We start from the raw sequence: 68,246 nt of genomic DNA on the forward strand, positions 1-68,246 counted from the left end.
ACAAACCTAAGAAAAATATAATTAGAAAAAATTGTTTCACTCCCCATCAGTGCATCAGAGGTTTTGGCAATTAAAAAAAAAAAAATCCTCCTAGGCCACTTGCTACGAGCCATTGAATGCATGCAGATGGCCAACTGCTGAAATGCAGAGGAGTATGTGTTGGATTCTCCCATGTAAGGCCCTGGCACCAGCCCACACTGGAGAGAAACACTGGTGATCTCCAGGGTGCGAACCAGTACAGTCACAGGCCACAGAGGAAGTATCTGAGCACATTTTCTAGGAGATAGGTTGCGTCCACCACTCCTTAAAAATGTCACCTGAGCAAGGCAAGGCCCAGACTAGGCAATAAGATCGCCTCTGTCGGCTTTCCAGCTCTTTCTACAGTGGCTCCAGACCTTGGGCAAATTCATTATTACCCCTCTGCCTCATCCCAGAGCTATACTAAGAAATAACAATAGGTCTGTTTTGAGAAATTAGGGACATGGTATATGCAAGGCCCTTAGCGCATTACTTGGTACAGTAAGGGCTCCATGAACATTGTTCTCCAAATAAAGGCTTCCTCAGTCCTTAAGCCACTCCTGAGAAAGTACTGAGTGAGGAAAATCTAATCCCCTGAGGCCATCTACACACTGCAGCTGTGGGAATGTGGCCACAGCAGGGCCCGATCTTGTTCTGTGTGCCCACAGGAAAGAAGAGAGACTAGAGATACCCCAGGGGAGAGCATTTGCTAAGGATTGATTGGAGGAGGATGTCACTGAACATACTATAATCAGGTCAAATGATGGCATCGGGGGCTAAATGGGAAAGCAAAGGACGACACAGCAAGTCTTCCTGCCCCCCAGATCTCTGGGGAGAATCACACCCACTTCAGCACTGAGGGCACATCTGCCTGTCCACCCGTGTACTTCCTCAAGCCATTCGACCCTACAGAGGTACGCCTGAGCCTGTTTCCCAAATGTTGGTTTACATAGGCAACATGGCTTAGTTAGTTCAGCTACCATATTGGCCTCATTTTATGGCAGAGAAAAGAGAGGCTGAGAATAGATTCCTCATTTGGTGAAGGTCACACATGTGACATACGCCTGTGCCAGGATTCCAGGGTCCGGGCCTGGCAGCTGGCAGCCTCTCTCTGTCCCAGGTGATGTACCCTCCGGGGAAACTACCAGTGCACCTGGCCCATGCTCAGAGCCCCAGGGCTGCCTCTGTTTCCACCAGCAATCTCCATGGATTTGGGTCCTTGTCACTCAAAGCAAGTGAGTGCTGAGCCAAGGGAGGGGAGAGCAGCTCTGGGGCACACCCCGCACCCAGAGCCATTCTCAGTAGGGGGAAAGCCCTGCTTCAAGAGGCTCTTGTGTTTTGGGGTTGATGACTTCCCAAATTCTCAGTCAGATCCCTCCTTCCCCTTGTCCACATGGGTCTATCCTCACAATGTTCACAGTGCATGGTCAGCAAGGGCTCTGAAGGCCTGGCTGGCTGAGGGGAAGGCAGCCTGAAGTGGGGGACTTGTCACTTGGAGGCAACATTGGGGCTACTTACCCGTAGAAAATGCTGCTTTGAATTCCAACTTGTATCTGCAAACAATTTCATCCTTTGTGTATAGATCTAAGGCAGTATCATAAAATGTCACAGCATATTCTTCTGCAAAGGCAACATTTGAAGGTCTGTGTGAGGCAGAACTTAGGGCTGCCTCCCCTCTTATCTGCTAGTTATAGCAGGTTACCCCAGAATCTTATTCCCAGGGTCTCCTCCTGAGGAAGCAGCTATGTTCAAACCAACATGTGTGACACTCCAGGGCCAGATCCTCACCCAGTGTCACTGAGAGTCCTCTCGGAGTGCTGAGGGGACTTGAACACTCAGGGTCCCCTCACATCCATCCCTGACCCACGGAGCCCATGAAGGCATCCAGCCTCATCTCCTCCATGGGGGCAATGCTGGTCCTGGTTTTCAAACCCTGAAATGCCCAAGTACTCCCTGAGGGGTACAGGCAATGTTCTCCATGGGGTCTCCCACATGAATGAGAGAAGAGCCAGGACCACAAGCCTGGAGACAGCCCTGTCCCATGCCTGAGCTGGTTACCCAGGCCTGGTGCCTGTGTGACTTTCTGATGCTTAGGGTTTTCTCATCCTGCCTCTCCTTCTCTGTGCAGGCTGGAGATCCCAGGAGTAGGACCTGGACTAAGGCATGGCAAGCAAGGAGCCCAGGACCCTGTGCAGAAGAATTTGCCAGGGAAAGAGAAGTCCAGTCTCAACTGTGGTTCTGGAAGTCTACAGATGATTACATTTCCACTGCCTCCTCCTGAAGCTTCATGGACATAACTAATCCACCTGGGGTTCAGCAAACACTTCCTCTCTCAGTGTGGAGACACTGAGATACTCAAGTGCAGGTCTAGGCCCTAGACCTTCACCAGGCTGCTATATGCCCCTGGTGCTTCCTGGTGCTGGAGGTAAACAGCAGGGGACAGAGAGGATAGTTGGTAGATAGGCTCTAGCCGGGAGGGATAAATCCTAGTAAGGATTTAGCCAGGATAACAGGCAGGTCTTCAGCTGCAAGCACAACGTCATTAGCATCCTCCTCTGTACCTTTCCCAACATAGGTCATTCCAGTTCCTAAAGCTTGATTTGCCTTAGGTCAATGAGTTATTGGAACAATTTCTCAGAATTCCAGTGCAACCTTGGATATGGCTGTCCTGATTTCTCCTACTTTAGTTCTTACTGCATCTCCCACTGATTGAGGGAAAGTTTGAAAATTTTCTGCTTTAAAGAAAACAGATTCTTACTCTGTATATTTTGCAGACCTCCTGACATGGTATGTTTGTCTTTCAAGTATTTTCTAAAAATAGAAGTCAGCACTCAAAGTCTACATAGTTTCCCTAAAAATCCAGATTACGGGATTTTTGGAAAATGGGAACACCTGGCATCAGTGGGTTTACATTTCTGCAAGGCAACAATTGGCTTAGCCAGGGGCCACAGTCCTGCTCACAAGGGAGCATCTCCCTGGGGCCAGTGGCTGCCTTTTCTCCATTACACTGCAGCACATCATCCTTGGCTTTCCCTGACTCACTGTTTCAGCTCATGGTACCTTCTTGGCTTCTGAAGGCTCCTGACACCAGCATCTCTGCCTTAAAGGAGCATGAACCACATGGAAGCAAGATGAGAGTACTGAAGACTTGATAGAGGACAGAAAAGTCCAGCTGTTGGCCTATGCAAAGAAATCTGCATGTAGTCTACTCCGGGTAGACTTCATATCCCTAAGGAACACATTCTTTCCCACATACAGTAGCCAGTACCACAATGCTGCTTTGAATTCGATTGCGCTAGGCTGCCCACTGCTCACCCTGCCAGCCATGACACAGCACTCTGTAATTGGCCTGAAACAAGCAGTTGGGGTTATCTCCCCTGAAACCATTAGCTAGCCCAGCTAAGGCCACCCTGAACACAGCTGCTACCCCTCAGTCTCACAGAAGTAGCATTTACACATTATCCCAGGATTTTTATTGCAAAAAAGTATTTCCTTGCAAGACAACAGTAAATGCATAGCCCACATTGTTATTAGATACAGGCAGAGAAGGGAAAATTCAGCGGGCTGTGTGTGGCAGCAGGTGAGATCAGGCTCCAGAGGAGGCCAAAACAGCAAGTAGACTCTTCCTGCCACTAGCAAACAGGCAGAAGGAACCAGAAGTGGGCAAATCTGTGCCAGGCAAAGGTGTGTAATGCCGGTGTTCATCCAAAATAACACTCCCCACGAACAGCATATTCTATGGGCTGATCTATACTTTCCCTCACCTCCCAACATGCCCGCACTAGGCATTATGCCCTAAATTACACAGAAGGAAGCTGAGGCTAAGAGAGGGCAGGTGGCTTTCCCTGGAGCCCTGGCAGGTACAGGGCTAGGATCTGACCTCATGTGCCCAAGGCAAGTCCCACTTCTGCTCTTCTCTTAGTTCTGAGCAGCTATCACCAGTTTGCCCAGGATATAGGGCGGCTGCTGAGGGCAGGGCTGCCTGACAGCCTGGGACCTCACAGAGCCTGCACTCCTCGGGAATCTTGCACACTGTCCTTCTGCCCACATGCCCCCTTCCCATGAGGTGTGCACTGTAGCCCTCGGGGCCCTCCTCAGTCATCACTCCTCCTCTGTAGCAGTGCCATCTGTGTCCCCAGGCACTGCTGCTCTCAGAGGGTCCTGTCACTTTGGCAAAACTCTGTAAGTGGAAAGCAGGGCTCAGATTTTTGAGCAGAAGAGATGTGGAGTTAAAGGATTTTGCTCTGTCCAGTAACTGCGCCTTCTGCTCCAAGACCCCCCACCCAATTCCTCCAACAGTAACCACCACTGGATGAAAATGAAGCACAGACTAACATCGGCTTGAGGGAGCTGCATTTCCTACACAAGGGGCCATTGCATCGCAGCGGTTGGGTGGCATGAGGACCCGGATCCCCTGGAAGGGAGACTGGTCCTTCTGGATGGAGAATTTTCTTTCTGGAGAAGAAGTTGTACAGTGGGCCTCCCAGGGCTCCAGACAGAGGAGCTCCCCAAGGAGGCCAGGAGGAAACCAGCAGTGAGGAAGGGCAACCCACTGACCATGCGACTGACAAGGTCACACGAGTGGACGTGACTGCCCTGGGGAGGGTCAGGCTCTGGGAATACTCCCTGCTGTTCAGCACAGGTTCTTTGGGAGAAATCCGACTCTACTGACCAATATTTATCCTGTGTGTCCTCTTCATGCTGCAATCCTACTTGTGGGATTGACCCAGGGAATCCTGACCCATGCCCACAGAGTGAGCCTCACGGTGTTCACAGCCTGCTGTAGCCACGTTAGGAACAACCAGAATATTGACCAGGGAGACTAGTGAAATAAACTTCCTCCATCTGTAGAATGGAATATGTGCTGATGGTTGGGGAATGTTACATACTGCATGACCCCATTCATGTAAAAACATCCTTGGAAAGCATATTTAGATAGCTCTGTATAGACATACGATGAACTGTCTATGGTAGTTATCTCGCGCAGACAGAGGATGGGATGAAAGGGGAGCTTGATCATGGTAGATGGATAGCAGCTACCCACGTTGGTGGCAAAGGTGTCTCTGCCCAGCACCGTGGGTCCTGCCTTCCCCCTCTGGGGGCTCCTGCCCCACACAGCCCGCCCTGCCCTCTGCACACAGTGCAGCCCTGCTCGCTGGATCTCTGAGGAGAGCCCTCCTCTGTCCTGGGTCCTGCTACGTGCCACCACGGACTCGCTCTGGGCCAGTCACAGCCAGAAAAAAGAATGACAAGGTGCCCCCTCCAGCCTTCCTCCCTGACACAAAACTCCAAGTCCAGCCAGCACACACATAGGAAGGATGAATCTCCAAACCACCGTGCCAAGAGTACCAGAGCAAACATGATGTTCAAACACGGTGTTCGTACCACATGAGTCCACCGAGAGGATGTTTTAAAGCAGCAAACTAGCCTATGGGAGAAAAACTGAGAAGGGCAGTTGCCTTCAGGATGGGGGGAGGGGGGCAAGGATCGCCTGGCAAGTGATCTGAGGGGTTTTCTGGGGTCAGTGGTAAACTCTTTGTCTTCCTGAGATGTGCATTTACCAGAAGTCATCAAATGATACACTAAAGTTTGCTGCAATTTAAAAAAGAAAACTCTTAACAAATATTGGTGTAAACAGTGAAATACATACAGAATGATGGGTTTTGGGGATGAGGTAGCCTGATGCCTGTAACTGGTTTGAAACGCACAAAAAATTAAGATGCACTGTGTCTGTATTTGTGTGTGGGCATAGATGGGTGTGTTTGCAAGACAGAGAGAGAGCACTAGATAGACAAAATTATAATGAAATATGGTCAGATATTAAATATGAACTGTAAAACCCAGGTAGTAGAGATGGGGCTGTTTCTTGTACTGGTGTTTCCACTTTGCTGTAGGTTTGGAAATTTCCTTCACAAAGTCCAAGAAAATATCAAAGTACTGAATGGTAAAAATAAATGGTGACACAGCCAAGGCAAAGTCAAGGCAGGTACAAAGTGACAAGTGACTAATGAGAGGGACAGACCAAGGGCTGTGTGAATCCAGAGGGGCCAGTGAATCAGGGAAGGGGCAAGGGGCAGACTCCTGGGAGTGAGGCCTCAAGGAAGGGGTAGACTGAACCCGGGAAAGTGGACAGAGGGGCTTGCAGAAAGCCCAGTGTCACCCCGTGCCCCAGCCTTAGAGCTGAGGGAGGACCTGCCTGGCCTTGATGGGGGCTAGGGACCTCACACTCTCAGGACAGGCTGGGGTTTGGGAAGAGGCTTGCTCAGTGCCCTCGGGCCCTGTGTAGGAGATGCCAGCCTGAGCCACCACAGTGGAGAAACTGAGTCTGTGCTCACCCTGCCAGCTTTTCTAGGTGCTCTGGCCATGGGATTTATTCACCATGCAAAGACCAGCACTCAACACAAGTCACACTAACACCAAACACCCACACAGGGCCAGAGGGCACTGAGCTGAGGATGGGCTGGGGACCAGACATAAAGGCAGGAAGGCTAGCAGAGGCCTCTGCCTCACCCTGGAGAGCACCCTGAGGGGCTGAAAAGGTCCTGAGTCTCATGCTCGTCCTCTGTCTGCTTCCCAAGGCTCCCTGACCCACTGATTTATTTCAACTGACAGCCTGATGAAATGCCTCCTTTGATTTCATTTGGGGTCCAGGATCCTGCCTTGAGCTTGGCCTCTCAGTGACTGTCACGTTGTGGCAGCTTCCTCAAGAGGGCAACAATTGAAAAGGTCAGAACAGGAATGCTGAGTTAAGCTGTCAGTGGGTGTGCGGCAGGCACCTGTCACCCCGGCCTGGCCACCATGGGGGACGGACGATGACTGCCATTTGCACCTGCAGTTTGACAGGCTGCTGCGACGCCATGGCCTGTGCGTGTCCAGGGGACATAATCAGAGAAACGAAGCTGTCAGGTCAGCTACACAGCTCAGTGCTTTAAACCAGAAGAGCCTACTTGTGTGGGGTCTCTTGCCCACCTCCCTCCTCGTGTAGCAGGTTGGTGCAGAAGACAGGAGGAATCAGAGAGTTGCGGGCCCACAGCTTATTTGGCTGGAGATGCTTTCATCCGGGATGATTTCCCCACACCCTCCACACATGGCCTCAGCTCTGGGGTCAGGGGCACCATGATCATGGGAATATTAGTACCACTACTCCTGCTTAGGGCTGACCAACTTCTAGACCCTGTGCCAGTCCTCATAAAATCCCCTGGCCTTCCGTCTCACATCTGCTCATGGGTGTTATTGCTACTTCTGGGAGACAAGACGGGAGCTCACAGATGTTCAGTGGTTTGTTCCGGGTGGCATTTCATGGGCAGCACAACCAGATGTGAACACAGGTCTGTCTGACCTCATGGTCTGTGGCAGTATGCCCCTACAGTTAGGAATGCAGAGGCCAGAGCAGGCCTCTGGGTCTGCATATGGCTAGATCCAGCTCAGTGCTGTTAGCAGTGGAAGAAATGTGCTTCTCCCTCCACTTCCGCTGTACTGATCCCCAGTGGGCACACACAGAGCCCATTACAGAGAGGGGGCTTCTGTCCCAGTAGTCACTGCATAGGAGTTCTCACCAGACTGACACAGAGACCCCTGGATGGGGAGAGGGCACCCTTGTGAAGTTCCAGATGTGAGGGAGAGGAGTTCCCCATATAACCACTGGATGAGATGTTAGCTGTATTTCTATGGATGCCTTCTGTCTGGCTGTGTTCCCAGTATGACCCTGGCCATTGAAATGTGTCCAATTCTTTAGTCATCCATTGATATAATGTTTCTCTTCTGCACGTTGCTGATGTGGTAAGTTACACTGATGCTTTACATACTGAATCGGACTTGTATTGTGGGAGTTGTCTCTAATTCTTCTTGATGTGCTGTGCTTTTTATATATTCTCAGATTTCATTTTACAGTGTTCTGTTGAAGGTTTTTAAATATATCTTTTCTTGTTATGTATAAACTTTTGACTGTGAGATTTAAAAAGTAATGACACTGTTCTTATTGTGGTAATCATTTCACGATATATGCATGTCAAGTCTTTACATGGAATACCTTAAACTTATACACAGGTATGTGTCAATTATATCTCTATAATAATGGGGAAACAGTTATTAAGGATATCATCACACCACAACCCATGCTTGACATGCACACTCCAGTGAAACATAGCTGTACTACTATGCTCCATGCACACTCATATGCCCAAACTGTTTCTGTACAACTGTGTTACATGCACATATGACACTCATGCAATAAACTTTGGCACCCATATCTCGAGCCTTCTCAGCCTAAGAGAATGAACCCTTTGAGTACAAAGTACCAAATACATGGAACAAAATGCTGGTAACAACTGGTTGGACTCACTTCAGACTTAGTCTCCTCAAATGCCTTTTTTTTTTTTTAAAGATTTTATTTATTCATTTGACAGGGAACACAAGTAGGCAGAGAGGCAGGCAGAGAGAGAGAGAGAAGCAGGCTCTGCACTGAGCAGAGAGCCCGGCGCAGGGCTCGATCCCAGGACCCTGGGATCATGACCTGGGCCGAAGGCAGAGGCCTTAACCCACTGAGCCACCCAGGCGCCCCTCCTCAAATGCCTTTTGCGTCAGTGGTCCTGTGTTCAGAACAATATCAGACTGGCAGCACTGTTGCCTGCAGGAGAAATGGGGAGTGACTCCATTGGTAGGGGCATAGAAAATGAGGCTTTGCAGGCTGCTGGAGCCACAACACTGCTCCCCGTACCTCCTTCTCCAAGTGAAAAGTGCCAAGACCTCAGCACCTGCCATCACAATCATCTGGAGGACTAGAAGGCCAGATCTGGAAGGAAAAGGAGCCTTAGCCAGGATGTTAGATGAAGATGGTCTGGGCAGAGCACAGCCTTTCCCAGTGTTGGAAACACAGTCGCAGGATGATATCAGCCAAAGGGAAGGAAAGGAAGGGAAAAGAGCCAGGACCAGAAATGTAATGGAGACAAAGTGTGGGCAGCAAGGGGGGAATCCATCACTTTTTTCGGGAAATGGAATCTTGTCTGCTCTAGGTCCCCTGGCTTTTCCGTTTTCTTGTTCAGGCATCCCAAGTATATAGTTCAAGCACCTCTCAGTTACCAAGAACTTAGAAGGTACACATATGGCCTCATATTACTCTGAGACACATCACTAGGGATGGTTTTCATTTTCAATGCACAGAGGAGGGAGCCATGGTCCAGAGAGGACAGAACCTTGCTCCAAGAGTCAGTGATAGTAAGGGGCTGACCAGGGTCTGCACCAGACCTCCCTGAGGCCCAGGCCTGCTCTGCCCCCAAACCTGCCCATAGTGAAGTCAACAGGCAATTTACCTTTAGCATTTTCTTGTTCAATATGCTCATTTGCCTGTAAGGAAATGAAAGAGTATTGGGGGAGGACAGTGGGAGGACCCAGGAATACTCTAAAAACTCCATAAAGCAGAAGTCATCAGAACTCTAGATTCGGTACCTTTTTAAATCCTTCCTGCATATTTGTGGCTCTGGTAGGCACTATATTCTGGAGTTTAGTGAGCCCATCACTTATTTCATTTCTAAAAAAAAAAAAAAAAAAAAAAATCAGAAAAGTGGTTGAAGTGTAATTTGGTCTTGATATTAAAGGCAGCCCCAAGCCGTTCTGGAGCCACTGTGCAGTGTGTACATGTCTGGCTGGCTGGGACAGGACATAAGTCAATTAGCTGGGTCATGACGTTCAGCCCCCTGTCCTTGCTATTGACAGGCCATGCTCAGGCCTCCACTGTCTCCATTCGGGTGAGCATAGGGTGGGGGATGCTGCTTTGCTAGTCCCATGGGTATGGCCTGGCTTTCTCTGCACTCATCACTGTGTCAGGCACACAGACCTCGGGGACCCCCAAGGCCTTGCCTTGACCATCCACGGTCAATATGGGGCACAACCATGGAGGTGTCACTGTGAATCCTACTCACAATGTGATGGGCAGGGATGCTAGAAGTTACTAGGTCCCTCAGGAAGGCACACTGTCCTCCAACATGTAAGGCTGAGTTTGGGAAAGTCATCCTTCTGATTGATGCTCCTGCTCTGTCCCATCCTCCCTTGCCACAGACCCCTGAGGTTGACCCAGTACCCCCAAGGTTCTTTCCCTTCTGGACTGGTGCTAAAGGAAGTAGCAAGATGCTTTGTGAGTACACTGGGGCTCCTGAGCTCATGTACTCCTGAAGAAAAAGGCCAAAGCCTGGGGAAGTGGCCCTGAGGAGTGATCCCCTGGCAGCCACGGGTCTGTGGCCAGACAACTGCTGTGAAGGCAGATCTCATAGGTGGGATGGGGACATAGGAGGGGCTAGGTGTTTAGGTTCAGGCCAATCCCATGTGACAATCTGGACTGGCACAGCCAGTCTAGGAGAGTGTGGACCCTGAGAAGGCTTCTCACTGTGGGAAGTGCAGATGTTGCTGTGGGGGAGACTTAAGAGCCCCAGGTCCAGCCCTGCCCAGCCCACCCAACCCAGGAGGTGAGGCCTGGGACCTGAGGCCAGTAGAGGCCACACCAGGCACTACCCAGCCCAGCAGAATCATTCTCCTTCTTCTTGCCATATTTTGGATTTTTTTTTCCTGAACCCTCAAATATGGGGTAACTCTCATCCCTTCTTAATCTCTGGCCTAGGAGCCCCCTGGCCAGGCATACACTTGCTTTCCCCAATGCCCCCAAGGAAGTGTTGCCTCTCCAGCCCTACTCCTAGCTCTGAACTTGGAAGGAATACAGGCTCTTATCACCCTCAGACAGACTCCTCTTAAGGTATTACTCCCTTGCCAAAACATAATTACTCATCATTTCCACTCTTCTGGGCATACTGATACTCCTGTACCTTCATTTGGGGAAGATGTCACTATATTCACTGTCCAGAGAGGACCAGGAGGTCTTCCTTAAGCCCCCACACAGCTTCTCACATCTGGGCCCTGAGACTCTCACCTTGGAGAAGGCAGAAGCCTTTCCCTCCCCAAAGGACGGCCCTTCCACCAGAGCCCCATGCCCAGTAGTCTTGCATCTCTCTGCCACCTGCCAGCATCACCCCCAATGAACATGCTTTCTTCCACCTCATATGCACTCAGGTCTATCTGTTCTAAACACGTAACCACACATATGCACAAATCCATGCCTCCACTAATGCTTGGAGCAGCCAGCCCACGCCCTGCTTCTCCTGGAGTCAGACATGGGAGTGCTGTTTCCATGCACTGACATCAGCACTCTGCTGCTCCTGATTGGTCTCCATGGTATTGAATGGCGGCTCTATGTTCCAAATCCTGTGTCCATCCAGTTCTAAGGGTGCTCAGCCTCTTTTTATGTATCCCCCCTCTCTAAATTAGGTTTCAGCCATTTGTGTTCATGAGAATCTTAACCACCATAATTTTCCACTTTCAGACTTTTGGTAAACTGCTGGGCCCACCATGGTCCACCTAGGATGCAGGCACATCATGCCTTTCTCAAGTGCCCTATCCCAGCCTTGTGCTCAGAACCCTACTCATGTGCTCTCTTGTCTCAGACCCACCAAGGGAGCAAAACCCCTCCACTGAAAACATCGATACTTCGATGCTGCCCATCCCTTCCTTCCTGTGTCTGATCTGTCTCCCATCCACCCCTCCTCCCACACTGGACCAGGGCAGAGAGTGATACACAACACAGGTCACTGTTCATAAAGTACCTGCACATCTGCTCCATACAATCCTAGGAGTCCTCACATATAGCACATTCTTCAAAAATCAAATAGCATGGAGGAAAGCATTCAGGACAGCTCTAGGTCAGGGCTTAGAGTGGTGGAGATGGTCTAGCAACATATCATCTGCCAATGTCAGTGAAGCCAGGGCTCAGAGAAGGCTAGGGAGCCAGATCTGGGAGTCAGGGTGCACAATGAGTGGACCTCAAGCCAGAGCAGCCTGCACTCCATTGGCCTTTCCAATGTGGCTTCAGGGAATAATTCACCTTCCTGGCTGTCCCTGAGACTCTGCTCTTCATGTCTGCCATGGGGGATCCAATCAGTGCTTACCTGTCTGAGGTGAGCTCCATAAGGGTGTGGCCCTGTGTGGAGTAGGTAGTGAAGGGCATCCGCATTTTCAAGCTAGGGAGGAAGCATGTGCTTGTGAGAAGCCATCAACACAGGCTCAAAATGATGCCAATAAAGCTAAAAACAAAAAACAAAACAAAACAAAAAAAACACCCCAAACCACCCCCCCCAAAAAAGTTTCACTGCAGCCAGTGAGAGGCAGTCTATGTCAGTTTCTACAGTTCCCACTATAACTCTTCTGATTTCAGGTCCATTTCCCAAACACTGGAAGTTCCCACAAATGTAGTGAAAAACTTTGAGGCTGGTAAGATGTGTCACCTCCTCAGAATAGAATGCCAAGATGGCATCCTGCTCCCTTCTTACATTCTTAAAGAATGTATTCCACACACACATGCACATGCACATACACACACACACAAAGAGGCATATACACAACATATCACAAGGAGATAAACACCTTCACATTCCTGCATGTGGAGCTCGCCCCTGTCTTCTCTTCTACTTTAACATTCTTTGGACCTTCATTCCCTTCCCTCCTAACTCCTTCTTCATCTCCTTCTCTTGCCAAAGAAATTATTCTCTTTCTTGGAAGCCATTTATATACATCCCTTCCTTTCCAACTAATTTTATCCACTTAGTAACAGACTTCTTTTTATGAAGCACATCCTTGATCATGTGAGACCCCTACTCAAGAATCCTATACTTTCTATAGGAAGTAGGAATTTCCAGCAGGAAATTCAAGCCCTGTGGCTTGGCATTAAGAGCCCCTATACTCTTGGCTCCAAGTTGACTGGTCCAGCCTCATCTTCAAGTCTTCTCCTGACTAAACATATTCTACCATTTCTTCCACAAGACATCTTCTTAATGGTTCCTGTTACTTTGGCTTTCCCCATTCTTCAAGGTCTAGTTCAAATTTCCACATATTCTAGGTAATTATCCTTGACTTTTTCCTCTAGGAATTCTTGCTTTTACCTTTATATTGCCGTGTAAGACTTTTGTCCCTTTCTCTTGGCCATTGGTATCATTTAACCAGGTGTTCAGTTACTGAACTACTGGTCAGTGTGCTTTAACTTCCTTTCCAAGCTGGTAAGGTTCTCAGAAGTAGACTATGTCTCCTTTAATTTCGCCTCTCAGGCAAGAGCCAGCAAAATCTGCTGAGAAGCAATGGACAATTTGACTTTCCCTCTTTCCTGTTTCAGAACACCATTGTGAGCACTGTGCTTTTGGCCTGAGGGACTCCCATGTCCACTGAATCTAAGCAGCTGTGTATCTTCCTGGCAGAGGAAAATACCCTGCAGCATGGAGAGCCTTACTTTGGAAACTTCTTCACTGCATCATCCAATTGTTGTTCACACTCTCTGACCTAAAAACAAAGACTTGAGTCAGACAGAAGAGGCATATACATTGGGTGGGAAGTTTCTGCCCAATACCTCCCATAGCTCCTTTAGCAAGTCCTCTTTATCCCACATAACTGAAGTCTGCCACGCACCCTTGGTGACCTCTTTAGGTCACCCTGGTGGTGATTTTCATCAGTGTGAATGGTGGGAATGTTGAATAACCAGACCCATATGCTTGGGACCATGTGAGTTCCAGGGAGGAAGGACTTTGGGTGGCAAACCAGGATGGTTGGTTTGGTTATGGTAGGTGGTTACAGTAGGTGGACAAGAAATGAAGGAGGATACATTTGCTGGAAAACACATTCTGATTCTGACATGTTAGCTCTCTTGGTTCCCCATTTTCCTTTGGAATAGCTATTAACAGCCATATGCTCCTCATCTATTCTTTAAAGTTGTATAGTGGGGTGCAAGGCAGGGCTTTTGGCACTGCATTCTATTATATACCTTTTTGAACCAACAGATACAGCCTCAGAAGGTAGCCCAAGCCAGTCCTGTAATCCTCTGCTGTATTCTGGATTCTTGGGTATCAGGCTACCCTTACATACCTCCTTAGATTGGGGATCCATTGTAACCCTAAGTCTGACCTGCCAACCATCCCTCATGATACACACAAATTCTTCTCACACCTTCATGGTTTCCAGCACTCACAGAGCAGGAGAGACATTCCCAATAGGGGACTACACCTCAGGCCAAGAAGGATGTGCTACTCAGACAATTTTATTTTCCTCCATCCTTCAAAGCTGAGCCACTCTGGACATGAAAGGCCTATTCGAAGACCACTGCAAGAGGAGAGATAGGAATAGACCTGGGACACTGATGTTCTGTTGCCATCATGCGCTGACCAGCAAGGAAAGCCACAGATCCTTCCTCTCCCTATTTTCCATTTCTTACTCATCAGCTCCCACCTTAGTTCCTGGATAGTGAAGATGCTGAATGGGGGTGGAGCCTTATGATATCCCCTCTGTCTAGATGAGAAGTTCTTAAATGTGCTCTACCAGCCCAGGGTTCAAAGATCTTTGCAGTCCAACATACATAATCTATAGTTCTGTACTAATTCAAATTTATGATTCGCAAATGAGGTTCACTAAGTGTTTTGGTCAAGATCCGGCTGATGACAAAAGGTGAAACAGTTGGATGCCTAGCCTAGACTCTTTTTCTGGATCTATGACAAGTCATGTCTTTCCCATGTCATATGAATTAAAGAAACCCACAAGGAGGCCCTTCCTTTTTCCTCCAGTAATGACTACATCAATTTCCAAGTAAGATAAAACATGGAAATATTAATTACTCAACATAAGTTTATCTACATTGGTCTTTTATTACAGAGGAACTAAAGCTATTTGGGTTTAATAAACATGTTGTATGCAACACTGAAAAGTTTATAGTGAGGAAGAATATACTTCCAGAAATTATGAAATGTATTCATAAATTTGCCAATCTTCAGAATCTTGGGAGAAGAGTACATAATAGCTCACCTTTCAGTTTTCACTAGTAACTAAAGTTTCCAAGGGCTAATAATTTTAATTAATATATGCAATTAAAACTACTAGAAATCATAAGACAAATGACTCTCTACTGGGAGAACAGAAAGTATTTTTGTTAAGAAAAGGTATGAGATATGAAAACGAACTTTTGTTAAGGGAAAATAAAGTAAATTTGTTCTAAAGAGGATGGTCATTTTAGAATGGAAAAAAAAGGAATAGAAGATAAAAACCAAATGGAAGTAGAAAGCAGAAAGCAAGATAAAATATTATTTAGTAAAGCTGATGAAAAATGAATGAATTTATTGTTGGGTTTTAAAAATAATGGTATACCTATGCAAAATTAAAATGTAATTCTTTCTTTTGTTGAACAGAAAGTTTTCTTAAACTATTGGTGTGCTCTTAATAAGAGATTAAGAAAGGTTGTTATTTACCCTGTAATCTATTTTGAAAGCAAATATATTTCATCTTACCAGAATAATTTCTTGTGCTTCATGTTGTCATTATCAGGTCTTTGATTATTTGGGGTACTGAGCCTTCTCTATTAAAAGAGCTAAACTTTTTTTTTAGCAACTATGTAACTTTTTAAGTTTGCCTTAGAAATCTTTGTCACTTTTGTTGAATAGCTAACCCAGATCACCTTTTGATATTTTTTATAAACTTCCCATAGAAATTCTAAATGAAGTCCTTTTGATCTTGAATTAACTTTGATATATATAAGAATGTCCCTGGAACATCTCAAAAGATTTTTTCTCTCTTTATAAAAGATACATGTTAGACTAATTAGGTTAATTTAACATGTCAAATTACATGGGAAACATTGTCAAATAATAAGTGATGCTAAACCTTCTTTAGGTTATATTTGTATGGATATATGTTACTGATATGTGTTCCAGAAATTGTATGACATTTCTAGAAATCTGATATGTGTTGGTATAATGTTATCAGTCATAATTTTAATTATTATCTTAAAATGTTTGTCAGAAAAAATAAAATTTTCTTGTCAATTTCATTGTAACAGACTCTCATGAAATCTTTCCAATTGGCTACCTTTAAGTCTTTTGACATTTACAGTTATTGTTTTACTTTAATGCTTTTGCAAAAGTGCTTCCTCTTCAAAGAGATTCATGAAAGGGACTGACAAATACAGGTTTTCTTTTTCTTAAAGATTTTATTTATTTATTTGACAGACAGAGATCACAAGTAGGCAGGGAAACAGGTAGAGAGAGAGGGGGAAGCAGGCTCCCTGCTGAGCAGAGAGCCCAATGCAGGGCTCCATCCCGGGACCCTGAGATCATGACCTGAGCTAAAGGCAGAGGCTAACCCACTGAGCCACCCAGACACCCACGAATACAGGTTTTTGATAACTTTAAGAACATACTTTCAGCTGGTTATACTACAAGAATTTTTTTTAACTCTAATTGAGAGAATTATAGATTCATAAAACTGTTAACAAGAATTAAGTACACAGGACTGAAAGAACTGATAAGGATGATTATAATTTTGTAAGACTTTGAAACATTGCTGTTTTGTCTACATTTTGTTTTCCAGAGTTAAGAAGCATCATTTCTCTTTTCTTTTAATCTATCTATAACATAGCATTTTGCTAAAGCAAATTTTTTACAACAAAAATGGAATACTGTTGGCCTTTGTACAACATGGGTGTTAGGAGTGCCAACCCCTTGTGGAGTTGAAAATTCACATATAAATTTACCTCCCCTCAAAATTCAACTGTATTTTAAATCACACTGTGATTTAAAAGTAAGGTAGAAGTTGCCAAATGACTAGAAGTGAAGGGAAGGTGGAGGAAAGATGTAGGGAAGGCTGTAACAGCAAGCAGCAGGGTTCTGATCTGTTCCTGGCCCTCTTATGTGAAGCTTAGATCATGGAGATCCCGAACTGATAGGCATAAAGAAACCAGTTCTGTGGAGGGATTCTTGCCAAAGTGGTGGGTCCAGTCACTGGCCAGAGTCAGCGAAGGACTACAGAAAAAAGGACCTCTGGGATGGGGGTCTAACAGAACACCAGGTGCGGGATAGCAGCAGGCAGCAGACAGCAGACAGCAATAGGGTGCTGTTCATGGTGCTGAAAATTCTCTGGGCTTGGTAACTGATACCACCAGGGAACTGGAGGCTTAAGGCTTGTCATAATTTCCTGCAAGTAGGAACTGCATTACCACCACATAAGAGGGGTCAGGTGGAGCAAGTGACCTAGAGAGATGATTAAAAATGCTCTGTCTTCCCCCAGACTTTGCTTGGAAGAAGGGTTCCCGGGGCACCTGGGTGGCTCAGTGGGTTAAGCCTCTGCCTTTGGCTCAGGTCATGATCTCAGGGTCCTGGTATTGAGCCCTGCATTGGGCTCTCTGCTCAGCAGGGAGCCTGTTCTTCCCCTCTCTCTCTGCCAACTGCTCTGCCTACTTATGACTTCTTTCTCTGTCAAATAAATAAATAAAAAAAAAAAAGGAAGAAGGGTTCCCATATTCCTGGGTAGAGAGCAAGGAGTGGTATAAGTACTGCCTGCTAACTGATTCCACCACTGGAACTCTGTGAGCTCCTAAAGGAGGGCATGTGATGTGATGAGCACTGGGTGTTACATGTAACTAATGAATCATAGAACGCTATGTCAAAAACTAATGATGTGCTATCTGTTGGCTAATTGAATTTAAACTTAAAACAAACAAACAAAAAACCCAAAAACAAGAAAGAAAGGGAGGGGAGGGAGGGAGGAAGGAATGGGCATCATTTAAGGATCCAGCTTTGCTAACTTTGGATGCAGATGAGGAGAAATGTAATGTCTCAGTTTATCTTTTAACACCAAGGAAGGTGGCTGTGAGCTCCTCTCCCATCCCCAATGCGCCCACAGTGACAATGTCTAGAATTCCAATGTCCTTAGAATGAATGGATCTTGAAGCTCTGCTTCTCCCCTCTACATCAGCTTCTCTTTCCACATCCATACCACACAGGCAGGAGCTGTCTTGGGGTCAGTCCATCCATTCTCCTTTCACGGGACACATCTGCCCTGGGATCCTAACCATTTTTCCCTAGCCTTTCAGGCCTCCTGGGAACTCCCAAGACCTTCCCCTTTACACTACAGCTGTTACTTCCATCCTTCACTCTTTCTTACCCATGCTCCCCAAGGAAGCCAACTGGCTCTAACAAAAACAGATCTGATCCATCTCTCGTCTGATAAGAGCCCTCCTTCCATGAACTCCCAGTTACCCTTAAGGTGAAGTACACACCTCCTCCTTCAGCTTAAGGTTAAGTACCACTCCCACCCCCATCAGCCTGTCTTCTTCCTTCACCCTCTTTCTCCTTACACTTGGATCCTCTGGGATCCCCTGAGAGCCTCAAAGCTCAGGTCTTTGCAAAGTCCACTCCCTCTGCCTGGAGCTCCCTGGCTTTCACATACCAATAAGGCAGGCACACTGGGACAGTCACTCATTTTCATCCTTTTCAGTCTAATGAATGACCAAATAAATAAGGAATCCAATGAATAAACTGGAAGCAAACCTTCAAGACCTTCCTACAGGTGACAGATTCCTTTTATATTTAAGATGAGCACACGTATTCTCAGAAATTTACCCAGCCTTGAAGTCTTTGAAATGGGCTTTGGAATCAGACATTTCGGAGTGTCAGTTCTGGTTCCATGTCTCTCTCTTTGAGGGATCTGAATCAGGCAATGCCAAACCTAAGGGCCTAATTCCCTGCCCTGAGAAGCCTCCCTCCCTCATCAATAAAATAGGGATAATTACATTTATCTACAGTTGTGAGGAAGATTCAGTGATGAAGCTGTTTTCCTACCTTACTCTTACCCCCAGTCTAGAGCCATACTTGGTCTCCCCCATCCAATCTGTCTGGATTCCTGTGAACTCTAGTTTCAAATTAAATGTAGAATCTGACCATTTATCATTATCACCCCTACCTTATTGGTCTATACCATTATCAGGTCACCTGTGGACCTCTGCACCAGCTCCTTACTGCTGTCTTTGTGTCCACAAACTATGATCCTTTTAGAACAGGTTCTAATCACATACTTCTCCTCTGCTCAAAAACATGGTCCCCACACCAAACCTCCTCATAGTCCTATCAGCCCTGCCTTTTCTGACCACCTCTTTAGAATGCCTTCTCACTCCCCCACCTCACACCTTCTTTGGGAGAGAGGAGAAGAGACCAACCCCTATTGTTTAATGTTGTGCAGCAAACTAGCTTAAATGATACTGAGAAAATCACTTGACTCTCCAGAATCTGTTGCATTACCCCAAATAGAAAAATAGATCTTGCTCCTCCAAGCAGGAGGAGGCTTAAAGTGGTCAACACATTGCCTGGCATACAAAAAGTGCTCAATTAATATTGTTTTATATTCTACCTGTGCCAAGAGCCCTTCATATCTATTGCAGGGTTGGACTGTGCCCACATTGGGCATAATAGCAGAAAGAGAGGTTTGGACTGGGGCACTGTAACAGGATGGCACCAGAGGGAGCCCTTTGGACTCAATGCTATTCTCTGCAAAAACTGACAGAAAGGGAAACTTCATTTCCTTACAATTCCCATCCATACCCCAGCCCCAATGCCCAAGTGAGAAACCACCATCCCTTTGGGCTATGCCAGGTACCAATGAGGCACAATCTGCTCAGGACAACTCAGAAGTCCCTCCATGGGACAGTGTGAAGGGACTTATTCAGTGGGCACAGTAGCTTCCACCTCTGCTGGCTTTCCTTAAATGCTAGTGGACCGGGCATACATCTCCCCAGTCAGTAGCCTCCATGGAGAATAGAAGGAATCAGAGGCAGTACAGCCTAAGATGCTGCAAGGGCATGCAGGAAGCTACTTCAAACCTCTAGATGCCTCCCACCTTTCTAGGAGATCAAAAATGCAAATACCTTCCCTACTCTACATCCCAGGATGCTTTTTTCCTCCCAGTATGGCTTTGAGAATGACAAAAGTGCAGTAAAATGGGCTCTGGAAATAAAAAAGTGCTTTAACATTTTATTGACAGTCATGTTACTGTTACTGTAGATTTAGTAAAGTTCATTCTCAACCTATTAGAGAAGTTGAAAACGGAACCAAGGTAATGTTTGCAATCTCTCCAAGCATGAAGATCCACCTTCTTTCCTTCTTAAGGGCCACAAATTGTCTAATGCATAGCACAGCTGCCTCGGACAAAACCTGGTCAGATCAAATTATTCTGAAAGTACACACTTTCAGAAAAGTGGTCTCCAAGTTGTCAAAGAAAGAAGGAAAACACTTAGCAGCAGGAAAGCAAAGAACTTCCCAATCAGTGATACTATAAGAATGCCCAATGGAAGCAACATGTCAATCTCTGTGGTCCTATAAAAACAGAACTCATTTGGGTATAAAACAACAGACAAAAGCCCAGACCCATAGATAGCTTCTAACAAGTGCTGAGGAGGAGCTTCTAGCAATCACCTCCCCTCCGACTGTTTAAGGGCATTCACATTACAGAACCAGGCCATGCTGATGGAGGGACTGAGAGCCACCCAGAAACTCTATGGTGGCCTTTTTTCCTTTCTAAAAGGAAGAGTCTCAGGGAACAAATTCTTGGGGCTTTCCTTCTATCTCAGGAATAAGGTGCTTAAAGAGGGTTTTATGTTAGGTCTGTCAAGAATTTTACCACCTCCCCTTTCCCAGAGGCTGGGGTCTCCTTGAACACCTTCATGCCAGCAGTGACCATGGGGTCAGAAATGCCCTGAGGGGCACCCCAGATCAGGGTGGGAGGGCTGCTTACGTGTTCAGGATAAAGTAGAGATCAAAGGCACCCTCGCAGGTTTTCACCTTCTCTGTCTTGCTCCTGTAGTACCTGGTGCCCTGGTGGGAGTTTCTTCAGCCTGGGAGGTGGTGCAGGAAGCTCCCTGTGCTCAGCAATGGCAGTGGCAGCAGCAGGAGCAGGAACAGGGAAAGTGCAGGGCCTGGGATGCAGATGCTGCTGCTCCCTATTTTCTTAGCTATCCCTGAGGCCCCACTCTCTCCTGGAGCAGAAGTGGGATTAGTGCTGGCCATGCCCAACCACCACAGGCCTCTGCCTCACCCACTGTCTCCCCGCAACCCCTGTGCCCTGAGGCCTTGTCCCCTCCAGCCCTTTCCCTAAGATGCTCTGAGAGCCCCACCTGGTACCTGCCCTTTGGGCAGAAGAGGCCAATGGCTGGCTCTGGAAAGATGGCCCCACTGCCTTAGTGGCCCTTCCCCTGCCCCCACAGAGGCAGAATTCCCTGTGGTGTTCCTTATGATGGACAGGAGGGTTGGCATGGTGACTTTGTGACCTGCAGCTCTGCTCAGTGTCCTGCCTGTTGACAACCCCATGTGGGAGTCATGGGATCTTTGAATGGGGGATAAGACGAGGCTGCCATTTTTCCCTTATCCCAAACCCTCCAGATGGCCATTCAAATCCTCAAGACCCTGCCCTTTTGTAACTCAAAGCAGGTAGCTGAGGTGGTTTAGATGAGGCCATCCCTGTGGGTGAGAAGGTCCAGGAACCGGGATACTAGAGTACAATAATAGTCATTGGTGTGAACACCCATGGACATGGAAGGATCTAGAAGGTCAAGAAGGTTTGTGCAAGTATTCCAAAGTCCTTTGTGAATGAGGGACACTCCAGTTAGGTACTGCTGTGTAACAAACCACCCCAATGTAATGACATACAAGAGAACCATTTCCTATGTGCACAGGTTCTGTGGATCAGAAATGCAGAGAAGGCTGAGAGGGGATGGCTTGCCTGTGCTTCATGGAAAAAACACAGGCATGGACAACTCTGAGTCAAAAGTGATTGCAAAAAGTCAGTAAGCAATGTAAAAAGCATTTAGAAATTCATTAACTGATTTTATTTTCTTCATTTTTTATATACACAAAACAAGAATGATATATACTAAATATCCTTCTAAGTTTAAAATAGATCTTCCAATGTTTATTATATAAAAATTACAAGTGATAAAAAGGCAGTTTTGTTTTCTTTTTTGGGAGTGGTATTTAAAACCATGGAACATCTTTTTTTATTAATTATTTTTATTAACATATAATGTATTATTTGCCCCAGGGGTTACAGGTCTGAATCGTCAGGCTTACACACTTCACAGCACTCACCATATCACATATCCTCCCCAATGTCCATAACCCCACCACCCTCACCATACCCGCCCCCCCCAGCAACCCTCAGTTTGTTTTGTGAGATATAGAGTCTCTTACGGTTTGTCTCCCACTTGCTCCCATCTTGTTTCATTTTTCCCTTCTCTACCCTCCAAACACCCCACTCTGCCTCTCAAACTCCTCATATCAGGGAGATCATATGATAATTGTTTTTCTCTGATTGACTTATTTCACTCAGCATAATACTCTCTAGTTCCATCCACACTGTTGTAAATGGCAAGATTTCATTTCTTTTGATGGCTGCATAGTATTCCAATGTATATATATACCACATCTTCTTTATCCATTCATCTGTTAACGGACATCTAGGTTCTTTCCATATTTTGGCTATTGTGGACATTGCTTCTATAAACATTTGGGTGTATGTGCCCCCTCAGATCACTATGTTTGTATCTTTAGGGTAAATATCCAGTAGTGCGATTGCTGGGTCATAGGGTAGCTCTATTTTCAACTTTTTGAGGAAACTCCATTCTGTTTTCCAGAGTGGTTGCACCAGCTTGAATTTCCACCAACAGTGTAGGAGGGTTCCCTTTCTCCGCATCCTCTCCAACATCTGTCCTTTCCTGACTTGTTAATTTTAGCCATTCTGACTGGTGTGAGGTGTATCTCATTGTGGTTTTGACTTGTATTTCCATTATGATGAGTGATGTTGAACATTTTTTTGATGTGTCTGTTGGCCATCTGGATGTCTTCTTTGCAGAAATGTCTGTTCATGTCCTCTGCCCATTTCTTGATTGGAGTATTTGTTCTTTGGGTGTTAAGTTTGATAAGTTCTTTATAGATTTTGGATACTAGCCCTTTATGTGTATGTCTCAATACCATCCTTTTCGATTTATTGACTGTTCTATTTTCTTCTGAATGATTTTCATGTCACCTCTGATGTGTTGCAAGTCCCATGAAGGTATGGATGTGGATCTGTGCTCTCTTATCCATTCCGTGCATCTATCTACTGGTTTATATTGATAGTGTGAATACCACACTATCTCAATTATTATAGTGTGGATGTTTGTATTATTTTTCCTTGCTGTCCCTTCCTCTCGTAGAGAAGAACTGTGCTTCCCTACCACATTAAGGACAGGCTTGGACTTGATTCCACCAGTGAAATGTTAACAGAAGTACATGTGCCACTTCTGGACAGACACTTTAAGAATCTAGATATGATTCTGGTGGACCCAACAGCAATCCCAATGGTAGTGCCCTCCTGGGAATCTGAGGTGGTTGTATATATGTGGGAGAGTGAGAAACATGGGTAGAAAATAATATTTGTGCCTTAAGCTGATCAGATTGGGGGGTTGTTATCAGAAGACAGCCTGGCCAAATATGATACACACAGGGCATTGGTTACTAATCTAGCATACAGAGGTCTACAGCAAGTTCTGGCAGGGGCAAGATAAATCAGCTACCTTATTTTTCTTATAGCCACTTGTTCTTTCATGTAAATCTTAGAATCAGATCATCAATTCTCCACTCCCCCCAACCCTCTTAATATTTGATTACAATAACATTAAATATATAGATACATTTGAAAGGATTTGAAATTGTCATCTATTTTTAAAAAAATAAATAAAATAAAAAAATTTTTTTAAATTAAAAAAAAAATGAAATTGTCATCTAGCCTCACCTATTGGTGAACATGGCAATAGCTCTGTTTGGTCTTTTTTAACGCTTTCATATAAACTTCCCTACGAACATCTTAAACTATTTAGCCACATGCCTTTCTATACTGTATATATACCAATATATGTCTGCTTATGCACATGCATACATATATACACATATACTTACATACATATACATATACATATACATATACATATAGCTGCTATTATAAATGGCTCAGTGGATTAAGCCTCTGCCTTCGGCTCAGGTCATGATCTCAGGGTCCTGGGATTGAGTCCCACATCGGGCTCTCTGCTCAGCAGGGAGCCTGCCTCTCTCTCTCTGCCTGCCTCTCTGTCTACTGTGATCTCTCTCTGTCAAATAAATAAATAAAATCTTTAAAAAAATACAGTTTTTAAACTGTTAATTGGTGTTGTGGACACATTTATTAATTTATTGATTATTCAGCTAACTTGCTAAACTCTTTTATTCTAAAATATATCTGTAGAGCCATTTGGGTTTCTATAAAAAACAAAAAACATGGTGCTGACTAGTTCTCTAATGACATGTTGACTGGAAGATGTGATAGAGGCATTCTTGATTTTAGAAAGAATACTTCTTTTTTTTTTTTTTAAAGATTTTATTTATTTATTTGACAGAGAGAAATCACAAGTAGATGGAAAGGCAGGCAGAGAGAGAGAGAGGGAAGCAGGCTCTCCGCTGAGCAGAGAGCCCGATGTGGGACTCGATCCCAGGACCCTGAGACCATGACCTGAGCTGAAGGCAGCGGCTTAACCCACTGAGCCACCCAGGCGCCCCTAGAAAGAATACTTCTTTTGGTGGACATCTTCTAACAAATTAGGCAGTTTCACTACTCTTCTTAGTTTGCTACAAATCATTAATGAGTTATCTAAGTTCTTTTTCTGACCGTTTTGTGATGGATTTAATTTTTCCAGTAATTTATTAATATGATTAACTACATTAATGTGTACAAAACCAATTTTAATATTTTATAAATAAACCCAACTTGGCCATGATTTCTGTAAATACTGCTAGATTGAGTTTAATATTTGTTTAGAATTTTTTTTTATTTATGTACATGAGAGAGGCTGATCTGTAATTTCCTATTTTTGTGCTGTCCTAACTCGTTTGTTAGGTAATAGTAGCCTCAGAAAATGTGCTTAGTGTGTTTTTGCTTTTCTTTCCAAGATCTTGGAAATACTTTCAATGTGATCCTAACAATCTGCTCCATGTATATTTGGTATAATATCATCTGTGTCTGGTGTTTTCTTTGTGAGAATTTTTTAAACTACTGGTATCATTTATTTAATGTTTCCTGGACATTATATATTATTATATATTATATATTATATATTATATATTATATATTATATATTCTTGATTTGTGTTCCCCAACCTCAATTCATATTATGAAGCTCTAATAATGTGACTATTATTTAACTATATATCTAATATATAATGTCACATTACAGTCACATAGTACTCTATACTATGAGGAAGTGATTCACGTTAAAGGAGGTCATTAGAAATTGGCTCTCATCCTATAGGTCTGGTTTCATAAGAGGAGGAACTTTTTTTTGTGGTACTTTGTTATGGCAATCTGAGGAGACGAACACACTGGCTTATTTTGTGCTTGTATTTCTTTTATCAGTCATTTAGATACCTTTTTTTTTTCTAGGAATTTGGACATTTGTTTCCATGTATTGGCATAAAGTTGTTCAGAATATGTTTGAGTTTTCTATTTCAGCTCTATCTGTAGTATATCTTTTTAATTGCTAATATTACTCATATCATTCCTTAGCCTATGCATTCACAACAGGGAGCATATTGCCCCAAGAGGGTGAAAATATTTCTTATGGTTTTTAATTACAAAGCACAGTACGTAAAGAAATATACAGTAAATTCTTGGTATTAAGATTTCATGGGGGTCTATAAGGAAAAAAAAAATTTAAAAGCTCCTGGGGGAGGTTATAATCATCATCATAATCATCATTGAGAAGCACTGTCTTGTTTTATAATCAATTTCATTAGAATATTATCTATAGTAATAATCTTTTCAAGTAACTATTGGCTTTGTTTTACTACTTTACTATTTTTTGGTGTTTATTTTTTCTCTAAAATATTCTCCTTTTCATTTTCTTTGGGTTTCATTTTAGTATTCTTTTTCAAATACTTTTAGGTTAATTATCAACTCATTTATTTTTCACCATTTTTTCTCCATAACATAACCATCTTTGGCCACAAATTTTCCTCTAAGCTTCTCTTTCACTAAAGCTATATAAATACTCACATTAGGGATTTGATGTCTCATTTCCAGATTCATCAAAAGAAAAGTTTTGCTTTGTGGATCTTCTTTTTTTTTTTTTTTTAAAGATTTATTTATTTGACAGAGAGAAATCACAAGTAGACAGAGAGGCAGCCAGAGAGAGAGAGAGGGAAGCAAGCTCCCTGCTGAGCAGAGAGCCCAATGCGGGACTCAATCCCAGGACCCTGAGATCATGACCTGAGCCGAAGGCAGCAGCTTAACCCACTGAGCCACCCAGGCGCCCCTGCTTTGTGGATCTTCTAATGTATGTTCTGAATCAGCTTCCTCCCCACCACCCCAGATTTACCATAAAACATTTTTTTCTTTTTTGACGATCTTATTCGTTTAATAGATGCTCCAAAACCTGGAGAAAAGCAATGAACCTGTCCCCTTCTGTCCCTGCATCCCCTGCCCCCTACGGGCATCCAGAAAACTGACTGAGTGACTGAAGGAAGGACGGAGCAGGGACTCAGGGCTGTTCTCTCTTCAGTCCGTCAAGAATCTCCTTTCCTCAGTCTAATCTGCTCTGCACTCCCTCGCGCTCCAACAATGGGACCCTCACGTCTGGCTGCCATTGCAACCATTCTGGTGACCTGCTACACTTCTCCAATCTCTTCTCACCTGTCACTACGAGCTCATTCGAGTCCTGTCATGAATGTCCCCCCTCAGAAGCCGTTCCCTTCCGCCGCCCAGCGGCGCGTCCCACCTCCGTGGGTGCTTAAGTTCCCCGACACCTTTGCTTTCTGTGAGGTCGCAGAACTCACCGTGGTCTGGCGCAGTGCTGCCATCTCCCCGCAGAGGAGTCCCCGAAGCAGAGGGACAGTTCCAACGAAGTTTGGGAGATTCTCGCGGCGATGCAGAGACGCAGTGGGCTCCGCGGCTCAGCGGGCAGGAGGAAGAATTGCCCGGACTCCACCCGAGCCGCAACCTGGGACCCCGGGCCCCACGGAGAAGTCGCGGCGTCTAGGGCGGGTGAGCAGAGGCAGGGGCGGCTCCGCCGTGGCCTAGGCGTCACCTCCCTAGGCACTCGGTGGCGTGGCCCGCATCGGGACGCTCGGCTTCAGCCCCGCTGCTGCGAGGCGTGGGCGGACGCCGAGACCCCTGGAGGCGGATCGGGGCTGGCCGTGCAGAGCGCGGGAGGCCTGCACGCCGCTCCTCTCTGAGCCGGTTGCGTCGACTCGCAGGCCCCTCCCGGAAGGGGCCGTGGGGGTGGGCTGCCCGAGGCCCCGCCCCGGAGGCGGGAGCAGTCCGGGAGGGCGGGGTCCGGCCGGGCCCCCGGGGTTCGCGCGCCAGGTTCCCACTCGCGTGTGGTGCGGTCCGACCTGGAAGCGGTCGCGGCTGCCAGCGCCTCTCCAGCGCCCAGCGCCGCGGAAAAGCCGAGGTGAGACGCGCCGTCCTGCCCCCGGGACGGGCTGCGAGTGGACGTGGGGGGTGCGTTTCATCCCACTTCTGCTGGCCTTTCCCCAGGGCATAGTGAGCAGTTCTGCCCTCGACTGCCTGGCTTTTTCCTCCCCTTCGGCGCCAGCGTCCTTCACCTCGCGCGCCCCCCCCCTTTTTTCTCCCCGTGCCCCCCAGTCCCTGCCTTCTGCCTCTGTCTTTTGTCTCCTTGTCTCTTCCTGTTTTTCTCCGTCGTCTATCTCACTTTTTCTTGTCTTTCTCTTCTTCATTACCTACTTTCCCTGTCCTACCCCTTCTTTTTCTTTCTCTCTTTTGGTCTTTCCCTTCGCCACCCCCCCCCCCCACCGCCCCAGGAATTTTGCCTTTTGATTTTTTTTTTTTTTTCTCTCCTAGGATGACTTTTGAGGCTGCAGTTCTTTTCATCCATCCATTTATCCATCCACCCATCCTCTCATCCTGGGTTGCTCTGTTATACTCAGTTGGAGCTTGCGCTGGGCACTAGGGTAATAATGGTGCCTCTCTTCCAGATCCTTTCTCCAACAGACTCTATCCAAACATTTGGGCATTCAGTGCCTGTTTTGGGAAAAATACATAAATGATCTAGTTATAAATATCTGAGGTTTAGGGTGAGCTGGAAGAAAATAGTTCTTAGAGACAAGGCATTGAATGAATCGTTTTCTTGACATTTGCCTGTAGTAATAGGCACAGACAGCACACCAGGAAGCTAAATCATGCAGAAACATTGAGGGGACATTGGGACCCACACCATCCTTCCTTGGAAATCGTGTAAGGCCAGGTTGATAGGGAGGGGATGGGTGGAATTCAGAGCTTACTTGTGGGAAGACAATAGAGATGACAGGGCTTTTCATGTGAGACCATTGATAGTTAAAATATGAAATTAACTGTATGTTTCTAAAGTAGATACTTGTCAGTGCTGCTGATGTGCAGAATTTAAGTTCCATAATTATGGTGAATCAGGCAGGCATTTTATAGCAATTATTGTGGCATCTAAGATTAATGTTTTTGTGTACATTAGGTCGGACCACAGTTGAAAGTATCCTCATCTTAATATCAAAGATTGTCTTAGACACATACTAAGTGAAGAAATCTAGAAAAACAAACCTGATTCATTTGGGGAGAATAAAGTAGAAGTATTGTATATTAAAGCAATGTTTTTCTTCTTGTTAAAAATGTGATTTTGTTGGAGAGATGTGATTTCATTGTTTTATGTTATTTTTACAACATATAGCTGTATGTTCAAACACACACATGCACTATATACATATAAAATTATATATATATATATATATATGTTTGTTTTTAAAGCTAACCTAACACAGGTTTTTAAAAAATAATTTTACCTTTTGGTTTATTATGATTTTAATGATATTTCAGTTTCTTTGACTTTTCAGTTGTTATGGGAAAGGAAATGTGACCTTACATAAATCACACAAACAAAAGTGAAGCATGATGGAAGAGGATTGCAGTGTATTTATTGAAAGAATTTTTTCATTTTAAATCAAAGAACATTGGACAAATTCTTAAGTATATGCATGGAACTTTGATTCAGGGGGTTGTTTTCTGTGCTGAAGAGTCAAATTGACTTTTAAGTCATTGTACTGTGGACTTCCAATGTATCAGAACTCTGGAGAGGTGGGATGGAAGGGATGCTTTTGCAAATGATTTTAAACCATCATGTCTGCTTTGCTTAGCAGATTTCTTTTTCAGAAACCCAGGAAATGACAACTTTTCTTTAAAATAGGTAATACTGTATGGTGACTAACATAATAAAAAAATAAAGTTTTATTTACTTGTTTTAAACATTCATTTTTTTAAAAAAGAGATAATTACAATAAAAAGATTTTTTCAAGGTTATGTGTTGAGCTGCAATGCTTTTGAATTTCATTTCCTTATTTTGGTAGGCTGTATCTCTCCTTTCTAGTAGATGATGATGCTATTATTGGCATCAGGTAAAGTCTGGATGAACAGTTTGATATACAAGCTATAGACTTTCCCCAGAAGGTTGCCAGTGGCATTGGTCTACATGGCCAAGCTGTGTTAGGACTCCAGTTGAACATATTATGGGCCTGGTGACTGGCTACATTCTGGGAATTCTGCATTTGGTTTTGCTTGAACACAGCAGGCATTGTTGCTGAAGGAGTATAGGCAGAGCTGGACGTAGAGCCTGTGGGGATTGGCTGGAAAGATCTCTTTTCTCCCAGCTCTGTGGCATCATCAGCCAGCCTCCAGGAAAGCCTGGATAGCTCCCCAGTTTTTAATTTTCTCAGGGTTCTGGAGCTAGGAGGATGCATGTGTATTTCCCTTTCAGGAAAACCCAGGATGTTAGAATTCATATGTAGAAGAGGTGGATAGATAATTATTCTCTGGCACCTTCCAGAATGGTCTGAGAAGCATCTCCAAGGTCTAAGGAAACCAAAGGATTAGAGCACAGGAGATATTATCTGCCTTGTTTGTTTTAGCTAAAGAGGAAGGCAGGCAGAGGAAGACATAGGTGGTGGTATAAATGGTATCACTGAATAAGATCCAGTTTTTAAGTGAGATGCAGCTTGGAAAGGCTGAAGACTGGTCAGCTGACTGAGGTTCTAGAGTACCCCCAGATACCTCAGGAAAAGGAGGTCATCCAATTGTTTACTAAAAGTTCTTTCTTACATGAATGAAGGGGGAAGGAGGAAAACAGGCAGGCCATTTGGTCACTCATTGTGCACTGGTTCACTGTGCACTGGTCACTACTGTGTACTGGCTCCTGGGAGCACATGAGGAGAGGAAAGGCAGCCAGGAAGTTGACTCTTACCCTTTGCACTTGTGCGATAATAATGAATAAATTAATGCTACCTAACATTTATTGAACCAGGCTCTTTAGCACTTTCGATACCTTAATCGATCTAATATTTACCAACCACCTGATGAAGTAGGCCCCAAGGTGATCCTTTTTCAGAAAGTGTCTTTTTAGTTGAGAAGATAGGCAGAGAGAGGATCAACACCTTGCCTGTGGTCACCGGGTTGGTAAGAGCAGAGTTGAGTTTGGTCGCCGCATCTGATGTGAAAGCCCATGCACTTATCCTCTGTGTGATATGTGGCTTGATGATCATGGAATGGCCTGGGCATAGTATGAACGGAATGTGACCAGGTGAAAAATGATCAGAGTCTGCACTTGGTGCCCTGGAAATGGGTAATAAACAAGGACACATGTGCTTGTAACATTGTGAAGTGGGTGAAGCTTCATCTCCCAAGAATGTAGCCCTTTTTGTGTTCATCAGTGGAATCCTCACTGGTGGCTCAGGAAGGTTGAGAGCCTGAGAGAGAAGTATCCTGTATGGTAGGGAAGGATGGATATAGTCAGACACCATGTCAACTTGGGGAGCTCAGATTCAAAAGGTTTTAAAGAAGATCACTTATAAACCCGTGATCTAAGGGCTCAGAAATGTTGGAGAGTCTGGGATTAAAATGAGGTCCTTTCAATAGGAAGACTATGGTGTGGTACTGAATGATGTCTGTGTGGCTCCGGGGGTTTCTTGCTAGCTCAGACTGAAAAAAAATCCAAGGAAGACAAGAGAACCCTTCTCAAGACACACACAACAGACTGATGAGGACGAGCAGATCGTGTCAGGAGGTGAGAGCACAGAATGAACTGAGACCATTGAGGAGAGTGGAGGGACAGCAAAGGGTCCCTTACTATTGCATGGGAGCAGGGAGAACAAGAGCTGCATAGATTCACTTGAACGTCTGGCAGAGAACCATTCTCCAGTTACAAAGGGCATTGGAAGGTCCACGTAGGAAGAAGGAAGAAGCAGCAAGGCAGCATGAGCAGCTGTGCATGTGGTCTTCTGACCCAGAACTCACGGTCAGGGCATGATATGACCCCAGAGATGACATCGTGTCTCTGTACAGGTCATCTGGGAGGTGGATCACAGGAGAGGTGCGTGAAGCCTGGAGCTGGATGAGACCCAGGGTCTAATATTGACCCTGGGCAAGGGCCTGTGAGCCATTTGACAGGAAGAGATGAGCATCAGGAGTTGGCACAGGCTCACTGGGGACAGGCCACGTCAGACACACATCATTTTTCTCGTTGAGAGGCTTCTATCTGGCAATGTCACATAGTAGACCGGTTAGATGGAGCCTCAGCCAGTGTTGTAGGACGTGGTTTGTACTTAGCTGAGTAATCTTAGCCCAGCAAGGCTGATGCATGAGAGAGGTGACCCTCAGGGAGCTTGGTCATGCCAAAGGTCCCCAGCCAGCCAGTTCAGTACCCTTGTCTCCTCCTTTTCTTCTTCTTCTGCTCCTCAATATTATCATCATTATTATTGTTTTATATTATCTCCTTTTCTTTCTCCTCCTCCTATTGGTCCCATTATTATTATTAAGATTTGAATAATAAAATTGATGGAGAATGAAATCGGATGGATATCTAATACAGTGATTGACAGAAATCAGACCCACAGTGGTCTCAGGAAGCTGGAAGGCAGCACTGCACTCAGCAATATGGCATTTGGCAGGTTGGAGATGAATACACTTGGGTTGAATCATGCAGCTTCCCTCATGTGGTTATGGTGAAAATTCCAAGCAATAAGGCGTATGAAGCCTCTGGTGTCTCTGGCATGTGTTCACCTACATACTCAACAAACAGTCACTGCTATGTTTACATGATGAAGCATCTCTGGCAGTAAATATTTCATTCCGCAGTAAGACCCCATGTTTCAAATCTGAATGCTGAAAGCAGAGTTGTCACGTCTGTGGCTCAGGGCACTCTGGGTATTTCTGATGTTTGGGTCTACATGGCTGCGGTTGGCTGAGGTTGCCCAAGCTGAGAAGGCAGCCCAGTGAGCCTGTATGCAGAGGGGTGCAGGGTACAGCCCAGCCCGCTGTAGCATGGATGGACATGGGAGGACAGTAGCATGGGTGCCTGTCCAGGCTTGGGAAAGACATCATGTCATTCTAAATTGTCATCTGGAGGGTTTTCTGAGGCATATCTGGGGGGAGAAAGAGAGATGGATTGGGGGGAATGTGTGTGTGTGTGTGTGTGTGTGTGTGTATGACGGTATAAGTGCGAGTGTATGTGTGTGTATGTGTGTATGTCTGAGTGTGTACAGGTGAGTGTTTGTATGTACGTGTGTATATGTGTTTGTTTTTCTGAGTGTATGTGTCTTTGAGTGTGTGTGTGTGTGTGTGCATGTGAGTCTAGTTCAGCCAGTGCTGCTCACAGTGGGGGGGGAAGCTTGAAGATGGGTTTTCTAGCTTCAAGAACTGGCTGGTGGAGTTGATTAGGGAAGGGCAGGGAGGAAAGCCTCCCCAGCAGAGCTGATGGTCCTCTCTCGTCCTCATGGCCATGCATGACTTTCCTCCAAGCCTTGAGCACCTCCAGGGCAAAGTGGAGGCTGGTCTGCCTGAGTAGGCCCAGCAGACCGGCCCAAGAGGACAGTTGAAATGTGAGCAGAGGAGAAGGAAATGGATTAATGTCTGAGGAGAACCAAGTGTGGGCACTCTGGCGAGTGGATACAGGGTAGACCCACGCTTGCTCCAGGGCCAGGGCCAGGTGGAGAAGAGGTGGCTGTCCCCCAAGAGTGGGGTCAGGGCCCAGACCCACACAGGCATGCCTGAGCATTTTATTGTTCAGCCTTTACCCTCTGGCCACGTGTGCTGCAGGAACTCCATTCCCAGGTGCTCAGTGTCCTGCCACGTCTGATGGTGTGGAAGGAAAATGGACACACTGAGCAGCAAGACTGCTCTAAAAAATTGAAAGCTTTTCATAAATCAGGGTATAAACACATTAGATTTGTCAGCTGGGTCAGAACTCCCAGGTGGTTGACACCTTGTGTTCTGTGCGAACACAGTAGCTGCTGCCTGGATGCGGGCAGGTGCAGGGGCAGTGCTGAGCCTGGTTCCTGTGGGGCAGGGCCCGTGGTGTGGTCCTTCCTCCATGAGGGAGTCCTGGAGGTGAAAGCAGGTGGCACAGTGCTGAGTCTGGGTGAGCGGCTGCATCTGCAGCAATCAGGCTTCTTTGGATGCACAAGACAAAGATGAAGAGCGCATGTCTCACTGGTGTCGCTTCCTCTCTGTGCAGAGTCCTGTGGTCCAAGCGTGGCTGGTGCAGCCAAGGGGAGCTCTCCAGTCTCAGGGCTCCTCCCTGGGCCAAGCCCTCCAGAACACCAGCACCCCCGAAGACCGACAGCTGTTGGGGCCTCCACCTTCGTCAGCCGGCTCACACCCTGCTGGTGAACATGGCTGCTGGGAAGGGTGCTGTGTGGAGCTCTTCGGCTGAAAACAGATGGCGGCTTAGTGAAGCCGACCAGGGCAAGGGTTGCAAGCCAGTGCTGCTGGAGAAAACCAACCACCTGGACTCTGAGGCCGCCCCAGGCAGTGGGGGCCAGCATGAGGCTTGTGCTGAACGGGTGCCATCAACCACCCCAGGCAGACTCAGACTGGGAAGGCCAACGTCGCAGAAGGTATGCTGGGGACAGGGGCAAAGCGCCTTCACGGAGGTGCCTCGGCTCAACAAGAGGCTGGTGGGTGTGCAGGCCAAGGAAAGGGAGCATGATAACCCCGCAGGCCAGCGTGATCCCCAGCAGCTGACCCAGGATATCTCCAGGGACCCAGCTGGCAGCAAGGTCTTCTCTGTGTGGCCCAGCGAAGCCCGAGGGGAACAGAGAAGTGCCTTCAGCAAACCAGCCAGGTGTCCCACAGGGAGACGGGGGCCAACCTCTATATTCCAGGCAGGCGGACCGGCAGATGTCCTTGGGGAGCTGTTGGGACTCATCAACACGGTGGATGTCCCTTGTTGGGGTCAAGTTTCAAATTCTAAGTTTTTGGTAGGTGATTTCTGGCACCTGCAAATGTTGCCACAAAATGCTCCTGTCTGGAGTGCTTTAGTGGGTGCCCCTACACTGTGGCGAAAGCATGCCATGGGCCAGATGCCCATGCCCTCATCGTCCTCCTCCTCTGCCTCTTGGGCTCTGCTGCCACCCACGTTCACATCCCTGGGCCTGTCCACCCAGAACTGGTGCGCAAAGTGCAACCTGTCTTTTCGCCTGACCTCTGACCTGGTCTTTCACATGCGGTCCCACCACAAAAAGGAGCACGCAAGGCCTGACCTACATTCTAAGAAGCTGAGAGAAGAAGCCCTCACATGTCCCATTTGCCATGAATACTTCCGGGAGCGCCACCACCTGTCTCGGCACATGACTTCTCACAGTTAGTTAGTGTCCGTGGAGCAAACCTGTAGGGGAAGCTTCTAGGCTTTGGCATGGAACCAGAGATGGCTCACGGGTGTTTCCTTTGGAAAGGCTGGTCAGACTTGTCTGCAGGACCATCTGCATTGAGTTTGTAGACGAACAGCTTGGTCATCATTTGAAAAAGAGAAGTCCTTGAAAAAGAGAATCCTCAGCTCTGATGTGTTTTGATCGAAATAAAGTCATGCAATAAAATGATATGCTTTGTAAACCTAGGGCATCGGGACTGTGAGGCACAACATGGAGGTCCTGCTCCTGTCACCTTTCTGTTTGTTCCATGTGGAGGCAAGTTTGGGCTTTGGAGGCAGACAAACCTGGATTCAAAGCTTTCACATATTAGCTCTGACCTTGGACACATTGCTTTATCTGAGTTAAAGCCCCAGTATTCTTATCTGTAAATGCAGAGGGTGAACACCTGTGTCTTAGGGGTGTTGTCAGGGTTATTTGGGAAGATGTGTGGAAATAGCTTGCATGACACTTGGCGCAGTGTGATCACTAAGTAAATGATATTTATTATTGTCCAGGTCGGTCAGCTATTGTTAAATAACAAAATTTCACTGGCAAATAACTTAAAGCATCTATTTCTCACTTGAGGGTCTATGGGTTGGCAGGGTTGAGTTGGTCTTGGCTAGGCTTGGCTCCAGGTCACAAATCATCTCTAAGTTCATATGTTTTACTCTAGTACTGATGGGCTTCTCAGGTAATACTTCTCTCATGTTTATGCCAAGAACCCAAGAAGGAAAATCCAAATACAGAAGCACACATCAAGTCTCTGCTTGAGTCACTTTTTCCTTTTTTTTTTTTTTTTTTTTTTTTTTTTGAGAGAGAGAGAAAGAATTCAAGAGTATGGAGGGAGGGGCAGAGAGATAGGATCTTAAACAGGTTCCATGCTCAGCATGGAGGCGGACATAGGACTGGATCTCAAGACCCTGAGATCAAGACCTGAGCTGAAACCAAGAGTCAGACGTTTGACCATTGCCTGAGCCATCCCGGCATCCCTTGGGTCACTTCTACGTACATCCTCTCAGCCGAAGCCAGTCAATGGCCAGGCCCAAAGTAAATGGGTGATGACCACAGTGAGGCCATGATGAGGGGGCAGATGTGAAATCCTACCGAAGGGGCATGAGGAATTGGGACGAGTAATTCAACCAACACTCGCTCCATTGTTTTTCACATTCTAAATATGTGAATTCAGACCCACACACCCCTTAGCTCTCAGGAAGTGATCATGTACAACAGTTTAGGCTTAAAACCTTGTGGGAATTAAGAAAGCTCTGGCTACCAGAACCTATTGCATATTGTGTTTCTCTTGGTAACTGCTCTGTTTATCTGCCTTTGTCCTTGTAAACCTCCGGTCCTAAACTCTGAGGTAACTCAGGCCAGTCTGTGTGTAAGGCCATCAGCTGGGAGTTCTTTTGAGTCAGTGAGTTCTTTTGACTGGTTTCCACTTCCCTTTGAGGACATGTTCATTTGATCTGCAATTTTCAACCCTCTGGTGGGGCCACCCGTGCAGAGCTCAGGCTGTGGTTGGGAAACTGCTGCTGGGGCATCTCAGAGACCAGGGATCCACCCACATAGCCCCCAAACCTGACCTTTTCTCTCTCTTTCCATGTGCCCACCTGGTGCAGGCAGCAGCTCATCCCTCCTGGCTCACCCGACCCCCATTTCCTTGACTCTCTTTCCCCTCCCCTTCCACCCACACACCCCTCTATTCTCCACCCAGAGCCAGCCATTTATTCACTCATTTATTGATCTCCCCCAGGCACCCCTGCTGTGTCATGCTCAGTGCCAGTCCCCGGGGGAGACCCCTGAATTCAGCCCATGGTCCTTGTTCAGGTCTGTAACCTAGTGTATGGCGTGACAGATGCCAAACAGAGGTCTGTGTGGGGTGCCGGGCACATGGGAGCAGGCTCACACCAGACTTGTGGGAGGGGAGGGCAGGACTCCCAGAGGCTCCTGAGGAGTGGGGGCAAGAGCAGATTGTGGAAGTTCAGCAGGTGCTGGAGGTTTAGATGGAGGGTGTTGGATTGGGGTGGGGCACCATAGCTACAGATGCTTTAGGATGCTACAAGGTCTGTGTGAGAACTGAGTGAGATAGTGATGGAGGAAGGCCTCCAAGGACAGGAGTTTGGCTCAAAGCACAGGACTGCTGGCTCTAAGAGGCACTTTGGGGAATCCTCTGGCTGCAGGGGGAAGGGTGGTCTGGAGGAGAGGAGAGGACCTCCTGAAGGACCCTCTGCATCTGGAAGGAGCCAGCGGTGCTCCCTGCTGGCACCAACGGAGCACCTCCATACTTGCAGGCTCCCTTCCCTGATAGAGACAAGGGATGCTCTGTAAGATGGTCCCTTTCCCCACAGAAGGGGACTGAAGCCTTGGGGAGCCTCCTTCCTCTGCCATCCCATGTGGGTAAGGAAAGGGCGCCCCTTGGAGTGTGAACCTGAGGCTCTCCATGATTCAGGGACATACATGGTTGAATCTGCATGACACACGTGGAAGGTAGGTCTTTAATTCCCATATTACTGCAGAAGAAACTAAGCTCCAAGAGGTTAAGCGTCTCTTCTAAGATCATAGGTTCAGGAGAAATGGTGCAAGAATACAGTCCCAGGACCACCGAGTTCTGAGCTCACATCCTTCCCAGCCTGCCATGCATCTGCTCAGCATGTGGTTATGTGGCATCATGGATGGTTTACAAATAGGATTAAGGGTCAGGTACTAACCGCTTCTAAAATTTCACCTTGCACCCTCCATACACGCCCACATTTCCTATCACCCTTTCCTTGAACACTTTTCTATTATCATGTATGCTACATGAGTTTACTGATTTGTCTTATTTACAATGTCTCTCCCATTACTGGAACATAAACTCTACAAGGGATTTTTGACTTTGTTCACTTTTGTATCTGCAGCAGGAAGAACAATGTAGGAACGTAGTAGATGTTCAACAGATATTTGTTGAATGAATGAATGAATGAATGAGATGCCTGATTCCAGTCTCACCCCTGACAAACCCGGAATCAGCTGCTCATAAGTGTTTTGACAACTGTCAGATTATGTGCACTGCTGTCCTCTTCTGGCTTATTGGATTGGTCCATATTTCTGTGAAATCACTTTGAAAGGCACAAGTGCACTACACTAAAGCAGAATCGAAATTTGGAATGGAAAGGGACTCTAGAGCTCTCCTGCATCCTCTCACTTTATAGCAGTGAGCACTGAGGTCCCCTGATGAGCAGACCTGCAAAGTGAAGCAGGGTAAGCAGTGGTGAGGTCAAGGCTGGGACCCTGAAATGTCAGCCTGGGCATCTTCTGTGATGTGCCCTCATGCCTCTAAGAACATTGGCTATAGCCACACGCAGAATTACTGCTAACAGTGACCCCATCATTTTAAAGCAAGGGAGGCACTTTGAAAAATATTAAAGCTAACCAAATAAAAGTTATGAAGAAACATAACAGAACATCATCCCCCAACTTTATAAGATGCAGTCTGTTTTAATAAAAAGTAATGGACATGCAAGTTGCTTTGCAGCCATTGAAATTGACAAACTCCAAAATGACTTGTGGAAATGATGATTTACAGTTTATGAATGTGGCAGCTCCTACTTGTCACCAGACTGGATTCCCAAAGTCCCTTTAGCAGTCAAATCCTGTCTCATCCCTTCTTCTCTCCTGCCCTTCCAGAGTAGTCACTCTGAATCACGACTTTTTTAAAGCTCCCTCTGCCACCTTCCATACTAGTTAAGAGTTGGCTGGTGATGTTGCCACAAAACATCACATCAGCAGATGAGAACTTTCTTCTTTAAGTCTGGGGTAAGAATGACAACATTCCTTAAATTCTCTATATCTAATTTGAACTGCTTTGCATCCCAGTCCTGTGGTTCTGGTAAGATATGCCGTTCGTCATTTTCAAATTCCTCCCCTGTCTTTCAAGTTCACAGAAAGTTCCCCCAATGTGCCCCACCTAGGATGGTGGCCTCCCCGAGGGTCACATGGTCTCCCCATGGGGCACTGGTATCTTTGTCCCTGTCTTCCAATGTGTTTAGACTCCTCCTCTCTTCCAGGATCTTGGGTCTTGGCTCTTTTCTGGCCATGTTGTCATTACTGATGTCACACAGAAACCACCGAGTCAATGAACAGAAAGGCTTGGCTAATTTCTTGGAAGAGGCGAGGGAAAATACCTTCTAGTGGTTGGGACCATGGCAATGTATATCTTAATCTCCCAAGAAGCAGACATTCAGTTTAGAATCAGGACAAAATGTGCTAATGAGGAATTCTGAATTCAGGTCGATTTTAGTTCTCGGTTGTAACCAAAATCTGCTTTATACCTCCCTGTTTTTATCTGGAGAAGAAGTAAAACCTTAACAAGGCTTGGATCCTAGATTTCAACTTCTGGCCAGTTCCTGAATCTTAGATTGTAAAGACAGGGTATCCTACTCAAATGACTCTATAATTAGATTAATGAGCATGAGTGAAGTCCCCTGGGCTTAGGGAAGGGGAGGGAAGAAGAAGGAGGGTCGGTCTGACACCTAGAATTCCTGTGTCCTGGGTGAAAGAAAGTTCTTCAGTCACAGGATGAATGCAGGCCTCAAGAAAGGCTAGAAATAAGTACTATATGTGAAATTAGTGATTCAGTTGGTTTTTGAAAGCTGATGGACAGAATAACATGGACTTAAGGAAGTACATTTGTGGTGGTGGTGATGGGGAGGGAGAGGAACGGCCAGCTGGAACCCCTGACTATTACATATCCAGACTTGGAAGAGGCTGGGTGCTGAGCCCAGTCCTGCTAATCGCACACAAACCGCCCTATTCTTCTGAGCAGAAGAAGAGAACCTCCCGCAAGGAGCTGACACTCACTAGTTGTTCTAAGGTTGAACCAGACATCCTCCCTTTTCTTGAAAGGTGCTGGCGCCCCCTGGAGGCAGCGTGCCTCCCCAGCAGTCCACTTATCTTCAGAGAGGGTTTTATATACCTTGGTTAATTGCATAGCTTTTTTTTTTTTTTTTGGTAGTAGAAGTCATGAGAAAGGACTAAATATCATATTGTAAGAGATAAATCCCATAGAAAAATGTTTGGTTTTTCAAAATAAATTATTCTCCACAGTGTTTTGATTTGTGCCACTTCCCAGGAGAGAATTTCCAGAAATCAATTTTGAATGGGGGTTGGGAGGCAGTACATTCTGGGGGGAGGGTTGGGGTTCCTTAAATTTAACATTTTCTTCCCTGGCTGTCTTGTATTTTTCTGGGGGAGGGAGACAGGAAGCCAGTGGCCTCTGATACCCTTGCGATTCTAAGCTGCTTGGATTAGCAAGCTATTTTCACTGCCAGCTGTCCTCATCAGCAAAGGAGGTCCTCAGGCCAGGTGGCGGCTAATCCTATAGGGCCCAGGAGGCAAGAGATGGGCGCCCTCCAGTGGGGATCTCCTAGGCAGGTTTCTTGGCCCACAAGTGTTTTTTTCTGAACCATGTCCTCTCATTGCATTAAAGGTGTTATATACAAACAAGGAATCATGGAACACTAATTATATCAAAAACTAATGATGTTCTGTATGGTGACGAACATGACACAATACAAAGATAAATAAAGGTGTGTGGATAACCAAGGCCCTCACTGACATGCAAACATGGCCAATGGCTGTGTGGGGAGATGCAGAGACATAGCAAGAAGGAGGGCAAGATGGAAAAAGGGCTGGGGTCCTTCTCTCTGATGCTCTAGTGTGGTCCCTGGCTCCTGCTGGACTGGAGGCTTCAGACAAGTCTCCATCAAGGATCCGGACGGTGAAGGTCCAGCCTGTCTGTGGGCTGGGGTTACCTTGGGAAATGGGGAGGACAGGTTGGCTCAGCCCTTCTCACTGCAGGTCGGTGGGTGCCTTGGTGGGGGTTAGTTCTTAAGCAGGGGGAGACCTGAGAAAGTTTCATGTCAGAGCTATAGCCCTGACTGCAGGCTGAGTCACAGAAATGGGGGTAGGGGTCTGCAGTGGGGATTTAAGAACCAAGCCAGGACCCCAAAACAAGGGACAGGGAATGCCAGGTGAGCCCAGGGCAGAGTGCTATTAACTCAGACAACTCATCATCCTGGTGACTGTGTGGACACAGTGGGGTGGGGGTAAAGAGGAGGCAGTTTGGCTTAGTTCTCAGATCTCTGCCCTAATCTTAGGAGGGAGGTGTGGCTGTGCACAAGACAGGGTCTTGGGGACAGGAGCAGGCCTTAGCCAAGCAAGGTGAGAGAAGGTAGAGGTGATGAGCTCATACTGAGATATCAAGAGCTCAAGAGGCCTGTAGTCTTTTGGAGCAGAGGCTCCTAGACAGCTGGGGGTCACATGGCTCTCCCACTAGAAGAGAGGCCTAGTGGGATTTTGTTTTCCTTTTCCTATTTCTTGAGTTCTCTGTCTCCAAGCGGGTAACAATGCAAGAAAACTGGTTCAGGAACACTGACGCTTTCTCTTTGGTCTGAACAGGACCCTTTTGGTCCATTTCTCCCACCTTAGTCCCTCTTCCCAGACCAGGCCCAAGGCCTCTTCATGATATGGTAGAAACAGCAGGGTTTTTGGAGCCAGGCAGGTGTGGGTTCAAAGCTCACCTATCCCCTAGCCCAGCTTCACCAGACAGAGCAGTGTGTTGTTTAAAAAAAAAAAAAAAAAAGTCTGTGGTTGATGGAAGCAGAAAAAGAGGTCTTAAGAAGAGCCTGACCTGCACCCAGTTTTGGAGAGCCATGCTGAGGGCTTGGGGTGGACAATGGGCAGGAAAAATGAACTACTCAGCAGGACCTCAGCCATGGTCAGGCAGGGGACTGCTTCTGGAAAACGTTTCTCTCATTCCTGCTGAGTGGGGATATAACTCCGCTGCCCTGCACACTGGGCATCTGGCCACAGCTGCTGCCCAGCTCTCCCTTGCTTAAACATTCAACTTGCTTACACTGATGGAATATTCTACATAGAAACCTCTCTGATTGGCCCAGGAAAGACCTTGTACGTATACCCTACTGGCCAGGGAACTGGGAAAGTGAACTTCTGCTGTGTCCAGCTTAATGGTGGGGAAGTGGTGTTAGATGGCATTGGCTGGACCCTGGATTGGTTCATTTCATCTTCATAGCCCCAAAGGTGCTATTACGCCTCTCATTGTACAGATGGGAAAACCGAGGCCCAGAGAAATGAAGCAAGTTGGCCAGGCTTACACAGCTAGGAAGTGGCTGGCCTGGCCTTTCCCCCAGGGCTCCCAAACACCTCACTGCTATTAGTGAGTCTGTTTCCCACCGGTTCATATGGGGAACGATTCTCTGAACATTTAAAGGGGGTGCATATGTTGGGTGGCCTAAAGGAGGACACGTGTCCATTGTGCTACCCATGTGACCTCCTGTGAATTATTGAGCTTAACTGAGTGTCAGCTGACTCCTGCTGAAATGGTAAGAATGGTTGTCCAGTGCTCGCTTCAACAGCACATACACACAAATCACAAGGGTACAGAGATTAACATGGCCCCTGTGCAAGGATGACATGCAAATTTGTGATGTGTTCCATTAAAAGAAATGGTTGTCCATGCACTGTGAAGCTTGGAAGAGAAATATTTATGTCATCTACCCTAAGAGCTACCCCATCCCTTCCCCTCTTTAAGACCCATGGAGATGTGTACTGTTGGCAGACCCCCAGCACCTAGCCTGACACCTTAAACAAAATCAACTGTCAATAAATGTCAGTTGTGTAAATCAAGGAAATCCAAATGATGTCATAAGAAAACCCATGGAAAAAAATACGTAATTACTAGTGATCACTAAGGCGTGGTTAGTGACTCAAGATGTAATTTGTTTTATTTATTTCATTTTTGGAATAATGACTGCTACGTTTGAAAATTATGATCTATGCTTAATTATAAGGATTTAAGAAAAAAAAGAAAAGTATAAAGACATACACATTAAAATATTACCCCTGATTCTACCACCCAGAGGAACCATTGTTTGATTTAGGTGGTCCTCAGATAGCTGTGTGTGGGGAGGGGTGGGAAGGAGGAGGGAGGAGAGAGAACCCCTAGAATATAAGCATGTAGGGGTGTCACACATCTGCTCGGATATTATTAATAGGTCTAACGAAGAAAAGGGTGAGATCCCCGTATCCATGCTCCCACTAATGTTCAATCATGCACTTAACCTTATTTGAATTTAGCAGAAGGAAGAGGAACTGGAGTGCCTTCCATCAGAGCTTTCCTATTTAGACAGGGTTGGTTCAAGGTTTTCCAGGTGACCATGTCCCTAGATATTGGTGGTGACCCACGGGTGTGCTCAGACTCCACAGCTCTCTGGGACCTGGAGAGGGGGCTGTGAAGTTGAGTAGTGAAATCAGCTCAGTGCCCTGGGGGACGTCACCCATGGCAGCCCCAGGATGGACTCACCAGACAGCAAGCCCAGATGACATGAGGACTTTATCCTCATTAGACATCTTGGAGCCCAGACTCTGAGAGCACTAACTGCGGGCTGTGGATGTCCCCACTATTCCAACTTCATCCCTACCATGACTTTGGGCAGGTAGCAGAAGTGTCTTACTTTAGGGTCCCTGGTGATGCCCAGCAGAGTAAGATTGCTTGGATCCCAGGGCCAGCCAGGGGCCCCATTCCTCCAGGTTACCCCCAAGCTTCCCATCTCCTTCTGGGGCTTGCTTGGCCTTGGAAGAGGTCTTGAGGGCTGCCAGCTTCTCTTCCTGTTAGGAGTGCATTTGGTCGCTGGGGTCAGCACAGTGATAGACTGCACGAGGCCAAGAAGGGCACCCTCTCCCCTCAAGTTGTAACTATGCATGGCACTAGAGCTCACTTTTTGGTCCCTGGCAGAAGCTGGAGAACAAGGCCACGGGAGGAACACCTGAACGGATGAGAGACTTGCCATATAGAATTGGGCTGGGAGGATTCTAAGTGAAACTGGACCTGTCTTCAAGTGTCTAAGGACTGCCATCTGGAGGAAAATAGACTTGCTGCCAGATACTCACGTGTGTTTTTTGGGCATCAGGTGCTGTGCTAAGTGGGGGGCAGTAGGAGCCGGGGTGAGTAGGAGGTCGTGGCCCTGGAGAAGCATGATGGTGACAGAAACAATCCTAGAGCACGGGGAAGGTACAGAATTCAGGGAGAGCAGAGCGGGGACAATGTGCTGGGGAAGTGGGGGGTCCCTGGCCTGCGGGCCTGCGCTGTCTCACAGGGGATCCCCCAGCTGGAGGCAGCCCCCGAGGACTGGGTGTATGTGTGTGAGGAAGGGAATACCCAGTGACTGCAGACTACATACCAGCTTTCAAAGTCTCCCTGCAAAACATCTCATTCATGATGTTTATCCTGAGGAAATGACACTACTGTGGATATAGTTGCTTAAATAAATTACACTATGAAAATAAGTATCACCTGTTTCTTTTTACTACTAGAAAATGACGAATGGCGCATGTGCTGGTACCTGCGACTCTCAACTCTCGTTGTAACTCTATTGGTTGGAGCTGCTCTGGACCAGGGGTTGGCCATTAAGAAGCAAGGGTGCAGGTGCCCCTGGACCTCACCTCCCCAAAATAACTACTATGGAGGGGGCTGCCTCTGAGGGGTGAGGTCCCTGTCCCTAGAGGCCCAAACAGAGAGGTTGGCAGTGGTGAAGAGACCACTGGATGAACTCCAGGGGTGCCTCCAGCTCTGACTCTACCAGAGTTCAGCAGCCCCCTTTGCTGCCCTTCGGAGCCTCAGGCAGGACCCCGAGCTGGAGCGCCCTTTGTCTGTGGCCCGGAAGTCCCGCCCACCCCGGGGCTCCGCCTAGCCCTCAGTAGAGTGTGCTGGAGCATCTCCTTGGCTCTGGTGAGGGCTGCCTCAGCAGGAACAGCCACATGGGGCACCACGCCCACCCCTTCCCAGGAGCTGCCATCAGCAGCCCCCACTGAGCGGGCTGTGGGGATGGTGATGTAGAGATGGGTGTCGTCTACGTGGTAGGTTTGCGGTGGTTGGCAGCCACCACTGGTCACCTCCCCAATGATGAGTGCCCGGCCCAGCCTCTTCATGATGTAGGTAAACTCCTCTGCGGCGCCGGCTGTCAGGGCGCTGGTCAGAATGGCCACGTTCTTCTTGGAGCCGTAGCGTTCACCTGGAAAATAGAAGGTCCTTCAAGATGGCGAGTACTAGTCGGTACGCCGGGGCACCTGCCTTCTCCATGCTGTCTGGACCAGCGGAGAGGAAGGCCTGGAATTTAGTTCTGTGACCTCGTGTCCACGTGCAAATCACTCCTCCCTGAGCCCCAGCTCTGCATCTGTAAAATGGAGATGAGAACGTGTACCCCAGAAAAGGAGGTGCTTCCTCTTCATGAATAATGAGAATGCCTAACCTGACCAGTCTCACTTTTTACTCCAGAATCTAGGAAGAGCCAAATGTGAAAATTCAGGGCAACAATCTCTAGGATAGCGATGTCTGATAGAAATGCGACACGAGCTAAAATGTGAGCCTTAGATGTCACTCTAAGTTTTCTAGGAGTCACTTTAAACAAGTGAAAAGATACAGACGAAATGAATCCTAATAATGTTTCATTTAACTCAGTAGAGCTCAAAAATGTAATCCACAAAAATTATTGAGATATTTTACATCCTTATTTTTCCATAAAAAGTCTTCCGAATCTGGTGTACACTTTCCACTTTCCGCATCTCAGTTCATATGAGCCCTGTTTCCATGCTCAGTGTGGTGTACAGGTCCCAGGTTAGACTCCACAATTCTAGGGCCTCCTGATCTGCAGATTGGAGTCATTTGTACCTCTCGGTTTTGAATGTCTATTTGAATTTACAATTCACCTGGTTCTAATTTTTATTTACATTTTACAGTAGTTTTGAACGTATGTGTTGCAGCTCCCCTTAAATCCTCGTTTGATAAGGCGTACCAGTGAGAATTGTGGGGTGATTTTCTGGTAATATGCATCCCCCACTGTTGGTCCCCCAGCCCCTTGTTGGATGGGAGTATTAAGTTCCTTGGTTTGTCGTGCTGAGCAAGGGAGTCAGAGTGAGCCTGTCACCCACAATGGAGCTGTGAGACCCCTGGGCCCGCACTTGCTCCTCTGGCCACTGCTCTGGGCCCAGAGTCACAAACTTTCTTCAAGCAAGTATTCTGAGCTTCTGCTGGGAGCTCAGGCAGGATGGGTGGGCGCTAGACACCATCTAGGGTTTGGCGATGGGCAGGGGGATCTTTCTAGTTTGGGATTTGTTTTGTAGTCTGATGCTTGTAGTGGTGAGAATGGAGGGCATTTTGGTTTTAGACAAACCAGTGTTCAAGTTCTGGCTCTTTCACTTACTAGTTGGGTGATGTTGGATGAGATACTCAACTCAGTTAAGACTCATTTTTTCTCCTCTAGAAATTAAATATAATGGTAGCATTTTGCAGGGATTAAGGATCATTGTAAAAGTGCACAGCATAGGGCAGGGACTTTATATTCCCATTTACTATTACTTTTCCTTGAACTCAAGCTATCTTTCCTTTCCCTGATTTTCCAGAAGCTTCTGGAGTGAGAACAGGAAAAGGAAATCTTCTACACATACCTGCGAGCCGGGAGTGGGTCCAGAGCTCACTGACAGAGTCATTGGGCCGGCTGTAGATTTTGTCCAACAGAATTGGAGGGCCTTCATCGAAGAAGTAGGAGCACAGGGCAGAGATGGAAGAAGTGGGGCCGCCAATGTTGAATCTGAGGGAAGGGAAGGAGGAACCACTAGGGAGGAGTTCACAGGGAGGTCTTCAGTTCCCCTCTGAAGAGCCTGGGATCTCTGCCTTGAGGAGGACACTAATACCAGGCAGCCTCAGTGCCCCATCCTAGTGCCCCATCTTCCTCCTGCAGAATTCCTTGGTTGGTATTTCCCAGCATATAAGTCTTAAGAATAAGGAGACTTTGTGGTCAAATTTGTATAGAAAATATTGAATGCCATAACTACCCCATCTGATCAAATATTAATACATTATGTGGTATATACTGTAGAAATTATATTAAAGCCTCTGACAAGTCATGGAGTTGTGAAATTTTTGATAAATTTTCCCCACTTACTGATTACGGACGGCTCTCCTGCACCCTTGATGCCTGTGAGGATGCAGCCTTCCCTAGCTGTATTCTCCATAATTCCACAAAACCCACTGGACTTTTTTGTTGTTGTGTCCTCATGGGGCACTTAGTGTAGCGGAGTGCTCAGAACTGTGGAACTATATTGGGTGGGGAGATGGGGTGGGGGAGGGGAGAGCCTGTGCCTATCCTAGGACATGCACAGGGTGAACTACTTGGGCCTCTGTCTTCTTATTTGTGAACAAGAAATGTGGGCTGATAATATATGAGGAGTCTCTTCTGGTTGATGGTCTAGGATGGCCTGACAGGGCTTAGGACAGGGTTTAGGGCCTGTGACCTCAGCTTCTGAACCTCCCCCAATCTCTGGATGGAAGGGTCTTTAAGCAAAGCACACCTGTAGGCTGGGCCACTTCCTTTTACAAATGTGGCCTCACAGTTCAGCAGAAAGGGACTTAGCCTGAGCAGCATCTGCATGTTCAATATGTGTTTGAAGGATAAAATCTTCAGGAGTACTACAGAAGCACTCGAGCACAAGTTCTGGACATAGACACACACACACACACACACACACACACACACACACACACACACACACACACGAGCCCCAGAAGGTGTTTCCTCTTCCAGGGAGAAAAAGCCTCTGAGATCCGGACCCCCTAGTGATGACCAAGAGCCATGGCTGAGCTGCAGGTCATGACTCCATCAATTCTGGCAGCTTCCCTCATGCAGCTGACGGTGGAGGTTTCAGCTCGGTGGGGAGGGGGAGCGGGGAAACAGTCTGCCTTGCCCTGTGTCCACAGAGGGTGCCCAGGGCAATCATGGAAGCCTGGGCCTGGTCCCTGCAGGCCTGGACTGTGTTCTCTCACCCGCTCTAGGAGAGAGGTCCCTAGGTGAAAGCATCCCTCTAACAGTCATTTTGTGATGCAAAAAATTCTTTTTGCAAGAATAGTGGCTAATTTGAAAATTTTCTCTGGGACTCTGGCTTTCTTTCTTTCAAATTTTATTTATTTATTTGACAGAGAGAAATCACAAATAGGCAGAGAGGCAGGCAGAAAGAGGGGAACTCTGATTTGCCTCTTTCTTCTTTCTTTCTTTAAAAATTTACTTAAATTCAATTAGCCAACTGACATACGGGACTCTGGCTTTGTAATTCTCATGATGGAAGTGGTCATAGGCTGATTTTGTATGACATGAGAGGCACAGCTGCAGGTGGTGGCCTAGATGTCCCAAACATCATTGATCATCAGAATCACCTGGGATGATGTCTTTCAAGTACACAGATGAGGAGCCCTCACCCCCTGGTGCTCTGGTTTCAGTAGGATGATATTGGGGCCTGAGAATCTGTTCTCAATGTCTCCCTTTGCCCCTCTCTCTTCACTGAATCCTATGACCAGGCAAGCCTGGGAGTCAAGGGGTAGCCCAGTGACTCTCAGCCTGGAATTAACATTGGGGTCATCTGAGAAGCTTAAAAAGACCACCATTGCTGGGGCTCTCTTCAGCCAATGAAGCCAGGACCCCCAGGGCCAGAGACCTCTGCCCACACCTCCCCCCTCCCTGGACCACTGACCTCATGTCAATAATCATGGCGTCCGTGTGCACAATCTTCTTCCAGACGTGCTCCACCAGCAGCTCTGACACCTGGGTGAGCAGCTCACAGTCTCCAAACATGTCAAACCTCAGGTAGCCAAGGTTGTCCTCAAACACATTAGTATGAAAGGAGAACTTGATCAAGTCCTCAAAGACTTCAGGGGAAGGGATCTGAAAGATCGGTGGGGAGGGTAGGGTAGTGTCAGCGAAGGAGCAGGTTTTACAACTCGGGGAAGTGGGCACTGGAGTTTTCCTTTATACATGAATGACACGGAGGGCCGGGAGGGCACTAACACTTCTGAAAGAGGCAGTAGGTGTCAGGACTTTTTCCAGTGGAGAATCTAGGACATTATGTGGGTCATGGGCCTGGGATGTGGACCCAAGTTTGGTAGGATATGGTTGGCAGACTCCTTACAGAGAACACTCTGTGTGCCAACCCTACTCCAGGGGCCATTTTGTTCAGAGCTGCAAGGCCCAGGTGTCATGGTCTCCACTCTGACTCCTCCTCCCACCCAGACCTCACAAGACACTACCTTGATGACTCTGAATTCAACTTCCTCTCCTTCCCTGGGGAAGGGAGGAAGACATTAGCTAGCTCCTGGGCCTCTGAGTCTTTAGTAGTTTAGTAGGGGTTTGGCTGAGCATATTGGAGCCCTTACCATCACCCTCAGGGCACCCTGTAGCATCCCTATCCTTTCAATGAGGAAACTGAAACACAGAGTGATTAAGTAACTTGCCCAAGGTCACACAGCCAGTGTAGAAGCTGGTATAGAAGCTGAATCCACATGTGACTCTAAACCATGAACCCTGGCTCTATTGGAAAGGGGTGAGTCCTCAATTTGGAATCTGGTGGGCCTGTGAGCCTAGCACAGTGCTGGCACATACAAGGCTCCCCCAACCTGCCTTGTGCCTCCTCTTCTTTCTGCAGGACTGCTAGAAGGGCACAGGCTCTGTGGGCTGGAATGAGAGCAAGCAGTGTACAGGGACACTGCTATTAACTGGGACGCCTGGCCTCCCAGGCCTCCTCTGCCCTCGGTCTCAAGCTCTTCGACCATTGACCTCTCTCCTCTGCACCCCCTCTGGGGTTCCATTCACTTTTTTGTAAAACGGGAATGGCGATGCTGCAGTAGTTGCTTCTGGTGCCCTTAGCTCTCCTCTGACTCTGGCTGCCGCCGGCCTTGGCTACAGGGGCCTGCCTCTGGCATACTCCACGTCTTCCCACCCTCTCCTTCAAGACCTTCTCCAAGCTGCTTCAGAGTCTGAGAGAGTTCACATTGGCAGGGGGATGAAGGACAGGAGCTGCAGGTCTCATCTGTAGATGGACAGCCCCGGAGGTCTTCTCCACACTCGTTAGGATCCCACTGGAATCTTCAGAAGCAACAGCCTCAATAATGCACCCACCTGTCCCCCTGCCCGGTTCCCTCCTTCCCACTCTCTTTGCTCCCTCCTGCTTCAGAGACTGCCTCCCCCACAAACTGCCTGCATCCAAGACCTGCTTTCCAGGGAACCCGAGACAAATTCTGCCCTGCCTACTCAAGACAATGCAGTGAAATGATGGATGATAAACCAGGTGGAGAGATGTTGCAAATGCTGCCTTTCGATGAAGCTCCTAGCTGACAGGAGCGTTTGGGGAACCCTTGGTTCATCTGGGCCAAGGGTCTGGAGAACTTTTCCCTCAACCACCCGGCAGCGGAAATCCTCAACCTTGATTGAAACAACTTTCCAGTGTTTCCCCAGACATCCTTACTGGCTTCAAATAAACTGATCACAATAGCCTTGCTCCAAATTTCCCATCCAGCTGGCCCTCGGTTCAGAGTGCACACCCACTGAGCGAGCTCCTTCCAGATGTAGGGAAACCCCAATGACATGCGTGGTGGGAGGGGAGGAGAAGACAGTTGGGGCCTCCTCATGGCTGTGGTTCTTGGGACTGTGCGTCGGCACCCCTGACCATGCCCCAGCTCATGTCCCAGCTCCATGCTTCAACTCTGAGGCAACTGTGAGGCCAAGACTTCTGTCTGCTTCTCTCTCCACCCCCTCAACTCCTTCCCACAAATTGCAACCTCCCGAGGCAGGCAGGTGGTGAGAATGAACACAAACCCCGTGTTGCTAGAGGAGGAAACTGTTGTGACTTCTCGTGACCTGACCTTTACCTTACCACTGACTATAAGAAGTGCTGCAAACACTTGCCTTCTGCCCCGCTAAGAGTGAAACTCCTTCTCTACGAGGGCTTTTCACACTGAGCTCCTGTGGGTGCCAGTGTTCTACAGAGCTGCTCAGGGACCTCATGGATGCGAGAAGGGGAAGGGATGACGCGAGGAGAGGAAGGAAAAGGTGTGACTGGTGAGCCCTTAAACCCAGAAACAAGTCTGGAGGCCTTTGTCTTGCACCATGCACAGAGTCCTAGGCTAAGTGCCCCTCGTATCTCACCTGCATGGGCACGATCCCGGGAATGCGGTCCTTGGCATCCTCGGGGATGTGGGCTGTCTTCAGGTGTGGGTCTCCAGACAGCATCTGCAGGTCGGCACCCAGCATCTCAGCCAGGGCCCCTTCTGAGGTCACCCTGGAGTAGCGGCCCTGCAGACGGCTCAGCTTGGCAGCCATCTTGGCCCCCAGTTCTGGGGAGGCATAGTTATCGGCCACCAGCTTCCCGGTGGTCTGCAGCACCGTGGGCACCTTGGCACGCAGGGCCACTATGTCCCGGGCTGTGGAGAGGGCCTCGCTCATGGGCACAGTGATGTCTGGCTCCACCCCAGCCAGGTCCCAGGCCTCACCTGTGCTGGCACTCAGGGCCATCTGCGTGGGCATGGAGGCATACAAAGGGCTGCTGCCCACCTGGTAGATGCCCACGGAGAGTGCTCCTCCAGCGGTGGGCTCCCCAATGACCGTGGCTCGCTGCAGGTCCTGCATGGTGTGAGCAAAGGCCTCAGCGGCTGACCCGCTGATGTGGCTCATCAGGATGTAGAGGTCCTTGTGGGGGCCGTAGCGCTGACCGGCCACCTGTGGCAGGGTCCACACTTCCGTGACCCTTGAGGTGGCCCTGTCAAAGACAGAGTAGAGGTGCTGGCGGGGCTCTGCCTCGAAGAAATAAGAGCAGAGCAGCGGCACTGCGGTGGAGTAGCTCCCGGGGTTGTACCGCAGGTCGACGACCAGCGCTGCCGTGTCTACCAGCCTTTGCCACACCAGCTGCACCAGCTGTGGCCCGATGGCCTTCACTGTCTCCAGCTCAGCCATGGCGTCGAAGCGCAGGTAACCCAGGCGGCCGGGCAGCACCTCTGTCTTAAACAGGGCTTCGATGAGGTAGGATACCTCCTCTGGGGAGGGGACGGCAGGAGGTGGTGGGGGCACCTCCTCGGCCACCATCTCACCGGGGCTGTGGAACACCAGCAGGCGGTGATCCCCAGACATCTCCTGCAGGTCGGCGGTGAGCTGGGAGGCCAGCGACTCCAGGTCCACAGCAGTGCGGTATGCCCCCTGGGCCAGCTTGGCCCGCAGCAGGGCACTGGTCTGCCCCACGACCTCTGGCCGGGCGTAGTGCGCCTCCACCAGGTGCCCCGTGCCCTCCACCAAAGCCTCCAGGCTGCGGTGGAACTCTAGCACCTCTTGGGCCCTGTCCAGGGCCTCTTCGGCCAGCACGATGGCATCAGGCACCACGCCGCCCCCCAGCCAGCATTCGCCATGGTTGTCAATGAAGGTGAGAACGGGCACCGTGAGCACCAGGTCCCCCTCGGGCGTTTCCAGCAAGGGCACCGTGCGGGTGTGCAGCAGGCTGCCCGCGGTGATCTCACCCACCAGCGTGGCCCAGCCCAGCGACTGCATGAGGAAGGCCAACTCCTCCGCGGCGGTGGCTGTGCGGTGGCTGGTGAGCAGGTACACGCCGCGCTGGGTGGGGTAGCGCTGGCCTAGCAGCTCCATGCGGCTGAAGTGCTCCTGCGTGACGTTGGTGCGGCGGTCGTACGTGGTGAAGAGGCGCACGGAGCCGGCGTCAGGACCCTGGAAGTAAGAGAGCAGCAGGGGCACAGCCGAGGATGGCCCCCCGGGGTTCTGGCGCAGGTCCATGATGAGGTGCTCTGTGTCCTGCAGGGGCCCCCACACCTGACTCATGATGTAGGGGCTCAGCGCCTCCAGCACCGAGGCGTTGGCAAAGCTGTCAAAGCGGAGGTAGCCCACGTTGCCGGGCAGCACGGACACCTGGAACATAGCGCCCACTAGGGCTCGCCGGGCAGCCTCATTGTCGGGCACCGTGGGGACCACCTCCGGAGGGTCGTCCTCTCCAACTTCCGGCCCAGAAGTTTCCTTGGGTCTGACGGCCCGCACCAGGAGCCTGGGGTCCTCGGACGCAGTCTGCAGACCTGCGTTGAGCTTCGCGACCAGGTCCTCCTCAGAGACCACCGCAGAGAAGTCCATATTGGCCAGGTGGTGCAGCAGAGCAGGCACACGGTCCACCAGTGTGTAGTAGGCCTGGAGGGCCCCCTGCAGGCGCCGCACCACTCCAGGCAGGGCCCGACGCAAAGTGAGGATGGCCAGGGCTTTCTCTAGGGCCTGCTCCGCTGGTGTCCCCACACAGGGCAGTACCCCGCTGCCCTCCCAGGTCTGGCTGCCCCCTCCCAAGGGCCCTAGAGACCTGGACACCGGCACAGTGAGGAAGAAGTCGGACTGGCCTATCCTTAGCTTCTGGAGGTCAAGGGCACCCCCCACAGTCCGCTCGCCCACCACAATGGCTCTGCGCATCTGTTTGAGGATGTAAGTGATGTCCTCAGCCACACCCCCCGTGTGGCCGCTGGTGAGGACCACCACATCCTTGTCCGCACTGTACCTTTCTCCCAGGACCTGGGGCAGGGTCCAGATCTCAGTGGTTGTATTGGAGGGGCGGTCGTAGATGGTATCCACGTGCAGGACTGTGTTCCCTGGGTGCAGGTAGGAGATGAAGTAGGGGATACCAGAAATGTGGCCCCCAGTGCAGTGTCGGAGGTCCAGGACCAAGGCAGAGGTGCCCATGAGCTTCCTCCAGACACTGGCCACCAGGAAGCTCCCCAGCTTGCTCACCACCTCCTGGCCTGGGATGTCGTCCACACGCAAGTATCCCACGTTGCCCTCCAGAACCTCGTGGCGGATGCCCTTCTGCAAGCGGGCAAGCAGTTCCTCTTGGGTGAGGTTGGTGAGGGCTGAAGCTTGCCGGGGAGCCTGGAGGGTGCTGGGCTCATAAGAGATGACCAGACGAGGGTCATTCAAGGAGCTCTGCACCCCGGTGGTCAGCACATGGGCGAGAGTCTGCGGGTCTGAGATGGCGAGTATCTCCCGGCTCTTGATGGCCTGCTCGATGGCTTCCTGCATCCCCATCAGGTTCTCCGGGAAGCAGTAGTTATCCAGGAGGACCTTGGCCATGTCCAGCACCAGGCTTGGCTGGAACAAGTGCGTGGGGCCGGCCAGACCACAGAACAGCGTGGACAAGATCAGGGCCCATTCTCTCGTCATGGAGATCCGGCAGGAGAGCTGCACAAAAGCTCCCTAGACTATGCGTGAGGCCACGGCACTGCTGTGTGGCTGCCTTCCTCCCTCGTCCTTCTCAGCAGGTGGACAGAAGGTCTGGGGCTAAACTCGGGAGTTGGGGTGCGGCTTCCAGCTCCAGTAAGCCTTTAATCCTGTCTAATTCCAGCGCATCAGCCCTGGGGACTGGGGAGCAGGGGCCCAAGTGGTTTGACCCAGAAGGTGTGTGGATCTCGTCTTGCTGTGCCACCTCTGTATATAGTAATCTGAGTAACTACCATTTACTCTGAGTTCCTGCCACACGTCAGGCGCTGCGCTACGCTTCGCAAGGTAACCTTTTTTTTTTTACTAGAGCCTAGCAAAATAAGAACTATTAACTGGCTCTCAACAGCATTCCCCCACCACACCAGGTAATCCGCATGCCAGTAACTAGGTAGGACTCATTGGAGCCCTGGCTCTGTGACTCTCCACTCTGTGGCCTTAGGGAAGTGGCTTACTTATTATGTAAATTAAGTAAGAAACTATGCGTAAAGCATCTCTTGGTTTCAAGCAAGAAGGGAGTATTCCCTTATTGGTAATTTCTCTGTGGTGGAAATGATCTCCACCGCATGGCTGAAGAAATGGAGCTCTGTAGCTCCCTGCAGCCCATCATTTTAGGTGGGGGTTGAGGAGACATTGAGACCAAGTCTGGGGAGGGTGGTGTAGTCGGCTCTGACAGTGCAGAGGCTGAGTCTGAGGCTGCCATCCACTTCAGAGGTGGAAGTTAATTTCTATGTCTTGCTAATGCATCCGGGGAATTGGCCCCCCAACCCCTTTCCAACAGTAAGAATACAATGTCTGGACCTCACTGGTATATGTGGTGTATGGGTGGGGTGTCTGCCTTCCAGACACCATGGGATCAGTGATTCCAGGTCTGATGAGGTGGTCTCTGTGACTTAACAGGTTCCATGCTCCTGGCTCAAGAAGGCCCCTACTGGTTGAGGGCTCCGTCCATGGCCTGATGTTTGCAGGGAGAACTCAGCTGTAGAACTCGGGTCTCTGCAGTCCCAGGCCTCCCAGGCCTCCAGATCATTCCCCCACCTGCACAGAGAACACAGGCTTGTCTCAGGTGACCAGCCAGACTCTAAGCCTCCCTCCCACATGGAAGTTGACATGCTTGCAGCTGACTTGCCCCAGATCTCCAAGCCAAGGACCCTACGTCAAGAGCCCCTGCTTTGTCTCTGCATCTCTCTGGGGATGGGCACTTCCCATATTTAACAGACACCCACCGCTCAGAATACGCATAGCTGGGGAGAGCGCTGGGAGAGCGGTTCCCCTCAACTCACTTTGCCCCATTAGCCCCACACATCCTCCTAGGGGCCTGCAGACAGCTAGCAGGTGCACACGTGTGCCTCAGCAGGCAGCTGCAGGAGCTGTGCCCAGGGACAGGGGGCTTTCTCAGCACCCTCGAGAACCACAATCTGCTCTCTGGAACTCATTATCTGGGGATGTTTACCAAGTGGTTTATGAAGGCCAAAGAGGTCAATTAGCTAAAACAAACATATTTTTAGCTCATTAGGATTTGTTTAATGCCCAAGTGACATATGGTCACATCACTCCACTGTTCACAGCCAATGAGGTAAGCCTGATTTATTATAACAATAAGGTCTCCTTAGCCCCCACTGGGAAGACTGGGCCTTCCGATCTGCCTCTACTTGGGGAGTCACATGTCAGAGTGTGCCATCCCGGCCCTCCGAGAGCACTTCTCTGTCCTTGCTTGAGCTCAGGCGAAGCCTTGGGACCTGGAAGGGCAGAGGATAAAGATGACCAGGAAAAAGTCCTTCTATGGGGAAAGTGCTTCTCCTGGACTCTTCTTAAAATGCAGTTATAGGATGGGATGCCTGAAGCCATTGCTGGGCACCGACTTGTGGGGATGGATGGACCAGAACCTCGCAGAGGATGTGGGCAACAGAATGGAGGTGCTTCGCATATCACCACAGGGGCAGAGTTAGTGCCTGCAGGGAGACATGGTGTTTCCTCCTGCGGGTGTGGCCAGAGGCCAGTGGGAGAAAATTCTCTCCCCAGAGTTCATCTTTCTTTCTGTGTTCTTTATGGACATTTTCAAGCAGTACAGCAAATATCCATGTCCTCAGATTTTAACATTGATATTTTATTACCCTTTCTTTATCTCACCTCTGTCTCTCTGGCTTTCTCTCTAAACCTCAAACTAGCGTATTTTTTGGATGCATTTCAAGGCAAGTTATATCCTGTCTTTATTTTATTTTAATCCTTTTTCTTTTCACTTTTTCTTTTTTTTAACTTTTTAAAAAATAAGAGTAAAACATACTCATTTTACAAGTTAAATAATTCATAAATGTGTGAACAATATTTTTCCAAAGCTGTTCCAATCCAGCCAATAATAATGTGTATTACACATACATAAATAATGTTTAATGTGTGGCTGTCCTCTCTTTTCTCTGGGTTCATACATGAATGCACATATATAGGAGATGTACAGTCTGTTCATCTAAGGATGTCCATCCATTCACCCATCCATCCATCCATCCATCCATCCATCCATCCATTTAGTGTCATCTGTGTTCACATAGAGTCCATACTGTGTATACATGGTAATTTGCCTTTTGTTTTACTTACTTAAACATACAGCAGAAACAACCTCACTGCTGAAGCATATACATAAAGTTCATCCTTTTAATGACTCATTGTAGCCATTTTACTGATCTATTCTCCCCCTGAGAGAGATTTTAAGTTGTTTCTGTTTTTATTTCTATAAACAGTATCATTATAAATGTTCTCAAAGATGGGTTCTTAAGGACTAGTGTTTCTTGTTTCTGTAAATTCCCAAAACTGGGCTCACTGAATGGAAGAGTATGTGTATTTGTTCACTTGTTTCCTTTATCATATTTTTAGTAACTTTTAAAAAAATTTCTTTTCAGTGTTTCAGAATTCATTGTTTATGCACCACACCCAGTGCTCCATGCAGTATGTGCCCTCCATAATACCCACCACCAGGCTCATCCAAACTCCCACTCTCCTCCCCTCCAAAACCCTCAGTTTGTTTCTCAGAGTCCACAGTCTTTCATGGTTCGTCTCCCCCTCCGATTTCCCCCAACTCACATCTCCTCTCCATTTCCCAGTGTCCTCCGTGTTATTCCTTATGCTCCACAAGTAAGTGAAACCATATGATAATTGACTCTCTCTGTTTGACTTATTTCACTCAGCATAATCTCTTCCAGTCCTGTCCATGTTGATACAAAAGTTGGGTATTCGTCCTTTCTGATGGAGGCATAATACTCCATAGTGTATACGAACCGTGTCTTCTTTATCCATTTGTCTGTTGAAGGGCATCTTGGCTCTTTCCACAGTTTGACAACTGTGACCATTGCTGCTATGAACATTGGGATGGTAACTTTTAAGTTATCTGTAAATGTGTATTTTTTCTGTTTTTTTGTTTTGTTTTGTTTTGTTTTTTCTTAAAACAACTTAATTAATGTATGACTGACACCCATGGATGACCATATTTGAAGTGTACAGTCTGGTGAGTTTTGACATGTGTATTCTCCTATGGAACTATCACCCAGCTCAAGATCATGTACATTGCCCTCATCCTCAAATTTTTCTTATGCCTCATTGTTATGCAACCCTCCCTTACATCTCCATCTCCAAGGAGACACTGATCTGCCTTCTCTCACCACTGTGGATTCATTCTTATTGTCCAGAACTTAAATGGAATTATAACATGTGTACTGTTTTTTTTTTTCCCCTTCCTGTCTTCCTTCACGCAGCATCATGAGTTTGAGACACACCTATGTTGTTGAGGGCACCATTAGTTTATTTATTTAATTGCTGAGTGGTATTCCATGGTATGAATCTACTGCCATCTGTTATCCACTCTTGGGTTGACTGACCTGCAGCTTGCTTCCACATGTAACTTTACAAATGCAGCTGCAGTGTGTGTTTAAGTATAGGATATATGGTTTTATTTTCACCAGGGCAGGAATGCATGTTTAGCATTTTTAGAAATAACTGGTTTTCCAAAATTTAAATTTATACCAGCAGTGTATGAGATTTCCAATTCCTCCACATCAATGCCAACAATTGGTATGTATGGTCCGACTTTAATTTTAGCTATTTTAATGGCTATGGAGTGACTTCCCATTATGATTTGAGTTAACATTTCCTTGATGACTAATAGTGTTGAGCATCTTTTAATATATTTATTGGCCATTTGTATATATTCCAAGATGAAGTATCTGTTTAGATCTTTTGCATATTTGTTGGGGCTGATGGGGATGTCTTGGAGTGGAATTGCTGGGTCATGCAGTAATTGTCTAACTTTTTGAGGAACCGCCAAACCATTTTCCCCTTGCAGCTGCACCAGTTTGCGTTGCTGCCAGCATGTCTGAATGTTTGATTCCTCTACATCCTTGTCAACACTCATTATCCTCTGGCTTTTTGATATTAGCCATCCTAGCGAGTGTGAAGTAGCTTTGATTTGCATTTCCCTAATGACTCGCAATGCCAACAATTTTTTCATGTGCTTATTGGCTATTTGCATATCCTCCCTAGTGAACTGTCTATTCAGGTTCTTTGTCCCATTTTTAAATTAGGTCACTTTCCCCTTTATTACTAAGTTATAAGCATTCTGGTACAAGTCCCTTATCAGATACGTGATTTGCAAAAATCCCCTTCTATTCCATGGGTTATCTTCTCACTTTCTTGCTGGTGTCCTTTGAAGTCCACATTAAAAAAAATTGGGGGGTGTCTGGGTGGCAGTTAAGTGTCCAGTTCTCGGTTTCAGCTCAGGTCATGATTTCAGGATCTTGAGATTGGGCCCCATGTCAAGCTCTGCACTGGGCATGGAACCTGCTTAAGATGCTCCCTAAGCCCCTTTCTGCCTCCCTGCTCACACACATGCACGATCTCTTAATTTTTTTTTAAATTTTGATGATCACCAGTTTATCTAGTTTTTTTTTTTTTTTAAAGATTTTATTTATTTATTTGGCAGAGAGAGATCACGAGTAGGCAGAGAGACAGGCAGAGAGAGAGAGAGAGGAGGAAGCAGGCTCCTGCTGAGCAGAGAGCCTGATGCGGGACTTGATCCCAGGACCCCGAGATCATGACCTGAGCTGAAGGCAGGGGCTTAACCCACTGAGCCACCCAGGCGCCCAGTTTATCTAGTTTTTTTGTTGTTGTTCTTGTTGCTGTTGCTTTTGATGTCATACCTAAGACTCCTTTGCCAAATCCAAGGTCATGATGACTTATCTTTATATTTTCTTTTTTTAAAGATCTTTTTTTTTTTTTTTAATTTGACAGGGAGAGAGAGAGAGAGAGATAAAAAGTAGGCAGAGAGGCAGGCAGAGAGAGAGGGGGAAGCAGGCTCCCCGCTGAGCAGAGAGCCCGATGTGGGGCTCAATCCCAAGACCTTGGGACCATGACTCGAGCCAAAGGCAGAGGCTTAACCCATTAAGACACCCAGGCTCCCCATCTTTATATTTTCTTTAAGAGTTTTATAGTTTTAGGTCCTATGTTTAGGTCTTTGATCCATTCTGAGTTGATCTTTGTATATGACGTGAGATAGGGGTACAATTTCATTCTTTTGCTTGTGAAAATCCAGTAGTCCCAGCACTTTCTCATTTGATCTTTAGTAGTAGACCCAAGGAACAAGATACGGAGATAGATGTATAGATAGATAGATAATAAAAATGATTTATTTTTAGGAAATTGGCTGGCTCATACAACTGTGTGGGATCACAAGTTTGGAATTTATAGTGCCAGTCCCAGCAGACTGGAAACTCAGGCGTGATTTCTGTGTTTTAGTCTTGAGGAAGAATTTATTTTTCCTCAGAAAACCTCAGTCTTTCCTCTTAAGGCCTTCAACTTATTGGATGAGGCACATTCACATTATAGAGGATAATCTGCTTCACCTTTAATCAACTGAGAGTAAATGTTAGTCACATTCACAAATACCTTCACAGCAACATCTAAACTAGTGTTTGACCAAACAACGTGGCACCAAGCTTCCTTGACATAAAAATTAACCATCACAGGTGGTATTGTTCCCATTTTATAGGTGGAGAAACTGAGTCCTGGAGAGGTCAGAATTCTTCTCCAAACACACAGTAAGTAGCCAGGTGAAAACTTGAACTGAAAACTAGCTCCAAAAAGGTATTCAGTCCTTACACTCACATGAGGTGTTCTGATTGTTCCAAGAACAGTCTAAGCTCAGAGAACCCTTGAGTATTCTGCAAATGGGTTTCAGAAAAAATAGTTTCATTGGCCACAAATTCATGCTGCAAATGACTTGAATTTCTCTAAAGCATATATTCCTCATCCCATTGTCCCTGGATTTTTAGCCCCAATAGTGTCCTACGTCTCACCAAACATGAAGTCGGATATAGACTTTCTCAGCCCATGTTCTTCAGATTTCCAGAATGGCTGGAGCTCACTCGTCCATCTGCTCTACCACGGCCTCCAAGAATTGTGCTTGGGTTAGCACAGCCTCTCCTCTTCGGTGATCCTGTGAGTTTGAGAGTTTGCTTCATTATCTTTTATCCTCAACTTTAAATAGTGGACTGTGCTGTCCTCTTTCCCAGGACTAAGCAGTCCAGGGGTTTGGCCCAGAGCATGGGCTATGCTGACTAGTGGGGATGGCCCATCTCTGCTGGGCATTGTGCATGTGTGGGTGTACATGGATACACATGTGTTTGCACACAGATATGTGTGTACATTTGTGTATTCACATTTGTGTGTAGTTAGGATCAAACTGTGCTTTTGAGTCTACACTCCATGCTTAAGAACATGCTCAGCTCTGCAGACTACATGGCTGAGAAACAAACACAGAGCTGGTCCACACAAGTCTAGTCCCAGGGCCACCAGGATAGGGCCATGCACTGTATTGGTTTTCTGTGGCTCCTGTCACAAATGACCACAAACTGGATGGCTTAAAACAAACAAAATGTATTCCCTCTCCGTTGTGGAGGCCAGAAGTCTGAGATAAAGGTGTTGAGAGGGATTCATTCCCTCTGGGGCCTCTAGGGGACAACGTGACCTTCACTTTTTCCAGCCTCTGGTGGTGGCACCATTCCAATCTCTCTCTCTGTGGTCACACAGCCTCCTCCTCTTTCGTCAATCCTCTTCCTTATCTCATTAGGATCCACATGATTGCGTCTAGGGCCCACCTGGATAATCCAGAGAATGGATCTCCTCTCAAAATCCTTCCTCACATCTCTTGCCACTAAGATGATAGCCATTCTTTGTGCCATATAAGGCTACACTCATGGGTTCTGGGGACTAGGTCGTGGCCATGTTTCAAGGCCCATACCCACCCCAGGGCAGAGCCAGGGTTGAGATCCTGTTAAATGATGCCAACAACCCTTGTGCTCTGTGTCCTCTGGGTCCCGACAGAGTGTCTTCCTGAAGTCCTGGGTTTGTTTCTCTAAAGGACCCCTCTGTCTTCCATCCTCTATCAGCCCTGGCTGCTGCTGTCTCCTGACTGATGTCACTTGCAACCTCCAAGTCCCCTGTCTCTTTACATTTAATTTAAATCTCTCCAAACAAATGATGCTTATTGTAAAACAAAGAGAGAGGGAAAGGCAAAAATGGTCAGAGGCAGAACGTGGGAAGTGGAGAATTTAAAAGCAGCTCACACTCTGCTTTAATGGCGACACAGTTAACAGGAATGTTGGTCATCATCACCTGCAGCCCAAGGATGATTTTCCAGATCTGATGAGCAAATCCATAGTCCAAAGAAAGAATGCTTGATGGATCTTCATGGAGACTGACTTCCAGTGTTATGGACGTGCATTCCCTGCGTGGTCTGGCAGGATAAGAAACTTCTAACATAGGATTCCCCCCGGGGTCTGGGAGCTGGCTCCTCTGCCTGTGTATGCAATTTCAGACCAACAGATTTTTTCCCAGTGTAGCCAACATGCTGTGCATAATCCATCCTGCCTCCTAGGAGGTCCCCAGGATTGCCCTTGGGCAGACTGCATAGGGTAGTAACTCTCACAGGCCACTTGCCACTGGGATTCTGGGCTGGTGGGTGGCCCTGGGACCCCACCCCTGGGGCCAGCATGGCTGTGGCTGCTGGACATGTGTTTGGCATTTAGCTGGTATGTTGGGACCTACACTTGTCTCAGTTTATTCTTAGCTTCTGCCGTTTCTCACTATTTGTGTGGCACATATCTGTCAGTAGTTTCTCTTGTAGAATACTGTTCACTGATCCTAGTTCACAATTTCTAAGAAAGGAGGTCTTGGTCAAATATGTTGTTGGAGTCTTGCCATGTCTTTTCAATATCTCTTCTTCTGGATCCTGGAATCTTCTGTGGAAGGTTATCCTGCCATGTTGTGTGTTGTGTGTTGTGTGTGTGTGTGTGTGTGTGTGTGTGACAGCTACTCCCAGTGGCACTGGGACACTGCCCTGCTCAGTCCTGAGTTCCTGTGCAGAACCCCGCTGTGTCCACATGCCAGCCCCCTGAGCTGCTGCCTGGCTGGAGCCTTGTCCAGCAAAGGAAGGAGAGTCCAGCATTGACACAGAAGACCCTGAAGGCTCTGGGAGGTGGGGCCCAGCACGGCTTCCAGAATGTGAACACGACACTGGAGTCCTGAGACAGCCAAGCTCACATACCCACCGTCTAGCTCTGCAGACCCAGCAATGCTAACCACCCCAAACCAACACTCTTGACACCTGTTTATCACTGCTTTTCTTGTATCTTTTTTTTTTTTTTTAATCACAGAAGTAAGGAAAAAAAAAACCTTTATGGATAAACCAAGCTGCCTTTTCGATATTCCTTACCTTCCTGCTATTTGCCGTATGTCCTCCTCATTCTTTCACAGACTACTTCCGTGTGTGTCTGCATGTCCCTCGGTGGGTTTTTATTGACATAACGAGGATCACACTGCACATATCGTTCTGCAGTTTGCTCTTTTCCCTTGCTTGGTATGTTTGATATCTAGCCATACTGGTGGTGCACATCAGCTAGTTGGCCTATTAATTGCCTGACCTCACGTCACCATAAGCGTGTGGCATCCCTTTGCTGATGATTCCCCACTGATGGAGACTTCCTCTCTCGCAGGTCAGGTTCCTGGAGAAACAGAGTGAGCCAGGCCTGGCTGCAGGAGGCACACGGGTAACAGCACTGCAGGAGCCGCGCCTCCCAGGGAGAGGAGAGTGTTGGACTGGGCCGAGAGAGAAGTTGAACATGATACAGGTCTCATGGGGACCTCAGCCAACTTCGACGGACTCTGAAGTGGGGATGGCCCTATAAGAGTTACCCCAAATTGGGGATATCTGGGTGGCTCAGATGGTTGAGGGTCCAACTCTTGATCTCAGCTCAGGTTTTGATCTCAGGGCATTGAGTTCGAGCTCCATGCTGGGCGTAGAACCTACTTAAAAAAAAAAAAAAAGTGTTGTCCCAAATTAAAGCTAGGGGCCAGGCCTTCATACCCCGCACAATCAGTCATTGGATGAAGGTTGTCCCTGAGGAGGGGACATAATCTGGGTGAGTTATTCCTTGTAGGCAGCCAAGAACAAATCCTGGGAAGAAGTGACTTGTTGGCTGATGGTCCTGAAGGGGGGTCTGGTCAGCACCCAGCACCAGGCCATCTGCAGTGACTTACAGTTACAGTGTGCAGCACTTGTCTCTGAGCCTGCGTCTGTGACCATGTGCACAGCTGTTGCTAGAGTAGGTATAAAGAAAAGGAAAATTTCTGGATCTCTTCACTCTCAAGGATATAGCTGAACTGTCCTCCAAGGTGACAAACCACTGGCTATCCCTCCTGACTCCTGTGTCCTGTGACAGTGCTCACCTCCCCCCCCCCACCATGGCCTGTGTGCCCTTGAGTCACAGGGCTTCACTCTGGCAAACCTAATGAGTATAGGATGGAATCTCATGATCATTTCCGTTTGTTTTGCTGTGATAATAAATGAGGCCAAACACAAAAACTCGCAGGTGGTTAATTCTCTCTTCGATATTGTACTTTTGCTCCGAATAGAAGATGCACTACCCTGTACTCATGCCTCTTTTCTGCTCCTCCGGACTTTTTCAGTTTGCCCAGGAAGAGGGGCCCTCCTCTGAGATTTCTTACAGTTCACAAGTTGCCAATGTGTCAGAAAGTCCTGGAGATTTTGCTGACCTTTGGGTTAAAGGCATGTGTGTGTGAGTGTGTGTGTTTGTGTGTGTGTGTGTGTGCGTGCACACGTGCACCTATGTGCATAACTGTATAAGATGTACATATGTGTGGTATGTTATGTGTGGTGTGTATGTATGTGTGCATAGGGTATCCATTCATGGGTGCAGTGCAGGTGTGGGTGAGGGGGCTGCCACTCCTGCTTTGACCCTTCTTGAATTCAAACCCTATGGTATGCCTGGGTGCCTTATTCAATTAAGTGTCTACCTTCAGCTCAGATCATGATCTTAGGGTCCTGGGATGAAGCCCCACATTGGGGAGTCTACTTGTCCCTTTCTCTCTGCCTCTCCCCCTGCTCGTGCTCTCTGTATCTCTTGCAAATAAATAAATAAAATCTTAAAAAAAAAAAACAACCCTAAGGGACACCTGGGTGTCTCAGTCACTGGTTAAGCATCTACCTTTGGCTCAGGTCATGGTCCCAGGGTCTTGGGATCATGTCCCACATCAGTCTCCTTGGTGGGTGGGGAGCCTGCTTCTCCTTCTGCCCCTCCCCTGCTCATGCTCTCTCTTCTCTCTCTCAAATAAATAAATCAACAAAATCTATCAAAAAACAAAAACAAAAACAAAAAAACCTGAGTAATTTGGAGCATAACCAGAGACTGACACTCAGGAGTGACCTGAGACTACACGGTCTGCAAAATCTTTCTTTCCAAGCTCAGCGGACAGGCAGATCTCCCGCTGGCTCTCAGTTGTTGTTCCAGTTACTTCTGGAGAAAAATGTGATGCTGCCTATTCTCACCATGAACCAGGTCCAGGAAGAAAGAGAAAGGGAGCGAACCACAGTTCATTACATTATTCTCCTATTGTTGTTCATATTAGATAGTTTTCTGCTTTTCACTGTGAAAAGCAATGTTCCGCAAACATCAAGATTTCTCCATATTTAATATTTTTTAAGGTGTAAACTCCGAGTCGGGATTGCTATGTCAAAGAGTAGAGCATTGTGAGGCTCTTTAACAAAACTTTCTTGTTCTGATCTCACTTCTGCTGATTCATAGTTACAGCCACCTTTCACCGGGGCCTCAGAGAGTGCTAGGCGTGAGGCTAGATGCACTTCTGCCCCCGTTCTAGCTCCTGCTCCCATTCCCCCTCTCTGCACCCCTGCCTTCTCGGATCCTATTTTCTTCTGTCTGGTCCATTGTTTCTTCATGGTGCAACTTTGTGTCTTTTCCAGTGGAAACCAACCAGGCTTTCCCAGCTGCTTCCATGTTTTTAGCTCTACCCATTATACCCATTAGCACAGAGCAACCCAGACCAGCCTCAAGGGCACTTTCTCCCCCCAAAAAGTGGGGAAAGGAAGAAGACAGTGAACACTTAGGTGATTTGGGGTCCATTTTGGCACTGCAGTTGGCTCAGACAGACCTGCATGAGGAGGCCTAGAGACCTCCTCAGGTTGGGGACTCAGAAACACAGCCATTTCTTGGGTTCCTTCTGGAGATGACCCCTTCAGTGCTTCTCAGGCTGTGTTTCTTTCCAGGTGGGTAGGTGTGTGCCTGCTATTTGCTAGGCTGGTCCTGGCTTCTGCATCTCATTGATGCGAGGTGCTTTCCGAGAAGAACTGCGGGTATGGGTCCAACAGACCAGGCAGCAGGCAGGACATCACCAGTCATATGAGGAGACATAGAACATGATCCAAATCATATCTGAGAGTGAGGGTCAGTGTCAAAATCAGAGAGGAATAAACATCCCCTGTGGGTCTGTGGTGCATAGTTGCTAGAAGCTGGTATACAAAGTCTACAGTTTGCAAAGAAGGAAAGAGGAGGACCAGGGGAGGCACGATGGAGGCACCAGGGTGGTCTGCCCAGATTCTGGAGACCAAGACTGCAACTAGGGCTGAGGTTGACAGGCCCCAAGTAGAGGTTGGCAAGGCTGGTTCCCCAAGGGAACCAGCATCACTAGGCATGCCTGGCTGAGTGGCTTCTATCGAGAGCTCTTAGGTATGTACATGGGTGGGAACCAAACCTAGGAAAGTTCAAAATCATTTTGAACAATCTAGACTTGTCAGTATGTATTTTGTCAAGTATGGACATTATAAAAGAGAAGAGCCTATTACCTCTGATCTCTATCATTTTGTAAAAAGGGGGAGATAGTTGAGCTGCATTTGGCTGTTAAAAACAATATTTGTTTGCCCTTAGTTTGTTTACTGGATCCAGACTAGAGAAGTCCCTGGACCCCTCACAGGCCCATGCTGTCCATATGTGCCGTGGCAGAGACCCAGCAGCCCCATACTGACAGCTGGCATGTCAGTGCTCTCTGCAGTTACTGGACCCATGAGAAGGAACAAAAGCTTTACGGGAGAGAGCTACGGAGAGGTCGACGGGTGTATCCTTCCGATGAGCATAGCTGCCCACTAATGCAATGGGCTTCCTGGAGGAGGGCCAGTTATCTGAGTAAGAAGTGTTCTGGGAAGCGGAGGCCTGAGGTATGAGTTTTCTTCTTGATCTGGGAAGGAAAGAATTTCTGGAAGTTTTATTCAGTCTGATCCAATGTAACCCACCTGTGTACGGTCCTGCTAACTGTTTTGTGCAGTTTTCAGTCTCCGCACGTTAAGGCAAGTCTGGGAAAATTCAGACCTCTTCATGTCAGGCTACTCCAAACTTTCTTTCTTTCTTTCTTTTTTTTTTTTTTTTTTAGATTTTATTTATTTAATTTATTTATTTCACAGAGAGAGACACAGGGAGAGAGGGAGCACAAGTGGGGGTACTGGGTGAGGGAGAAGCGGGCTTCTTAGTGAGCAGGGACCCCGATGTGGGGCTCAATCCAGGACCCTGGAATCATGACCTGATCCGAAGGCAGACACTTAGCGACTGAGCCACCCAGGCACCCCATGCTCCAAACTTTCTCAGCAACCTCAGCTCCCCCAGGAGCTGCCGTATAGATATGACAGGCTTTGGTCACACACTGGAGAAGCCTCTGGGCCTCCTCAGCATGCACGTGGGAGAAGGGGGCAAGGCCGGCCCTTTCACTCAGACCCCATGGCAAGCTCTCAGGAGCAAAACGCAGACTCCTTGGCACATAGGGATCACGTCGATGTTGAGACCTGCAGTAGCCTCCAGGGTGTCTCTGGGATTTGGGAAACCAAGATGCTGACTGCACAATGCATTGTGCCAGCTACACCGGTGCATGAGGCCAAATGCCGAATAAAAATATGAGACCCTTGATCAAAAGTGACTATGGATTTCAAGATGGCGTCAGCAGATCATGAAACCAGAAGGCCCCATGCTACCACCCAGGACACACCGTGCGCTGTTGTGCCTTCTAGAGTGTGAACAGTGTGGGTTCCCGGTGGTGAAGAGCCCAGCAGGGGCCTCTGCTCATGTGGCTCAGTGCCATCATAGCTACAGGCTGGAGTCCACTGAGGGCAGCACCCACAGGGATGGGCTTGCGCCAGACTCCTCACTACACCGTGGGGAGGAATTGATGTCCAGGACAGAGGGCATAGGTCAGATGAGCTAGATGGAATCACAGCCTTTGAACATGGGAGAGGAAGAGTTTCTGAGTTCAGAGAGATGTGACCTCCCACACCTGCCTGTATTGGCCCTACCAATTCAATTGGGCTAGGAAAGAGCAAGATGCAAGGAAGGACTGACCCAGGGATTCCTGCTTTCTCTCAATTTTGATAGAATTTTGGAAGAAGTAGAAGCCACAGTGTTTCTTTTACCAGTAGGAAGGTCTGTGTTGTGTGAATGGAGGTCTCAGTTCTTGGATTCGCCAAGAAAGATTTATGTGAGGATCCGCACTCCAGTAAGGACAGCCAGAAGGAAAGGAGCACGCACGAAAGAGTTAATTAAGGGCGGTACACTCTCGAGGTGGGACAGTGGGCAGGCCCAGAGGTGGTGACTGTCCTGGCTGTTACGTGAGCTGGGTCTTACGTCATGGACAGACAGGGTGGTCTCTAATAGAGGCTGCTTCTAATCGTTTGTGAAACTTCTCCCACAGGATGGGAGTGGCTGTTTTTGACCCTACGAAGTTTGTACCCAAACTATCATGGCGGCCTTCCCCCATGGTGGGAGAGAGCAAAACTGCAATGCAAATGCATAATAATGAGTCTAGGGGTTACCCTATAGCAGAGATGGAAGAGAAGAGCACGTATTTTGCACCTGTGGCTCTCGGTCTGTTAGCCCCGGGGTCCTGGGAGCCACAATGTCAGGATGTTGAGGGGTCTTGGAGGCCACAAAGTGAGGACGTTGTGTGTGCAGGCATCTAACGCATAAACTATCACTGTCCTTGCCTCCAGCTCAGGTCTAACTAGTTGCCTGCTCTGTCCCTTCATGACCATGCCAACCAAATGTTAATCAAAGGGAAAAGGGTGTCCTTCTGTACCTACTCCCCGAGTGGATGC

The 68,246-nt window shown here is 47.6% G+C and overlaps 3 protein-coding genes across 5 annotated transcripts; 1 reads left to right on the forward strand and 2 right to left on the reverse strand.

The window, feature by feature from the left end:
* Window positions 1-8,458: 8,458 nt before the first annotated feature.
* Window positions 8,459-26,891, reverse strand: LOC309859512 (anthrax toxin receptor-like). 3 transcript variants are annotated; one of them, XR_014308743.1, is made up of 7 exons: window positions 21,026-21,113; window positions 20,647-20,887; window positions 13,337-13,386; window positions 12,006-12,077; window positions 9,463-9,544; window positions 9,327-9,360; window positions 8,459-8,809 (listed from the first exon to the last, which is right to left on the reverse strand). XR_014308743.1 is itself a non-coding variant. In XM_082720235.1 (6 exons), exons 1-6 carry the CDS (start codon window positions 26,769-26,771, stop codon window positions 8,796-8,798), a joined length of 276 nt encoding a protein of 91 aa, XP_082576361.1. In that variant the 5' UTR covers window positions 26,772-26,891; the 3' UTR covers window positions 8,459-8,795. The 3 variants fall into 3 exon arrangements, 1 of the variants encoding a protein (XP_082576361.1); XM_082720235.1 differs by lacking the exons at window positions 20,647-20,887; window positions 21,026-21,113 and adding an exon at window positions 26,748-26,891; XR_014308742.1 differs by lacking the exons at window positions 13,337-13,386; window positions 20,647-20,887; window positions 21,026-21,113 and adding an exon at window positions 26,748-26,891.
* A 405-nt stretch (window positions 26,892-27,296) lies between these two features.
* ZNF488 (zinc finger protein 488) lies at window positions 27,297-34,763 on the forward strand. Its single transcript, XM_082722905.1, has 2 exons — window positions 27,297-27,364; window positions 33,461-34,763. Exon 2 carries the CDS (start codon window positions 33,618-33,620, stop codon window positions 34,590-34,592), a length of 975 nt encoding a protein of 324 aa, XP_082579031.1. The 5' UTR covers window positions 27,297-27,364; window positions 33,461-33,617; the 3' UTR covers window positions 34,593-34,763.
* A 9,546-nt stretch (window positions 34,764-44,309) lies between these two features.
* Window positions 44,310-53,704, reverse strand: RBP3 (retinol binding protein 3; the record flags this gene model as incomplete). Its single annotated transcript, XM_082719996.1, has 4 exons — window positions 44,310-44,704; window positions 46,137-46,279; window positions 48,213-48,403; window positions 50,660-53,704. The coding sequence occupies 4 exons, from the start codon at window positions 53,702-53,704 to the stop codon at window positions 44,310-44,312; spliced, it is 3,774 nt and encodes a 1,257-aa protein (XP_082576122.1).
* Between the last annotated feature and the right edge of the window lie 14,542 nt (window positions 53,705-68,246).

This window comes from Mustela nivalis (genome assembly GCF_964662115.1).
Source record: "Mustela nivalis genome assembly, chromosome: 2".
Classification (NCBI taxonomy): Eukaryota; Metazoa; Chordata; class Mammalia; order Carnivora; family Mustelidae; genus Mustela; species Mustela nivalis.

Coding starts and splice junctions, on each gene's coding strand:
- ZNF488 (XM_082722905.1), top strand. CDS start 33,618: ATGGCTGCTGGGAAGGGTGCTGTGTGGAGCTCTTCGGCTGAAAACAGA.
- LOC309859512 (XM_082720235.1), bottom strand. CDS start 26,771: ATGGCAGCACTGCGCCAGACCACG. Junction 13,387..26,747: donor CAGCACTGCGCCAGACCACG/GTGAGTTCTGCG, acceptor CTTTGTTTTTAG/GTCAGAGAGTGTGAACAACA. Junction 9,545..12,005: donor ATGGAGCTCACCTCAGACAG/GTAAGCACTGAT, acceptor TTTTTTTTTTAG/AAATGAAATAAGTGATGGGC.